This window comes from Cervus elaphus, chromosome 22 (assembly GCF_910594005.1).
Source record: "Cervus elaphus chromosome 22, mCerEla1.1, whole genome shotgun sequence".
Taxonomy (NCBI): Eukaryota; Metazoa; Chordata; class Mammalia; order Artiodactyla; family Cervidae; genus Cervus; species Cervus elaphus.
In genome coordinates, this window is record NC_057836.1 from 79,119,365 (window position 1) to 79,186,418 (window position 67,054).

The following is a 67,054-nucleotide window of genomic DNA, read 5'->3' on the forward strand; positions in this document are numbered from 1 at the left end:
GCTGCCTGACAGACTCTGGCTCCCCCGGGCTCTCTGCCGGTGTAGGGGACAGGAACAGACCTGTGCATGTGGTTCTGCCTTGGCCAGGGACTGTGGACCCCCTGCCTGGCCCCCAGGCTCAGGGGCAAGGGCCGGGAGAGAGCACCACCCCGAAGCGCTTTTCTCCCGGGCTGGGAGCATTGTGCGAAGCTGGCGGGAACAGCCGGCGAGAGTGCTTGCAAAGCGGCCTTTGGAGGCAGCCGGGGAGGTCTTCCAGCGGGAGAGGGCCGGTTGTGCTCAGAGGCCCCACAGGCCAGGGGCAGAACCCAGCATGGCCCCTTCCCCTGGCCAGCCTTGCCCAGACCTTCCTGGTCTCCGGGGGTACTGCCCCACCAAGGGGCAGGCTGCGGGGACTGGGTCCAGACATTCCCCTGCGCCTTCCCAGGCTCATCCCCGCTGGTGCCTTTCCCCTGGGCCTAGGCCTCGGTTGAGGCCTCCTTGGAGAGGAGGTTGCTGGCAGGGGCTCTCTCCACACTGCAAGGTGCTGGAGCTCAGAGGGCTTCGTCAGAGGGAAGGGACCAGCAAGGGGCTGGATGCCCAAGACCTCTTTGGCCCAGCAGCCTCAGGGCAGCAGGGAGAGCAAGAGGCCCACTGTGCCTCTAGGTCGGCTCTGCCCCTTCCCACACGGGCAGCCAGCCCAGCAGCTGCCTGACAGACTCTGGCTCCCCCGAGCTCTCTGCCGGTGTAGGGGGCAGGAACAGACGTGTGCATGTGGTTCTGCCTTGGCCTGGGAGTGTGGACCCCTGCCTGGCCCTCAGGCTCAGGGGGAAGGGCCGGGAGAGAGCACCACCCCGAAGCGCTTTTCTCCCGGACTTGGGAGCATTTTGCGCGGCTGGCGGGAACAGCCGGCGAGAGTGCTTGCAAAGCGGCCTTTGGAGGCAGCCGGGGAGGTCTTCCAGCGGGAGATAGGCGGTTGTGCTCAGAGGCCACACAGGCCAGGGGCAGGACCCAACAGGGCCCCTGTCCCTGGCTAGCCTTGCCCAGACCTTCCTGTCCTCCGGGGGTACTGCCCCAGCAAGGGGCAGGCTGCGGGGACTGGGTCCAGACATGCCCGGGCGCCTCCCCAGGCTCATCCCCGCTGGTGCCTTTCCCCTGGGCCTAGGCCTCGGTTGAGGCCTCCTTGGAGAGGAGGTTGCTGGCAGGGCCTGTCTCCACACTGCAAGGTGCTGGAGCTCAGAGGGACTCGTCAGAGGGAAGGGACCAGCAAGGGGCTGGATGCCCAAGACCTCTTTGGCCCAGCAGCCTCAGGGCAGCAGGGAGAGCAAGAGGCCCAGTGTGCCCCTAGGTCGGCTCTGCCCCTTCCCACACAGGCGGCCAGCCCAGCAGCTGCCTGAGAGTCTCTGGCTCCCCCGAGCTCTCTGCTGGTGCAGGGGACAGGAACAGACCTGTGCATGTGGTTCTGCCTGGGCCAGGGACTGTGGACCCCCTGCCTGGCCCCCAGGCTCAGGGGCAAGGGCCGGGAGAGAGCACCACCCCGAAGCGCTTTTCTCCCGGGCTTGGGAGCATTGTGCGCAGCTGGCGGGAACAGCCGGCGAGAGTGCTTGCAAAGCGGCCTTTGGAGGCAGCCGGGGAGGTCTTCCAGCGGGAGAGGGCCGGTTGTGCTCAGAGGCCCCACAGGCCAGGGGCAGGACCCAGCAAGTCCCCTTCCCCTGGCCAGCCTTGCCCAGACCTTCCTGGCCTCTGGGGCTACTGCCCCACCAAGGGGCAGGCTGCGGGGACTGGGTCCAGACATGCCCGGGCGCCTCCCCAGGCTCATCCCCGCTGGTGCCTTTCCCCTGGGCCTAGGCCTCGGTTGAGGCCTCCTTGGAGAGGAGGTTGCTGGCAGGGGCTCTCTCCACACTGCAAGGTGCTGGAGCTCAGAGGGCTTCGTCAGAGGGAAGGGACCAGCAAGGGGCTGGATGCCCAAGACCTCTTTGGCCCAGCAGCCTCAGGGCAGCAGGGAGAGCAAGAGGCCCACTGTGCCTCTAGGTCGGCTCTGCCCCTTCCCACACGGGCGGCCAGCCCAGCAGCTGCCTGACAGACTCTGGCTCCCCCGAGCTCTCTGCCGGTGTAGGGGGCAGGAACAGACGTGTGCATGTGGTTCTGCCTTGGCCTGGGAGTGTGGACCCCTGCCTGGCCCTCAGGCTCAGGGGCAAGGGCCGGGAGAGAGCACCACCCCGAAGCGCTTTTCTCCCGGACTTGGGAGCATTTTGCGCGGCTGGCGTGAACAGCCGGCGAGAGTGCTTGCAAAGCGGCCTTTGGAGGCAGCCGGGGAGGTCTTCCAGCGGGAGAGGGTCGGTTGTGCTCAGAGGCCCCACAGGCCAGGGACAGCACCCAGCAGGTCCCCTTCCCCTGGCCAGCCTTGCCCAGACCTTCCTGGCCTCCGGGGGTACTGCCCCACCAAGGGGCAGGCTACGGGGACTGGGTCCAGACATTCCCCTGCGCCTCCCCAGGCTCATCCCCGCTGGTGCCTTTCCCCTGGGCCTAGGCCTCGGTTGAGGCCTCCTTGGAGAGGAGGTTGCTGGCAGGTGCTGTCTCCACACTGCAAGGTGCTGGAGCTCAGAGGGACTCGTCAGAGGGAAGGGACCAGCAAGGGGCTGGATGCCCAAGACCTCTTTGGCCCAGCAGCCTCAGGGCAGCAGGGAGAGCAAGAGGCCCTGTGTGCCCCTAGGTCGGCTCTGCCCCTTGCCACACAGGCGGCCAGCCCAGCAGCTGCCTGACAGTCTCTGGCTCCCCCGAGCTCTCTGCTGGTGCAGGGGGCAGGAACAGACCTGTGCATGTGGTTCTGCCTTGGCCAGGGACTGTGGACCCCCTGCCTCGCCCCCAGGCTCAGGGGCAAGGGCCGGGAGAGAGCACCACCCCGAAGCGCTTTTCTCCCGGGCTTGGGAGCATTGTGCGCAGCTGGTGGGAACAGCCGGCGAGAGTGCTTGCAAAGCGGCCTTTGGAGGCAGCCGGGGAGGTCTTCCTGCGGGAGAGGGCCGGTTGTGCTCAGAGGCCCCACAGGCCAGGGGCAGGACCCAGCAGGGCCCCTTCCCCTGGCCAGCCTTGCCCAGACCTTCCTGGTCTCCGGAGGTACTGCCCCACCAAGGGGCAGGCTGCGGGGACTGGGTCCAGACATTCCCCTGCGCCTTCCCAGGCTCATCCCCGCTGGTGCCTTTCCCCTGGGCCTAGGCCTCGGTTGAGGCCTCCTTGGAGAGGAGGTTGCTGGCAGGGGCTCTCTCCACACTTCAAGGTGCTGGAGCTCAGAGGGCTTCGTCAGAGGGAAGGGACCAGCAAGGGGCTGGATGCCCAAGACCTCTTTGGCCCAGCAGCCTCAGGGCAGCAGGGAGAGCAAGAGGCCCACTGTGCCTCTAGGTCGGCTCTGCCCCTTCCCACACGGGCAGCCAGCCCAGCAGCTGCCTGACAGACTCTGGCTCCCCCGAGCTCTCTGCCGGTGTAGGGGGCAGGAACAGACGTGTGCATGTGGTTCTGCCTTGGCCTGGGAGTGTGGACCCCCTGCCTGGCCCTCAGGCTCAGGGGGAAGGGCCGGGAGAGAGCACCACCCCGAAGCGCTTTTCTCCCGGACTTGGGAGCATTTTGCGCGGCTGGCGGGAACAGCCGGCGAGAGTGCTTGCAAAGCGGCCTTTGGAGGCAGCCGGGGAGGTCTTCCAGCGGGAGAGGTCCGGTTGTGCTCAGAGGCCCCACAGGCCAGGGGCAGGACCCAGCAGGGCCCCTGTCCCTGGCCAGCCTTGCCCAGACGTTCCTGGCCTCCGGGGGTACTGCCCCACCAAGGGGCAGGCTGCGGGGACTGGGCCCAGACATGCCTGGGCGCCTCCCCAGGCTCATCCCCGCTGGTGCCTTTCCCCTGGGCCTAGGCCTCGGTTGAGGCCTCCTTGGAGAGGAGGTTGCTGGCAGGGCCTGTCTCCACACTGCAAGGTGCTGGAGCTCAGAGGGACTCGTCAGAGGGAAGGGACCAGCAAGGGGCTGGATGCCCAAGACCTCTTTGGCCCAGCAGCCTCAGGGCAGCAGGGAGAGCAAGAGGCCCAGTGAGCCCCTAGGTCGGCTCTGCCCCTTCCCAAACAGGCGGCCAGCCCAGCAGCTGCCTGAGAGTCTCTGGCTCCCCCGAGCTCTCTGCTGGTGCAGGGGACAGGAACAGACCTGTGCATGTGGTTCTGCCTTGGCCAGGGACTGTGGACCCCCTGCCTGGCCCCCAGGCTCAGGGGCAAGGGCAGGGAGAGAGCACCACCCCGAAGCGCTTTTCTCCCGGGCTTGGGAGCATTGTGCGCAGCTGGCGGGAACAGCCGGCGAGAGTGCTTGCAAAGCGGCCTTTGGAGGCAGCCGGGGAGGTCTTCCAGCGGGAGAGGGCCGGTTGTGCTCAGAGGCCCCACAGGCCAGGGGCAGGACCCTGCAAGTCCCCTTCCCCTGGCCAGCCTTGCCCAGACCTTCCTGGCCTCCGGGGCTACTGCCCCACCAAGGGGCAGGCTGCGGGGACTGGGTCCAGACATGCCCGGGCGCCTCCCCTGGCTCATCCCCGCTGGTGCCTTTCCCCTGGGCCTAGGCCTCGCTTGAGGCCTCCTTGGAGAGGAGGTTGCTGGCAGGGGCTCTCTCCACACTGCAAGGTGCTGGAGCTCAGAGGGCTTCGTCAGAGGGAAGGGACCAGCAAGGGGCTGGATGCCCAAGACCTCTTTGGCCCAGCAGCCTCAGGGCAGCAGGGAGAGCAAGAGGCCCACTGTGCCTCTAGGTCGGCTCTGCCCCATCCCACACGGGCGGCCAGCCCAGCAGCTGCCTGACAGACTCTGGCTCCCCCGAGCTCTCTGCCGGTGTAGGGGGCAGGAACAGACGTGTGCATGTGGTTCTGCCTTGGCCTGGGAGTGTGGACCCCTGCCTGGCCCTCAGGCTCAGGGGCAAGGGCCGGGAGAGAGCACCACCCCGAAGCGCTTTTCTCCCGGACTTGGGAGCATTTTGCGCGGCTGGCGGGAACAGCCGGCGAGAGTGCTTGCAAAGCGGCCTTTGGAGGCAGCCGGGGAGGTCTTCCAGCGGGAGAGGGTCGGTTGTGCTCAGAGGCCCCACAGGCCATGGACAGCACCCAGCAGGACCCCTTCCCCTGGCCAGCCTTGCCCAGACCTTCCTGGCCTCCGGGGGTACAGCCCCACCAAGGGGCAGGCTGCGGGGACGGGGCCCAGACATGCCTGGGCGCCTCCCCAGGCTCATCCCCGCTGGTGCCTTTCCCCTGGGCCTAGGCCTCGGTTGAGGCCTCCTTGGAGAGGAGGTTGCTGGCAGGTGCTGTCTCCACACTGCAAGGTGCTGGAGCTCAGAGGGACTCGTCAGAGGGAAGGGACCAGCAAGGGGCTGGATGCCCAAGACCTCTTTGGCCCAGCAGCCTCAGGGCAGCAGGGAGAGCAAGAGGCCCAGTGTGCCCCTAGGTCGGCTCTGCCCCTTCCCACACAGGCGGCCAGCCCAGCAGCTGCCTGACAGTCTCTGGCTCCCCCGATCTCTCTGCTGGTGCAGGGGGCAGGAACAGACCTGTGCATGTGGTTCTGCCTTGGCCTCGGACTGTGGACCCCCTGCCTGGCCCCCAGGCTCAGGGGCAAGGGCCGGGAGAGAGCACCACCCCGAAGCACTTTTCTCCCGGGCTTGGGAGCATTGTGCGCAGCTGCTGGGAACAGCCCGCGAGAGTGCTTGCAAAGCGGCCTTTGGAGGCAGCCGGGGAGGTCTTCCAGCGGGAGAGGGCCGGTTGTGCTCAGAGGCCCCACAGGCCAGGGGCAGGACCCAGCAGGGCCCCTTCCCCTGGCCAGCCTTGCCCAGACCTTCCTGGTCTCCGGGGGTACTGCCCCACCAAGGGGCAGGCTGCGGGGACTGGGTCCAGACATTCCCCTGCGCCTTCCCAGGCTCATCCCCGCTGGTGCCTTTCCCCTGGGCCTAGGCCTCGGTTGAGGCCTCCTTGGAGAGGAGGTTGCTGGCAGGGGCTCTCTCCACACTGCAAGGTGCTGGAGCTCAGAGGGACTCGTCAGAGGGAAGGGACCAGCAAGGGGCTGGATGCCCAAGACCTCTTTGGCCCAGCAGCCTCAGGGCAGCAGGGAGAGCAAGAGGCCCAGTGTGCCCCTAGGTCGGCTCTGCCCCTTCCCAAACAGGCGGCCAGCCCAGCAGCTGCCTGACAGTCTCTGGCTCCCCCGAGCTCTCTGCTGGTGCAGGGGACAGGAACAGACCTGTGCATGTGGTTCTGCCTTGGCCAGGGACTGTGGACCCCCTGCCTGGCCCCCAGGCTCAGGGGCAAGGGCCGGGAGAGAGCACCACCCCGAAGCGCTTTTCTCCCGGGCTTGGGAGCATTGTGCGCAGCTGGCGGGAACAGCCGGCGAGAGTGCTTGCAAAGCGGCCTTTGGAGGCAGCCGGGGAGGTCTTCCAGCGGGAGAGGGCCGGTTGTGCTCAGAGGCCCCACAGGCCAGGGGCAGGTCCCAGCAGGGCCCCTGTCCCTGGCTAGCCTTGCCCAGACCTTCCTGTCCTCCGGGGGTACTGCCCCACCAAGGGGCAGGCTGCGGGGACTGGGCCCAGACATGCCTGGGCGCCTCCCCAGGCTCATCCCCGCTGGTGCCTTTCCCCTGGGCCTAGGCCTCGGTTGAGGCCTCCTTGGAGAGGAGGTTGCTGGCAGGGCCTGTCTCCACACTGCAAGGTGCTGGAGCTCAGAGGGACTCGTCAGAGGGAAGGGACCAGCAAGGGGCTGGATGCCCAAGACCTCTTTGGCCCAGCAGCCTCAGGGCAGCAGGGAGAGCAAGAGGCCCAGTGTGCCCCTAGGTCGGCTCTGCCCCTTCCCACACAGGCGGCCAGCCCAGCAGCTGCCTGAGAGTCTCTGGCTCCCCCGAGCTCTCTGCTGGTGCAAGGGACAGGAACAGACCTGTGCATGTGGTTCTGCCTGGGCCAGGGACTGTGGACCCCCTGCCTGGCCCCCAGGCTCAGGGGCAAGGGCCGGGAGAGAGCACCACCCCGAAGCGCTTTTCTCCCGGGCTTGGGAGCATTGTGCGCAGCTGGCGGGAACAGCCGGCGAGAGTGCTTGCAAAGCGGCCTTTGGAGGCAGCCGGGGAGGTCTTCCAGCGGGAGAGGGTCGGTTGTGCTCAGAGGCCCCACAGGCCAGGGGCAGGACCCAGCAAGTCCCCTTCCCCTGGCCAGCCTTGCCCAGACCTTCCTGGCCTCCGGGGCTACTGCCCCACCAAGGGGCAGGCTGCGGGGACTGGGTCCAGACATGCCCGGGCGCTTCCCCAGGCTCATCCCCGCTGGTGCCTTTCCCCTGGGCCTAGGCCTCGCTTGAGGCCTCCTTGGAGAGGAGGTTGCTGGCAGGGGCTCTCTCCACACTGCAAGGTGCTGGAGCTCAGAGGGCTTCGTCAGAGGGAAGGGACCAGCAAGGGGCTGGATGCCCAAGACCTCTTTGGCCCAGCAGCCTCAGGGCAGCAGGGAGAGCAAGAGGCCCACTGTGCCTCTAGGTCGGCTCTGCCCCTTCCCACACGGGCAGCCAGCCCAGCAGCTGCCTGACAGACTCTGGCTCCCCCGAGCTCTCTGCCGGTGTAGGGGGCAGGAACAGACGTGTGCATGTGGTTCTGCCTTGGCCTGGGAGTGTGGACCCCTGCCTGGCCCTCAGGCTCAGGGGCAAGGGCCGGGAGAGAGCACCACCCCGAAGCGCTTTTCTCCCGGACTTGGGAGCATTTTGCGCGGCTGGCGGGAACAGCCGGCGAGAGTGCTTGCAAAGCGGCCTTTGGAGGCAGCCGGGGAGGTCTTCCAGCGGGAGAGGGTCGGTTGTGCTCAGAGGCCCCACAGGCCAGGGACAGCACCCAGCAGGTCCCCTTCCCCTGGCCAGCCTTGCCCAGACCTTCCTGGCCTCCGGGGGTACTGCCCCACCAAGGGGCAGGCTACGGGGACTGGGTCCAGACATTCCCCTGCGCCTCCCCAGGCTCATCCCCGCTGGTGCCTTTCCCCTGGGCCTAGGCCTCGGTTGAGGCCTCCTTGGAGAGGAGGTTGCTGGCAGGTGCTGTCTCCACACTGCAAGGTGCTGGAGCTCAGAGGGACTCGTCAGAGGGAAGGGACCAGCAAGGGGCTGGATGCCCAAGACCTCTTTGGCCCAGCAGCCTCAGGGCAGCAGGGAGAGCAAGAGGCCCAGTGTGCCCCTAGGTCGGCTCTGCCCCTTGCCACACAGGCGGCCAGCCCAGCAGCTGCCTGACAGTCTCTGGCTCCCCTGAGCTCTCTGCTGGTGCAGGGGGCAGGAACAGACCTGTGCATGTGGTTCTGCCTTGGCCAGGGACTGTGGACCCCCTGCCTCGCCCCCAGGCTCAGGGGCAAGGGCCGGGAGAGAGCACCACCCCGAAGCGCTTTTCTCCCGGGCTTGGGAGCATTGTGCGCAGCTGGCGGGAACAGCCGGCGAGAGTGCTTGCAAAGCGGCCTTTGGAGGCAGCCGGGGAGGTCTTCCAGCGGGAGAGGGCCGGTTGTGCTCAGAGGCCCCACAGGCCAGGGGCAGGACCCAGCAGGGCCCCTTCCCCTGGCCAGCCTTGCCCAGACCTTCCTGGTCTCCGGAGGTACTGCCCCACCAAGGGGCAGGCTGCGGGGACTGGGTCCAGACATTCCCCTGCGCCTTCCCAGGCTCATCCCCGCTGGTGCCTTTCCCCTGGGCCTAGGCCTCGGTTGAGGCCTCCTTGGAGAGGAGGTTGCTGGCAGGGGCTCTCTCCACACTTCAAGGTGCTGGAGCTCAGAGGGCTTCGTCAGAGGGAAGGGACCAGCAAGGGGCTGGATGCCCAAGACCTCTTTGGCCCAGCAGCCTCAGGGCAGCAGGGAGAGCAAGAGGCCCACTGTGCCTCTAGGTCGGCTCTGACCCTTCCCACACGGGCAGCCAGCCCAGCAGCTGCCTGACAGACTCTGGCTCCCCCGAGCTCTCTGCCGGTGTAGGGGGCAGGAACAGACGTGTGCATGTGGTTCTGCCTTGGCCTGGGAGTGTGGACCCCCTGCCTGGCCCTCAGGCTCAGGGGGAAGGGCCGGGAGAGAGCACCACCCCGAAGCGCTTTTCTCCCGGACTTGGGAGCATTTTGCGCGGCTGGCGGGAACAGCCGGCGAGAGTGCTTGCAAAGCGGCCTTTGGAGGCAGCCGGGGAGGTCTTCCAGCGGGAGAGGGCCGGTTGTGCTCAGAGGCCCCACAGGCCAGGGGCAGGACCCAGCAGGGCCCCTGTCCCTGGCCAGCCTTGCCCAGACCTTCCTGGCCTCCGGGGGTACTGCCCCACCAAGGGGCAGGCTGCGGGGACTGGGCCCAGACATGCCTGGGCGCCTCCCCAGGCTCATCCCCGCTGGTGCCTTTCCCCTGGGCCTAGGCCTCGGTTGAGGCCTCCTTGGAGAGGAGGTTGCTGGCAGGGCCTGTCTCCACACTGCAAGGTGCTGGAGCTCAGAGGGACTCGTCAGAGGGAAGGGACCAGCAAGGGGCTGGATGCCCAAGACCTCTTTGGCCCAGCAGCCTCAGGGCAGCAGGGAGAGCAAGAGGCCCAGTGAGCCCCTAGGTCGGCTCTGCCCCTTCCCAAACAGGCGGCCAGCCCAGCAGCTGCCTGAGAGTCTCTGGCTCCCCCGAGCTCTCTGCTGGTGCAGGGGACAGGAACAGACCTGTGCATGTGGTTCTGCCTTGGCCAGGGACTGTGGACCCCCTGCCTGGCCCCCAGGCTCAGGGGCAAGGGCAGGGAGAGAGCACCACCCCGAAGCGCTTTTCTCCCGGGCTTGGGAGCATTGTGCGCAGCTGGCGGGAACAGCCGGCGAGAGTGCTTGCAAAGCGGCCTTTGGAGGCAGCCGGGGAGGTCTTCCAGCGGGAGAGGGCCGGTTGTGCTCAGAGGCCCCACAGGCCAGGGGCAGGACCCAGCAAGTCCCCTTCCCCTGGCCAGCCTTGCCCAGACCTTCCTGGCCTCCGGGGCTACTGCCCCACCAAGGGGCAGGCTGCGGGGACTGGGTCCAGACATGCCCGGGCGCCTCCCCAGGCTCATCCCCGCTGGTGCCTTTCCCCTGGGCCTAGGCCTCGCTTGAGGCCTCCTTGGAGAGGAGGTTGCTGGCAGGGGCTCTCTCCACACTGCAAGGTGCCGGAGCTCAGAGGGCTTCGTCAGAGGGAAGGGACCAGCAAGGGGCTGGATGCCCAAGACCTCTTTGGCCCAGCAGCCTCAGGGCAGCAGGGAGAGCAAGAGGCCCACTGTGCCTCTAGGTCGGCTCTGCCCCTTCCCACACGGGCGGCCAGCCCAGCAGCTGCCTGACAGACTCTGGCTCCCCCGAGCTCTCTGCCGGTGTAGGGGGCAGGAACAGACGTGTGCATGTGGTTCTGCCTTGGCCTGGGAGTGTGGACCCCTGCCTGGCCCTCAGGCTCAGGGGCAAGGGCCGGGAGAGAGCACCACCCCGAAGCGCTTTTCTCCCGGACTTGGGAGCATTTTGCGCGGCTGGCGGGAACAGCCGGCGAGAGTGCTTGCAAAGCGGCCTTTGGAGGCAGCCGGGGAGGTCTTCCAGCGGGAGAGGGTCGGTTGTGCTCAGAGGCCCCACAGGGCATGGACAGCACCTAGCAGGGCCCCTGACCCTGGCCAGCCTTGCCCAGACCTTCCTGGCCTCCGGGGGTACTGCCCCACCAAGGGGCAGGCTGCGGGGACTGGGCCCAGACATGCCTGGGCGCCTCCCAAGGCTCATCCCCGCTGGTGCCTTTCCCCTGGGCCTAGGCCTCGGTTGAGGCCTCCTTGGAGAGGAGGTTGCTGGCAGGTGCTGTCTCCACACTGCAAGGTGCTGGAGCTCAGAGGGACTCGTCAGAGGGAAGGGACCAGCAAGGGGCTGGATGCCCAAGACCTCTTTGGCCCAGCAGCCTCAGGGCAGCAGGGAGAGCAAGAGGCCCAGTGTGCCCCTAGGTCGGCTCTGCCCCTTCCCACACAGGCGGCCAGCCCAGCAGCTGCCTGACAGTCTCTGGCTCCCCCGAGCTCTCTGCTGGTGCAGGGGGCAGGAACAGACCTGTGCATGTGGTTCTGCCTTGGTCTCGGACTGTGGACCCCCTGCCTGGCCCCCAGGCTCAGGGGCAAGGGCCGGGAGAGAGCACCACCCCGAAGCACTTTTCTCCCGGGCTTGGGAGCATTGTGCGCAGCTGGCGGGAACAGCCGGCGAGAGTGCTTGCAAAGCGGCCTTTGGAGGCAGCCGGGGAGGTCTTCCAGCGGGAGAGGGTCGGTTGTGCTCAGAGGCCCCACAGGCCAGGGGCAGAACCCAGCAGGGCCCCTTCCCCTGGCCAGCCTTGCCCAGACCTTCCTGGTCTCCGGGGGTACTGCCCCACCAAGGGGCAGGCTGCGGGGACTGGGTCCAGACATTCCCCTGCGCCTTCCCAGGCTCATCCCCGCTGGTGCCTTTCCCCTGGGCCTAGGCCTCGGTTGAGGCCTCCTTGGAGAGGAGGTTGCTGGCAGGGGCTCTCTCCACACTGCAAGGTGCTGGAGCTCAGAGGGCTTCGTCAGAGGGAAGGGACCAGCAAGGGGCTGGATGCCCAAGACCTCTTTGGCCCAGCAGCCTCAGGGCAGCAGGGAGAGCAAGAGGCCCACTGTGCCTCTAGGTCGGCTCTGCCCCTTCCCACACGGGTAGCCAGCTCAGCAGCTGCCTGACAGACTCTGGCTCCCCCGAGCTCTCTGCCGGTGTAGGGGGCAGGAACAGACGTGTGCATGTGGTTCTGCCTTGGCCTGGGAGTGTGGACCCCCTGCCTGGCCCTCAGGCTCAGGGGCAAGGGCCGGGAGAGAGCACCACCCTGAAGCGCTTTTCTCCCGGACTTGGGAGCATTATGCGCGGCTGGCGGGAACAGCCGGCGAGAGTGCTTGCAAAGCGGCCTTTGGAGGCAGCCGGGGAGGTCTTCCAGCGGGAGATAGCCGGTTGTGCTCAGAGGCCCCACAGGCCAGGGGCAGGACCCAGCAGGGCCCCTGTCCCTGGCCAGCCTTGCCCAGACGTTCCTGGCCTCCGGGGGTACTGCCCCACCAAGGGGCAGGCTGCGGGGACTGGGCCCAGACATGCCTGGGCGCCTCCCCAGGCTCATCCCCGCTGGTGCCTTTCCCCTGGGCCTAGGCCTCGGTTGAGGCCTCCTTGGAGAGGAGGTTGCTGGCAGGGCCTGTCTCCACACTGCAAGGTGCTGGAGCTCAGAGGGACTCGTCAGAGGGAAGGGACCAGCAAGGGGCTGGATGCCCAAGACCTCTTTGGCCCAGCAGCCTCAGGGCAGCAGGGAGAGCAAGAGGCCCAGTGTGCCCCTAGGTCGGCTCTGCCCCTTCCCAAACAGGCGGCCAGCCCAGCAGCTGCCTGACAGTCTCTGGCTCCCCCGAGCTCTCTGCTGGTGCAGGGGACAGGAACAGACCTGTGCATGTGGTTCTGCCTTGGCCAGGGACTGTGGACCCCCTGCCTGGCCCCCAGGCTCAGGGGCAAGGGCCGGGAGAGAGCACCACCCCGAAGCGCTTTTCTCCCGGGCTTGGGAACATTGTGCGCAGCTGGCGGGAACAGCCGGCGAGAGTGCTTGCAAAGCGGCCTTTGGAGGCAGCCGGGGAGGTCTTCCAGCGGGAGAGGGCCGGTTGTGCTCAGAGGCCCCACAGGCCAGGGGCAGGACCCAGCAAGTCCCCTTCCCCTGGCCAGCCTTGCCCAGACCTTCCTGGCCTCCGGGGCTACTGCCCCACCAAGGGGCAGGCTGCGGGGACTGGGTCCAGACATGCCCGGGCGCCTCCCCAGGCTCATCCCCGCTGGTGCCTTTCCCCTGGGCCTAGGCCTCGGTTGAGGCCTCCTTGGAGAGGAGGTTGCTGGCAGGGGCTCTCTCCACACTGCAAGGTGCTGGAGCTCAGAGGGCTTCGTCAGAGGGAAGGGACCAGCAAGGGGCTGGATGCCCAAGACCTCTTTGGCCCAGCAGCCTCAGGGCAGCAGGGAGAGCAAGAGGCCCACTGTGCCTCTAGGTCGGCTCTGCCCCTTCCCACACGGGCGGACAGCCCAGCAGCTGCCTGACAGACTCTGGCTCCCCCGAGCTCTCTGCCGGTGTAGGGGGCAGGAACAGACGTGTGCATGTGGTTCTGCCTTGGCCTGGGAGTGTGGACCCCTGCCTGGCCCTCAGGCTCAGGGGGAAGGGCCGGGAGAGAGCACCACCCCGAAGCGCTTTTCTCCCGGGCTTGGGAGCATTGTGCGCAGCTGGCGGGAACAGCCGGCGAGAGTGCTTGCAAAGCGGCCTTTGGAGGCAGCCGGGGAGTTCTTCCAGCGGGAGAGGGCCGGTTGTGCTCAGAGGCCCCACATGCCAGGGGCAGGACCCAGCAAGTCCCCTTCCCCTGGCCAGCCTTGCCCAGACCTTCCTGGCCTCCGGGGCTACTGCCCCACCAAGGGGCAGGCTGCGGGGACTGGGTCCAGACATGCCCGGGCGCCTCCCCAGGCTCATCCCCGCTGGTGCCTTTCCCCTGGGCCTAGGCCTCGGTTGAGGCCTCCTTGGAGAGGAGGTTGCTGGCAGGGACTCTCTCCACACTGCAAGGTGCTGGAGCTCAGAGGGCTTCGTCAGAGGGAAGGGACCAGCAAGGGGCTGGATGCCCAAGACCTCTTTGGCCCAGCAGCCTCAAGGCAGCAGGGAGAGCAAGAGGCCCACTGTGCCTCTAGGTCGGCTCTGCCCCTTCCCACACGGGCGGCCAGCCCAGCAGCTGCCTGACAGACTCTGGCTCCCCCGAGCTCTCTGCCGGTGTAGGGGGCAGGAACAGACGTGTGCATGTGGTTCTGCCTTGGCCTGGGAGTGTGGACCCCTGCCTGGCCCTCAGGCTCAGGGGCAAGGGCCGGGAGAGAGCACCACCCCGAAGCGCTTTTCTCCCGGACTTGGGAGCATTTTGCGCGGCTGGCGGGAACAGCCGGCGAGAGTGCTTGCAAAGCGGCCTTTGGAGGCAGCCGGGGAGGTCTTCCAGCGGGAGAGGGCCGGTTGTGCTCAGAGGCCCCACAGGCCAGGGGCAGGACCCAGCAGGGCCCCTGTACCTGGCCAGCCTTGCCCAGACCTTCCTGGCCTCCGGGGGTACTGCCCCACCAAGGGGCAGGCTGCGGGGACTGGGCCCAGACATGCCTGGGCGCCTCCCCAGGCTCATCCCCGCTGGTGCCTTTCCCCTGGGCCTAGGCCTCGGTTGAGGCCTCCTTGGAGAGGAGGTTGCTGGCAGGGCCTGTCTCCACACTGCAAGGTGCTGGAGCTCAGAGGGACTCGTCAGAGGGAAGGGACCAGCAAGGGGCTGGATGCCCAAGACCTCTTTGGCCCAGCAGCCTCAGGGCAGCAGGGAGAGCAAGAGGCCCAGTGAGCCCCTAGGTCGGCTCTGCCCCTTCCCAAACAGGCGGCCAGCCCAGCAGCTGCCTGAGAGTCTCTGGCTCCCCCGAGCTCTCTGCTGGTGCAGGGGACAGGAACAGACCTGTGCATGTGGTTCTGCCTTGGCCAGGGACTGTGGACCCCCTGCCTGGCCCCCAGGCTCAGGGGCAAGGGCCGGGAGAGAGCACCACCCCGAAGCGCTTTTCTCCCGGGCTTGGGAGCATTGTGCGCAGCTGGCGGGAACAGCCGGCGAGAGTGCTTGCAAAGCGGCCTTTGGAGGCAGCCGGGGAGGTCTTCCAGCGGGAGAGGGCCGGTTGTGCTCAGAGGCCCCACAGGCCAGGGGCAGGACCCAGCAAGTCCCCTTCCCCTGGCCAGCCTTGCCCAGACCTTCCTGGCCTCCGGGGCTACTGCCCCACCAAGGGGCAGGCTGCGGGGACTGGGTCCAGACATGCCCGGGCGCCTCCCCAGGCTCATCCCCGCTGGTGCCTTTCCCCTGGGCCTAGGCCTCGCTTGAGGCCTCCTTGGAGAGGAGGTTGCTGGCAGGGGCTCTCTCCACACTGCAAGGTGCTGGAGCTCAGAGGGCTTCGTCAGAGGGAAGGGACCAGCAAGGGGCTGGATGCCCAAGACCTCTTTGGCCCAGCAGCCTCAGGGCAGCAGGGAGAGCAAGAGGCCCACTGTGCCTCTAGGTCGGCTCTGCCCCTTCCCACACGGGCGGCCAGCCCAGCAGCTGCCTGACAGACTCTGGCTCCCCCGAGCTCTCTGCCGGTGTAGGGGGCAGGAACAGACGTGTGCATGTGGTTCTGCCTTGGCCTGGGAGTGTGGACCCCTGCCTGGCCCTCAGCCTCAGGGGCAAGGGCCGGGAGAGAGCACCACCCCGAAGCGCTTTTCTCCCGGACTTGGGAGCATTTTGCGCGGCTGGCGGGAACAGCCGGCGAGAGTGCTTGCAAAGCGGCCTTTGGAGGCAGCCGGGGAGGTCTTCCAGCGGGAGAGGGTCGGTTGTGCTCAGAGGCCCCACAGGGCATGGACAGCACCTAGCAGGGCCCCTTCCCCTGGCCAGCCTTGCCCAGACCTTCCTGGCCTCCGGGGGTACTGCCCCACCAAGGGGCAGGCTGCGGGGACTGGGCCCAGACATGCCTGGGCGCCTCCCCAGGCTCATCCCCGCTGGTGCCTTTCCCCTGGGCCTAGGCCTCGGTTGAGGCCTCCTTGGAGAGGAGGTTGCTGGCAGGTGCTGTCTCCACACTGCAAGGTGCTGGAGCTCAGAGGGACTCGTCAGAGGGAAGGGACCAGCAAGGGGCTGGATGCCCAAGACCTCTTTGGCCCAGCAGCCTCAGGGCAGCAGGGAGAGCAAGAGGCCCAGTGTGCCCCAAGGTCGGCTCTGCCCCTTCCCACACAGGCGGCCAGCCCAGCAGCTGCCTGACAGTCTCTGGCTCCCCCGAGCTCTCTGCTGGTGCAGGGGGCAGGAACAGACCTGTGCATGTGGTTCTGCCTTGGCCTCGGACTGTGGACCCCCTGCCTGGCCCCCAGGCTCAGGGGCAAGGGCCGGGAGAGAGCACCACCCCGAAGCACTTTTCTCCCGGGCTTGGGAGCATTGTGCGCAGCTGGCGGGAACAGCCGGCGAGAGTGCTTGCAAAGCGGCCTTTGGAGGCAGCCGGGGAGGTCTTCCAGCGGGAGAGGGCCGGTTGTGCTCAGAGGCCCCACAGGCCAGGGGCAGAACCCAGCAGGGCCCCTTCCCCTGGCCAGCCTTGCCCAGACCTTCCTGGTCTCCGGGGGTACTGCCCCACCAAGGGGCAGGCTGCGGGGACTGGGTCCAGACATTCCCCTGCGCCTTCCCAGGCTCATCCCCGCTGGTGCCTTTCCCCTGGGCCTAGGCCTCGGTTGAGGCCTCCTTGGAGAGGAGGTTGCTGGCAGGGGCTCTCTCCACATTGCAAGGTGCTGGAGCTCAGAGGGCTTCGTCAGAGGGAAGGGACCAGCAAGGGGCTGGATGCCCAAGACCTCTTTGGCCCAGCAGCCTCAGGGCAGCAGGGAGAGCAAGAGGCCCACTGTGCCTCTAGGTCGGCTCTGCCCCTTCCCACACGGGAAGCCAGCTGAGCAGCTGCCTGACAGACTCTGGCTCCCCCGAGCTCTCTGCCGGTGTAGGGGGCAGGAACAGACGTGTGCATGTGGTTCTGCCTTGGCCTGGGAGTGTGGACCCCCTGCCTGGCCCTCAGGCTCAGGGGCAAGGGCCGGGAGAGAGCACCACCCCGAAGCGCCTTTCTCCCGGACTTGGGAGCATTATGCGCGGCTGGCGGGAACAGCCGGCGAGAGTGCTTGCAAAGCGGCCTTTGGAGGCAGCCGGGGAGGTCTTCCAGCGGGAGATAGCCGGTTGTGGCTCAGAGGCCCCACAGGCCAGGGGCAGGACCCAGCAGGGCCCCTGTCCCTGGCCAGCCTTGCCCAGACGTTCCTGGCCTCCGGGGGTACTGCCCCACCAAGGGGCAGGCTGCGGGGACTGGGCCCAGACATGCCTGGGCGCCTCCCCTGGCTCATCCCCGCTGGTGCCTTTCCCCTGGGCCTAGGCCTCGGTTGAGGCCTCCTTGGAGAGGAGGTTGCTGGCAGGGCCTGTCTCCACACTGCAAGGTGCTGGAGCTCAGAGGGACTCGTCAGAGGGAAGGGACCAGCAAGGGGCTGGATGCCCAAGACCTCTTTGGCCCAGCAGCCTCAGGGCAGCAGGGAGAGCAAGAGGCCCAGTGAGCCCCTAGGTCGGCTCTGCCCCTTCCCAAACAGGCGGCCAGCCCAGCAGCTGCCTGAGAGTCTCTGGCTCCCCCGAGCTCTCTGCTGGTTCAGGGGACAGGAACAGACCTGTGCATGTGGTTCTGCCTTGGCCAGGGACTGTGGACCCCCTGCCTGGCCCCCAGGCTCAGGGGCAAGGGCCGGGAGAGAGCACCACCCCGAAGCGCTTTTCTCCCGGGCTTGGGAGCATTGTGCGCAGCTGGCGGGAACAGCCGGCGAGAGTGCTTGCAAAGCGGCCTTTGGAGGCAGCCGGGGAGGTCTTCCAGCGGGAGAGGGCCGGTTGTGCTCAGAGGCCCCACAGGCCAGGGGCAGGACCCAGCAAGTCCCCTTCCCCTGGCCAGCCTTGCCCAGACCTTCCTGGCCTCCGGGGCTACTGCCCCACCAAGGGGCAGGCTGCGGGGACTGGGTCCAGACATGCCCGGGCGCCTCCCCAGGCTCATCCCCGCTGGTGCCTTTCCCCTGGGCCTAGGCCTCGCTTGAGGCCTCCTTGGAGAGGAGGTTGCTGGCAGGGGCTCTCTCCACACTGCAAGGTGCTGGAGCTCAGAGGGCTTCGTCAGAGGGAAGGGACCAGCAAGGGGCTGGATGCCCAAGACCTCTTTGGCCCAGCAGCCTCAGGGCAGCAGGGAGAGCAAGAGGCCCACTGTGCCTCTAGGTCGGCTCTGCCCCTTCCCACACGGGCGGCCAGCCCAGCAGCTGCCTGACAGACTCTGGCTCCCCCGAGCTCTCTGCCGGTGTAGGGGGCAGGAACAGACGTGTGCATGTGGTTCTGCCTTGGCCTGGGAGTGTGGACCCCTGCCTGGCCCTCAGGCTCAGGGGCAAGGGCCGGGAGAGAGCACCACCCTGAAGCGCTTTTCTCCCGGACTTGGGAGCATTTTGCGCGGCTGGCGGGAACAGCCGGCGAGAGTGCTTGCAAAGCGGCCTTTGGAGGCAGCCGGGGAGGTCTTCCAGCGGGAGAGGGTCGGTTGTGCTCAGAGGCCCCACAGGGCATGGACAGCACCTAGCAGGGCCCCTTCCCCTGGCCAGCCTTGCGCAGACCTTCCTGGCCTCCGGGGGTACTGCCCCACCAAGGGGCAGGCTGCGGGGACTGGGCCCAGACATGCCTGGGCGCCTCCCCAGGCTCATCCCCGCTGGTGCCTTTCCCCTGGGCCTAGGCCTCGGTTGAGGCCTCCTTGGAGAGGAGGTTGCTGGCAGGTGCTGTCTCCACACTGCAAGGTGCTGGAGCTCAGAGGGACTCGTCAGAGGGAAGGGACCAGCAAGGGGCTGGATGCCCAAGACCTCTTTGGCCCAGCAGCCTCAGGGCAGCAGGGAGAGCAAGAGGCCCAGTGTGCCCCTAGGTCGGCTCTGCCCCTTCCCACACAGGCGGCCAGCCCAGCAGCTGCCTGACAGTCTCTGGCTCCCCCGAGCTCTCTGCTGGTGCAGGGGGCAGGAACAGACCTGTGCATGTGGTTCTGCCTTGGCCTCGGACTGTGGACCCCCTGCCTGGCCCCCAGGCTCAGGGGCAAGGGCCGGGAGAGAGCACCACCCCGAAGCACTTTTCTCCCGGGCTTGGGAGCATTGTGCGCAGCTGGCGGGAACAGCCGGCGAGAGTGCTTGCAAAGCGGCCTTTGGAGGCAGCCGGGGAGGTCTTCCAGCGGGAGAGGGCCGGTTGTGCTCAGAGGCCCCACAGGCCAGGGGCAGAACCCAGCAGGGCCCCTTCCCCTGGCCAGCCTTGCCCAGACCTTCCTGGTCTCCGGGGGTACTGCCCCACCAAGGGGCAGGCTGCGGGGACTGGGTCCAGACATTCCCCTGCGCCTTCCCAGGCTCATCCCCGCTGGTGCCTTTCCCCTGGGCCTAGGCCTCGGTTGAGGCCTCCTTGGAGAGGAGGTTGCTGGCAGGGGCTCTCTCCACACTGCAAGGTGCTGGAGCTCAGAGGGCTTCGTCAGAGGGAAGGGACCAGCAAGGGGCTGGATGCCCAAGACCTCTTTGGCCCAGCAGCCTCAGGGCAGCAGGGAGAGCAAGAGGCCCACTGTGCCTCTAGGTCGGCTCTGCCCCTTCCCACACGGGAAGCCAGCTCAGCAGCTGCCTGACAGACTCTGGCTCCCCCGAGCTCTCTGCCGGTGTAGGGGGCAGGAACAGACGTGTGCATGTGGTTCTGCCTTGGCCTGGGAGTGTGGACCCCCTGCCTGGCCCTCAGGCTCAGGGGGAAGGGCCGGGAGAGAGCACCACCCCGAAGCGCCTTTCTCCCGGACTTGGGAGCATTATGCGCGGCTGGCGGGAACAGCCGGCGAGAGTGCTTGCAAAGCGGCCTTTGGAGGCAGCCGGGGAGGTCTTCCAGCGGGAGATAGCCGGTTGTGCTCAGAGGCCCCACAGGCCAGGGGCAGGACCCAGCAGGGCCCCTGTCCCTGGCCAGTCTTGCCCAGACGTTCCTGGCCTCCGGGGGTACTGCCCCACCAAGGGGCAGGCTGCGGGGACTGGGCCCAGACATGCCTGGGCGCCTCCCCAGGCTCATCCCCGCTGGTGCCTTTCCCCTGGGCCTAGGCCTCGGTTGAGGCCTCCTTGGAGAGGAGGTTGCTGGCAGGGCCTGTCTCCACACTGCAAGGTTTTGGAGCTCAGAGGGACTCGTCAGAGGGAAGGGACCAGCAAGGGGCTGGATGCCCAAGACCTCTTTGGCCCAGCAGCCTCAGGGCAGCAGGGAGAGCAAGAGGCCCAGTGTGCCCCTAGGTCGGCTCTGCCCCTTCCCAAACAGGCGGCCAGCCCAGCAGCTGCCTGACAGTCTCTGGCTCCCCCGAGCTCTCTGCTGGTGCAGGGGACAGGAACAGACCTGTGCATGTGGTTCTGCCTTGGCCAGGGACTGTGGACCCCCTGCCTGGCCCCCAGGCTCAGGGGCAAGGGCCGGGAGAGAGCACCACCCCGAAGCGCTTTTCTCCCGGGCTTGGGAGCATTGTGCGCAGCTGGCGGGAACAGCCGGCGAGAGTGCTTGCAAAGCGGCCTTTGGAGGCAGCCGGGGAGGTCTTCCAGCGGGAGTGGGCCGGTTGTGCTCAGAGGCCCCACAGGCCAGGGGCAGGACCCAGCAAGTCCCCTTCCCCTGGCCAGCCTTGCCCAGACCTTCCTGTCCTCCGGGGCTACTGCCCCACCAAGGGGCAGGCTGCGGGGACTGGGTCCAGACATGCCCGGGCGCCTCCCCAGGCTCATCCCCGCTGGTGCCTTTCCCCTGGGCCTAGGCCTCGCTTGAGGCCTCCTTGGAGAGGAGGTTGCTGGCAGGGGCTCTCTCCACACTGCAAGGTGCTGGAGCTCAGAGGGCTTCGTCAGAGGGAAGGGACCAGCAAGGGGCTGGATGCCCAAGACCTCTTTGGCCCAGCAGCCTCAGGGCAGCAGGGAGAGCAAGAGGCCCACTGTGCCTCTAGGTCGGCTCTGCCCCTTCCCACACGGGCGGCCAGCCCAGCAGCTGCCTGACAGACTCTGGCTCCCCCGAGCTCTCTGCCGGTGTAGGGGGCAGGAACAGACGTGTGCATGTGGTTCTGCCTTGGCCTGGGAGTGTGGACCCCTGCCTGGCCCTCAGGCTCAGGGGCAAGGGCCGGGAGAGAGCACCACCCCGAAGCGCTTTTCTCCCGGACTTGGGAGCATTTTGCGCAGCTGGCGGGAACAGCCGGCGAGAGTGCTTGCAAAGCGGCCTTTGGAGGCAGCCGGGGAGGTCTTCCAGCGGGAGAGGGTCGGTTTTGCTCAGAAGCCCCACAGGCCAGGGGCAGGACCCAGCAGGGCCCCTGACCCTGGCCAGCCTTGCCCAGACCTTCCTGGCCTCCGGGGGTACTGCCTCACCAAGGGGCAGGCTGCGGGGACTGGGCCCAGACATGCCTGGGCGCCTCCCCAGGCTCATCCCCGCTGGTGCCTTTCCCCTGGGCCTAGGCCTCGGTTGAGGCCTCCTTGGAGAGGAGGTTGCTGGCAGGGCCTGTCTCCACACTGCAAGGTGCTGGAGCTCAGAGGGACTCGTCAGAGGGAAGGGACCAGCAAGGGGCTGGATGCCCAAGACCTCTTTGGCCCAGCAGCCTCAGGGCAGCAGGGAGAGCAAGAGGCCCAGTGTGCCCCTAGGTCGGCTCTGCCCATTCCCAAACAGGCCGCCAGCCCAGCAGCTGCCTGAGAGTCTCTGGCTCCCCCGAGCTCTCTGCTGGTGCAGGGGACAGGAACAGACCTGTGCATGTGGTTCTGCCTTGGCCAGGGACTGTGGACCCCCTGCCTGGGCCCCAGGCCCAGGGGCAAGGGCCGGGAGAGAGCACCACCCCGAAGCGCTTTTCTCCCGGGCTTGGGAGCATTGTGCGCAGCTGGCGGGAACAGCCGGCGAGAGTGCTTGCAAAGCGGCCTTTGGAGGCAGCCGGGGAGGTCTTCCAGCGGGAGAGGGCCGGTTGTGCTCAGAGGCCCCACAGGCCAGGGGCAGGACCCAGCAAGTCCCCTTCCCCTGGCCAGCCTTGCCCAGACCTTCCTGGCCTCCGGGGCTACTGCCCCACCAAGGGGCAGGCTGCGGGGACTGGGTCCAGACATGCCCGGGCGCCTCCCCAGGCTCATCCCCGCTGGTGCCTTTCCCCTGGGCCTAGGCCTCGGTTGAGGCCTCCTTGGAGAGGAGGTTGCTGGCAGGGGCTCTCTCCACACTGCAAGGTGCTGGAGCTCAGAGGGCTTCGTCAGAGGGAAGGGACCAGCAAGGGGCTGGATGCCCAAGACCTCTTTGGCCCAGCAGCCTCAGGGCAGCAGGGAGAGCAAGAGGCCCAGTGTGCCCCTAGGTCGGCTCTGCCCCTTCCCAAACAGGCGGCCAGCCCAGCAGCTGCCTGAGAGTCTCTGGCTCCCCCGAGCTCTCTGCTGGTGCAGGGGACAGGAACAGACCTGTGCATGTGGTTCTGCCTTGGCCAGGGACTGTGGACCCCCTGCCTGGCCCCCAGGCTCAGGGGCAAGGGCCGGGAGAGAGCACCACCCTGAAGCGCTGTTCTCCCGGGCTTGGGAGCATTGTGCGCAGCTGGCGGGAACAGCCGGCGAGAGTGCTTGCAAAGCGGCCTTTGGAGGCAGCCGGGGAGGTCTTCCAGCGGGAGATAGCCGGTTGTGCTCAGAGGCCCCACAGGCCAGGGGCAGGACCCAGCAGGGCCCCTGTCCCTGGCCAGCCTTGCCCAGACGTTCCTGGCCTCCGGGGGTACTGCCCCACCAAGGGGCAGGCTGCGGGGACTGGGCCCAGACATGCCTGGGCGCCTCCCCAGGCTCATCCCCGCTGGTGCCTTTCCCCTGGGCCTAGGCCTCGGTTGAGGCCTCCTTGGAGAGGAGGTTGCTGGCAGGGCCTGTCTCCACACTGCAAGGTGCTGGAGCTCAGAGGGACTCGTCAGAGGGAAGGGACCAGCAAGGGGCTGGATGCCCAAGACCTCTTTGGCCCAGCAGCCTCAGGGCAGCAGGGAGAGCAAGAGGCCCACTGTGCCCCTAGGTCGGCTCTGCCCCTTCCCAAACAGGCGGCCAGCCCAGCAGCTGCCTGACAGTCTCTGGCTCCCCCGAGCTCTCTGCTGGTGCAGGGGACAGGAACAGACCTGTGCATGTGGTTCTGCCTTGGCCAGGGACTGTGGACCCCCTGCCTGGCCCCCAGGCTCAGGGGCAAGGGCCGGGAGAGAGCACCACCCCGAAGCGCTTTTCTCCCGGGCTTGGGAGCATTGTGCGCAGCTGGCGGGAACAGCCGGCGAGAGTGCTTGCAAAGCGGCCTTTGGAGGCAGCCGGGGAGGTCTTCCAGCGGGAGAGGGCCGGTTGTGCTCAGAGGCCCCACAGGCCAGGGGCAGGACCCAGCAAGTCCCCTTCCCCTGGCCAGCCTTGCCCAGACCTTCCTGGCCTCCGGGGCTACTGCCCCACCAAGGGGCAGGCTGCGGGGACTGGGTCCAGACATGCCCGGGCGCCTCCCCAGGCTCATCCCCGCTGGTGCCTTTCCCCTGGGCCTAGGCCTCGGTTGAGGCCTCCTTGGAGAGGAGGTTGCTGGCAGGGGCTCTCTCCACACTGCAAGGTGCTGGAGCTCAGAGGGCTTCGTCAGAGGGAAGGGACCAGCAAGGGGCTGGATGCCCAAGACCTCTTTGGCCCAGCAGCCTCAGGGCAGCAGGGAGAGCAAGAGGCCCACTGTGCCTCTATGTCGGCTCTGCCCCTTCCCACACGGGCGGCCAGCCCAGCAGCTGCCTGACAGACTCTGGCTCCCCCGAGCTCTCTGCCGGTGTAGGGGGCAGGAACAGACGTGTGCATGTGGTTCTGCCTTGGCCTGGGAGTGTGGACCCCTGCCTGGCCCTCAGGCTCAGGGGCAAGGGCCGGGAGAGAGCACCACCCCGAAGCGCTTTTCTCCCGGACTTGGGAGCATTTTGCGCGGCTGGCGGGAACAGCCGGCGAGAGTGCTTGCAAAGCGGCCTTTGGAGGCAGCCGGGGAGGTCTTCCAGCGGGAGATAGCCGGTTGTGCTCAGAGGCCCCACAGGCCAGGGGCAGGACCCAGCAGGGCCCCTGTCCCTGGCCAGCCTTGCCCAGACGTTCCTGGCCTCCGGGGGTACTGCCCCACCAAGGGGCAGGCTGCGGGGACTGGGCCCAGACTTGCCTGGGCGCCTCCCCAGGCTCATCCCCGCTGGTGCCTTTCCCCTGGGCCTAGGCCTCGGTTGAGGCCTCCTTGGAGAGGAGGTTGCTGGCAGGGCCTGTCTCCACACTGCAAGGTGCTGGAGCTCAGAGGGACTCGTCAGAGGGAAGGGACCAGCAAGGGGCTGGATGCCCAAGACCTCTTTGGCCCAGCAGCCTCAGGGCAGCAGGGAGAGCAAGAGGCCCAGTGTGCCCCTAGGTCGGCTCTGCCCCTTCCCAAACAGGCCGCCAGCCCAGCAGCTGCCTGAGAGTCTCTGGCTCCCCCGAGCTCTCTGCTGGTGCAGGGGACAGGAACAGACCTGTGCATGTGGTTCTGCCTTGGCCAGGGACTGTGGACCCCCTGCCTGGCCCCCAGGCCCAGGGGCAAGGGCCGGGAGAGAGCACCACCCCGAAGCGCTTTTCTCCCGGGCTTGGGAGCATTGTGCGCAGCTGGCGGGAACAGCCGGCGAGAGTGCTTGCAAAGCGGCCTTGGAGGCAGCCGGGGAGGACTTCCAGCGTGAGAGGGCCGGTTGTGCTCAGAGGCCCCACAGGCCAGGGGCAGGACCCAGCAGGGCCCCTGACCCTGGCCAGCCTTGCCCAGACCTTCCTGGCCTCCGGGGGTACTGCCTCACCAAGGGGCAGGCTGCGGGGACTGGGCCCAGACATGCCTGGGCGCCTCCCCAGGCTCATCCCCGCTGGTGCCTTTCCCCTGGGCCTAGGCCTCGGTTGAGGCCTCCTTGGAGAGGAGGTTGCTGGCAGGGCCTGTCTCCACACTGCAAGGTGCTGGAGCTCAGAGGGACTCGTCAGAGGGAAGGGACCAGCAAGGGGCTGGATGCCCAAGACCTCTTTGGCCCAGCAGCCTCAGGGCAGCAGGGAGAGCAAGAGGCCCAGTGTGCCCCTAGGTCGGCTCTGCCCCTTCCCAAACAGGCCGCCAGCCCAGCAGCTGCCTGAGAGTCTCTGGCTCCCCCGAGCTCTCTGCTGGTGCAGGGGACAGGAACAGACCTGTGCATGTGGTTCTGCCTTGGCCAGGGACTGTGGACCCCCTGCCTGGCCCCCAGGCCCAGGGGCAAGGGCCGGGAGAGAGCACCACCCCGAAGCGCTTTTCTCCCGGGCTTGGGAGCATTGTGCGCAGCTGGCGGGAACAGCCGGCGAGAGTGCTTGCAAAGCGGCCTTTGGAGGCAGCCGGGGAGGTCTTCCAGCGGGAGAGGGCCGGTTGTGCTCAGAGGCCCCACAGGCCAGGGGCAGGACCCAGCAAGTCCCCTTCCCCTGGCCAGCCTTGCCCAGACCTTCCTGGCCTCCGGGGCTACTGCCCCACCAAGGGGCAGGCTGCGGGGACTGGGTCCAGACATGCCCGGGAGCCTCCCCAGGCTCATCCCCGCTGGTGCCTTTCCCCTGGGCCTAGGCCTCGGTTGAGGCCTCCTTGGAGAGGAGGTTGCTGGCAGGGGCTCTCTCCACACTGCAAGGTGCTGGAGCTCAGAGGGCTTCGTCAGAGGGAAGGGACCAGCAAGGGGCTGGATGCCCAAGACCTCTTTGGCCCAGCAGCCTCAGGGCAGCAGGGAGAGCAAGAGGCCCACTGTGCCTCTAGGTCGGCTCTGCCCCTTCCCACACGGGCGGCCAGCCCAGCAGCTGCCTGACAGACTCTGGCTCCCCCGAGCTCTCTGCCGGTGCAGGGGGCAGGAACAGACGTGTGCATGTGGTTCTGCCTTGGCCTGGGAGTGTGGACCCCTGCCTGGCCCTCAGGCTCAGGGGCAAGGGCCGGGAGAGAGCACCACCCCGAAGCGCTTTTCTCCCGGACTTGGGAGCATTTTGCGCGGCTGGCGGGAACAGCCGGCGAGAGTGCTTGCAAAGCGGCCTTTGGAGGCAGCCGGGGAGGACTTCCAGCGGGAGAGGGTCGGTTGTGCTCAGAGGCCCCACAGGCCAGGGACAGCACCCAGCAGGTCCCCTTCCCCTGGCCAGCCTTGCCCAGACCTTCCTGGCCTCCGGGGGTACAGCCCCACCAAGGGGAAAGCTGCGGGGACTGGGCCCAGACATGTCTGGACGCCTCCCCAGGCTCATCCCCGCTGGTGCCTTTCCCCTGGGCCTAGGCCTCGGTTGAGGCCTCCTTGGAGAGGAGGTTGCTGGCAGGTGCTGTCTCCACACTGCAAGGTGCTGGAGCTCAGAGGGACTCGTCAGAGGGAAGGGACCAGCAAGGGGCTGGATGCCCAAGACCTCTTTGGCCCAGCAGCCTCAGGGCAGCAGGGAGAGCAAGAGGCCCAGTGTGCCCCTAGGTCGGCTCTGCCCCTTGCCACACAGGCGGCCAGCCCAGCAGCTGCCTGATAGTCTCTGGCTCCCCCGAGCTTTCTGCTGCTGCAGGGGGCAGGAACAGACCTGTGCATGTGGTTCTGCCTTGGCCAGGGACTGTGGACCCCCTGCCTCGCCCCCAGGCTCAGGGGCAAGGGCCGGGAGAGAGCACCACCCCGAAGCGCTTTTCTCCCTGGCTTGGGAGCATTGTGCGCAGCTGGCGGGAACAGCCGGCGAGAGTGCTTGCAAAGCGGCCTTTGGAGGCAGCCGGGGAGGTCTTCCAGCGGGCGAGGGCCGGTTGTGCTCAGAGGCCCCACAGGCCAGGGGCAGGACCCAGCAGGGCCCCTTCCCCTGGCCAGCCTTGCCCAGACCTTCCTGGTCTCCGGAGGTACTGCCCCACCAAGGGGCAGGCTGCGGGGACTGGGTCCAGACATTCCCCTGCGCCTTCCCAGGCTCATCCCCGCTGGTGCCTTTCCCCTGGGCCTAGGCCTCGGTTGAGGCCTCCTTGGAGAGGAGGTTGCTGGCAGGGGCTCTCTCCACACTTCAAGGTGCTGGAGCTCAGAGGGCTTCGTCAGAGGGAAGGGACCAGCAAGGGGCTGGATGCCCAAGACCTCTTTGGCCCAGCAGCCTCAGGGCAGCAGGGAGAGCAAGAGGACCACTGTGCCTCTAGGTCGGCTCTGCCCCTTCCCACACGGGCAGCCAGCCCAGCAGCTGCCTGACAGACTCTGGCTCCCCCGAGCTCTCTGCCGGTGTAGGGGGCAGGAACAGACGTGTGCATGTGGTTCTGCCTTGGCCTGGGAGTGTGGACCCCCTGCCTGGCCCTCAGGCTCAGGGGGAAGGGCCGGGAGAGAGCACCACCCCGAAGCGCTTTTCTCCCGGACTTGGGAGCATTATGCGCGGCTGGCGGGAACAGCCGGCGAGAGTGCTTGCAAAGCGGCCTTTGGAGGCAGCCGGGGAGGTCTTCCAGCGGGAGAGGGCCGGTTGTGCTCAGAGGCCCCACAGGCCAGGGGCAGGACCCAGCACGTCCCCTTCCCCTGGCCAGCCTTGCCCAGACCTTCCTGGCCTCCGGGGCTACTGCCCCACCAAGGGGCAGGCTGCGGGGACTGAGCCCAGACTTGCCTGGGCGCCTCCCCAGGCTCATCCCCGCTGGTGCCTTTCCCCTGGGCCTAGGCCTCGGTTGAGGCCTCCTTGGAGAGGAGGTTGCTGGCAGGGCCTGTCTCCACACTGCAAGGTGCTGGAGCTCAGAGGGACTCGTCAGAGGGAAGGGACCAGCAAGGGGCTGGATGCCCAAGACCTCTTTGGCCCAGCAGCCTCAGGGCAGCAGGGAGACCAAGAGGCCCAGTGTGCCCCTAGGTCGGCTCTGCCCCTTCCCAAACAGGCGGCCAGCCCAGCAGCTGCCTGAGAGTCTCTGGCTCCCCCGAGCTCTCTGCTGGTGCAGGGGACAGGAACAGACCTGTGCATGTGGTTCTGCCTTGGCCAGGGACTGTGGACCCCCTGCCTGGCCCCCAGGCTCAGGGGCAAGGGCCGGGAGAGAGCACCACCCCGAAGCGCTTTTCTCCCGTGCTTGGGAGCATTGTGCGCCGCTGGCGGGAACAGCCGGCGAGAGTGCTTGCAAAGCGGCCTTTGGAGGCAGCCGGGGAGGTCTTACAGCGGGAGAGGGCCGGTTGTGCTCAGAGGCCCCACAGGCCAGGGGCAGGACCCAGCAAGTCCCCTTCCCCTGGCCAGCCTTGCCCAGATCTTCCTGGCCTCCGGGGCTACTGCCCCACCAAGGGGCAGGCTGCGGGGACTGGGTCCAGACATGCCCGGGCGCCTCCCCAGGCTCATCCCCGCTGGTGCCTTTCCCCTGGGCCTAGGCCTCGGTTGAGGCCTCCTTGGAGAGGAGGTTGCTGGCAGGGGCTCTCTCCACACTGCAAGGTGCTGGAGCTCAGAGGGCTTCGTCAGAGGGAAGGGACCAGCAAGGGGCTGGATGCCCAAGACCTCTTTGGCCCAGCAGCCTCAGGGCAGCAGGGAGAGCAAGAGGCCCACTGTGCCTCTAGGTCGGCTCTGCCCCTTCCCACACGGGCGGCCAGCCCAGCAGCTGCCTGACAGACTCTGGCTCCCCCGAGCTCTCTGCCGGTGTAGGGGGCAGGAACAGACGTGTGCATGTGGTTCTGCCTTGGCCTGGGAGTGTGGACCCCTGCCTGGCCCTCAGGCTCAGGGGCAAGGGCCGGGAGAGAGCACCACCCCGAAGCGCTTTTCTCCCGGACTTGGGAGCATTTTGCGCGGCTGGCGGGAACAGCCGGCGAGAGTGCTTGCAAAGCGGCCTTTGGAGGCAGCCGGGGAGGACTTCCAGCGGGAGAGGGTCGGTTGTGCTCAGAGGCCCCACAGGCCAGGGACAGCACCCAGCAGGTCCCCTTCCCCTGGCCAGCCTTGCCCAGACGTTCCTGGCCTCCGGGGGTACAGCCCCACCAAGGGGAAGGCTGCGGGGACTGGGCCCAGACATGTCTGGACGCCTCCCCAGGCTCATCCCCGCTGGTGCCTTTCCCCTGGGCCTAGGCCTCGGTTGAGGCCTCCTTGGAGAGGAGGTTGCTGGCAGGTGCTGTCTCCACACTGCAAGGTGCTGGAGCTCAGAGGGACTCGTCAGAGGGAAGGGACCAGCAAGGGGCTGGATGCCCAAGACCTCTTTGGCCCAGCAGCCTCAGGGCAGCAGGGAGAGCAAGAGGCCCAGTGTGCCCCTAGGTCGGCTCTGCCCCTTCCCACACAGTCGGCCAGCCAAGCAGCTGCCTGAGAGTCTCTGGCTCCCCCGAGCTCTCTGCTGGTGCAGGGGGCAGGAACAGACCTGTGCATGTGGTTCTGCCTAGGCCAGGGACTGTGGACCCCCTGCCTGGCCCCCAGGCTCAGGGGCAAGGGCCGGGAGAGAGCACCACCCCGAAGCGCTTTTCTCCCGGGCTTGGGAGCATTGTGCGCAGCTGGCGGGAACAGCCGGCGAGAGTGCTTGCAAAGCGGCCTTTGGAGGCAGCCGGGGAGGTCTTCCAGCGGGAGAGGGCCGGTTGTGCTCAGAGGCCCCACAGGCCAGGGGCAGGACCCAGCAAGTCCCCTTCCCCTGGCCAGCCTTGCCCAGACCTTCCTGGCCTCCGGGGCTACTGCCCCACCAAGGGGCAGGCTGCGGGGACTGGGTCCAGACATGCCCGGGCGCCTCCCCAGGCTCATCCCCGCTGGTGCCTTTCCGCTGGGCCTAGGCCTCGCTTGAGGCCTCCTTGGAGAGGAGGTTGCTGGCAGGGGCTCTCTCCACACTGCAAGGTGCTGGAGCTCAGAGGGCTTCGTCAGAGGGAAGGGACCAGCAAGGGGCTGGATGCCCAAGACCTCTTTGGCCCAGCAGCCTCAGGGCAGCAGGGAGAGCAGGAGGCCCACTGTGCCTCTAGGTCGGCTCTGCCCCTTCCCACACGGGCGGCCAGCCCAGCAGCTGCCTGACAGACTCTGGCTCCCCCGAGCTCTCTGCCGGTGTAGGGGGCAGGAACAGACGTGTGCATGTGGTTCTGCCTTGGCCTGGGAGTGTGGACCCCTGCCTGGCCCTCAGGCTCAGGGGCAAGGGCCGGGAGAGAGCACCACCCCGAAGCACTTTTCTCCCGGACTTGGGAGCATTTTGCGCGGCTGGCTGGAACAGCCGGCGAGAGTGCTTGCAAAGCGGCCTTTGGAGGCAGCCGGGGAGTTCTTCCAGCGGGAGAGGGTCGGTTGTGCTCAGAGGCCCCACAGGCCAGGGACAGCACCCAGCAGGTCCCCTTCCCCTGGCCAGCCTTGCCCAGACCTTCCTGGCCTCCGGGGGTACAGCCCCACCAAGGGGCAGGCTGCGGAGACTGGGCCCAGACATGTCTGGGCGCCTCCCCAGGCTCATCCCCGCTGGTGCCTTTCCCCTGGGCCTAGGCCTCGGTTGAGGCCTCCTTGGAGAGGAGGTTGCTGGCAGGTGCTGTCTCCACACTGCAAGGTGCTGGAGCTCAGAGGGACTCGTCAGAGGGAAGGGATCAGCAAGGGGCTGGATGCCCAAGACCTCTTTGGCCCAGCAGCCTCAGGGCAGCAGGGAGAGCAAGAGGCCCAGTGTGCCCCTAGGTCGGCTCTGCCCCTTCCCACACAGTCGGCCAGCCAGGCAGCTGCCTGAGAGTCTCTGGCTCCCCCGAGCTCTCTGCTGGTGCAGGGGGCAGGAACAGACCTGTGCATGTGGTTCTGCCTTGGCCAGGGACTGTGGACCCCCTGCCTGGCCCCCAGGCTCAGGGGCAAGGGCCGGGAGAGAGCACCACCCCGAAGCGCTTTTCTCCCGGGCTTGGGAGCATTGTGCGCAGCTGGCGGGAACAGCCGGCGAGAGTGCTTGCAAAGTGGCCTTTGGAGGCAGCCGGGGAGGTCTTCCAGCGGGAGAGGGCCGGTTGTGCTCAGAGGCCCCACAGGCCAGGGGCAGGACCCAGCAGGGCCCCTTCCCCTGGCCAGCCTTGCCCAGACCTTCCTGGTCTCCGGGGGTACTGTCCCACCAAGGGGCAGGCTGCGGGGACTGGGCCCAGACATGTCTGGGCGCCTCCCCAGGCTCATCCCCGCTGGTGCCTTTCCCCTGGGCCTAGGCCTCGGTTGAGGCCTCCTTGGAGAGGAGGTTGCTGGCAGGTGCTCTCTCCACACTGCAAGGTGCTGGAGCTCACAGGGACTCGTCAGAGGGAAGGGACCAGCAAGGGGCTGGATGCCCAAGACCTCTTTAGCCCAGCAGCCTCAGGGCAGCAGGGAGAGCAAGAGGCCCAGTGTGCCCCTAGGTCGGCTCTGCCCCTTCCCACACAGGCGGCCAGCCCAGCAGCTGCCTGACAGTCTCTGGCTCCCCCCAGCTCTCTGCTGGTGCAGGGGGCAGGAACAGACCTGTGCATGTGGTTCTGCCTTGGCCAGGGACTGTGGACCCCCTGCCTGGCCCCCAGGCTCAGGGGCAAGGGCCGGGAGAGAGCACCACCCCGAAGCGCTTTTCTCCCGGGCTTGGGAGCATTGTGCGCAGCTGGCGGGAACAGCCGGCGAGAGTGCTTGCAAAGCGGCCTTTGGAGGCAGCCGGGGATGTCTTCCAGCGGGAGAGGGCCGGTTGTGCTCAGAGGCCCCACAGGCCAGGGGCAGGACCCAGCAGGGCCCCTTCCCCTGGCCAGCCTTGCCCAGACCTTCCTGGTCTCCGGGGGTACTGCCCCACCAAGGGGCAGGCTGCGGGGACTGGGTCCAGACATTCCCCTGCGCCTTCCCAGGCTCATCCCCGCTGGTGCCTTTCCCCTGGGCCTAGGCCTCGGTTGAGGCCTCCTTGGAGAGGAGGTTGCTGGCAGGGCCTGTCTCCACACTGCAAGGTGCTGGAGCTCAGAGGGACTCGTCAGAGGGAAGGGACCAGCAAGGGGCTGGATGCCCAAGACCTCTTTGGCCCAGCAGCCTCAGGGCAGCAGGGAGAGCAAGAGGCCCAGTGTGCCCCTAGGTCGGCTCTGCCCCTTCCCAAACAGGCGGCCAGCCCAGCAGCTGCCTGAGAGTCTCTGGCTCCCCCGAGCTCTCTGCTGGTGCAGGGGACAGGAACAGACCTGTGCATGTGGTTCTGCCTTGGCCAGGGACTGTGGACCCCCTGCCTGGCCCCCAGGCTCAGGGGCAAGGGCCGGGAGAGAGCACCACCCCGAAGCGTTTTTCTCCCGTACTTGGGAGCATTGTGCGCCGCTGGCGGGAACAGCCGGCGAGAGTGCTTGTAAAGTGGCCTTTGGAGGCAGCCGGGGAGGTCTTCCAGCGGGAGAGGGCCGGTTGTGCTCAGAGGCCCCACAGGCCAGGGGCAGGACCCAGCAAGTCCCCTTCCCCTGGCCAGCCTTGCCCAGACCTTCCTGGCCTCCGGGGGTACTGCCCCACCAAGGGGCAGGCTGCGGGGACTGGGCCCAGACATGCCCGGGCGCCTCCCCAGGCTCATCCCTGCTGGTGCCTTTCCCCTGGGCCTAGGCCTCGGTTGAGGCCTCCTTGGGGAGGAGGTTGCTGGCAGGGGCTCTCTCCACACTGCAAGGTGCTGGAGCTCAGAGGTCTTCGTCAGAGGAAATGGACCAGCAAGGGGCTGGATGCCCAAGACCTCTTTGGCCCAGCAGCCTCAGGGCAGCAGGGAGAGCAAGAGGCCCACTGTGCCTCTAGGTCGGCTCTGCCCCTTCCCACACGGGCGGCCAGCCCAGCAGCTGCCTGACAGACTCTGGCTCCCCCGAGCTCTCTGCCGGTGTAGGGGGCAGGAACAGACGTGTGCATGTGGTTCTGCCTTGGCCGGGAGTGTGGACCCCTGCCTGGCCCTCAGGCTCAGGGGCAAGGGCCGGGAGAGAGCACCACCCCGAAGCGCTTTTCTCCCGGACTTGGGAGCATTTTGCGCGGCTGGCGGGAACAGCCGGCGAGAGTGCTTGCAAAGCGGCCTTTGGAGGCAGCCGGGGAGGTCTTCCAGCGGGAGAGGGTCGGTTGTGCTCAGAGGCCCCACAGGCCAGGAACAGCACCCAGCAGGGCCCGTTCCCCTGGCCAGCCTTGCCCAGACCTTCCTGGCCTCCGGGGGTACTGCCCCACCAAGGGGCAGGCTACGGTGACTGGGTCCAGACATTCCCCTGCGCCTTCCCAGGCTCATCCCCGCTGGTGCCTTTCCCCTGGGCCTAGGCCTCGGTTGAGGCCTCCTTGGAGAGGAGGTTGCTGGCAGGGGCTCTCTCCACACTGCAAGGTGCTGGAGCTCAGAGGGCTTCGTCAGAGGAAAGGGACCAGCAAGGGGCTGGATGCCCAAGACCTCTTTGGCCCAGGACCCTCAGGGCAGCAGGGAGAGCAAGAGGCCCACTGTGCCTCTAGGTCGGCTCTGCCCCTTCCCACACGGGCAGCCAGCCCAGCAGCTGCCTGACAGACTCTGGCTCCCCCGAGCTCTCTGCCGGTGTAGGGGGCAGGAACAGACGTGTGCATGTGGTTCTGCCTTGGCCTGGGAGTGTGGACCCCCTGCCTGGCCCTCAGGCTCAGGGGGAAGGGCCGGGAGAGAGCACCACCCCGAAGCGCTTTTCTCCCGGACTTGGGAGCATTTTGCGCGGCTGGCGGGAACAGCCGGCGAGAGTGCTTGCAAAGCGGCCTTTGGAGGCAGCCGGGGAGGTCTTCCAGCGGGAGATAGCCGGTTGTGCTCAGAGGCCCCACAGGCCAGGGGCAGGACCCAGCAGGGCCCCTGTCCCTGGCCAGCCTTGCCCAGACGTTCCTGGCCTCCGGGGGTACTGCCCCACCAAGGGGCAGGCTGCGGGGACTGGGCCCAGACATGCCTGGGCGCCTCCCCAGGCTCATCCCCGCTGGTGCCTTTCCCCTGGGCCTAGGCCTCGGTTGAGGCCTCCTTGGAGAGGAGGTTGCTGGCAGGGCCTGTCTCCACACTGCAAGGTGCTGGAGCTCAAAGGGACTCGTCAGAGGGAAGGGACCAGCAAGGGGCTGGATGCCCAAGACCTCTTTTGCCCAGCAGCCTCAGGGCAGCAGGGAGAGCAAGAGGCCCAGTGTGCCCCTAGGTCGGCTCTGCCCCTTCCAAAACAGGCGGCCAGCCCAGCAGCTGCCTGAGAGTCTCTGGCTCCCCCGAGCTCTCTGCTGGTGCAAGGGACAGGAACAGACCTGTGCATGTGGTTCTGCCTTGGCCAGGGACTGTGGACCCCCTGCCTGGCCCCCAGGCTCAGGGGCAAGGGCCGGGAGAGAGCACCACCCCGAAGCGCTTTTCTCCCGGACTTGGGAGCATTGTGTGCAGCTGGCGGGAACAGCCGGCGAGAGTGCTTGCAAAGCGGCCTTTGGAGGCAGCCGGGGAGGTCTTCCAGCGGGAGAGGGTCGGTTGTGCTCAGAGGCCCCACAGGCCAGGGACAGCACCCAGCAGGTCCCCTTCCCCTGGCCAGCCTTGCCCAGACGTTCCTGGCCTCCGGGGGTACAGCCCCACCAAGGGGAAGGCTGCGGGGACTGGGCCCAGACATGTCTGGACGCCTCCCCAGGCTCATCCCCGCTGGTGCCTTTCCCCTGGGCCTAGGCCTCGGTTGAGGCCTCCTTGGAGAGGAGGTTGCTGGCAGGTGCTGTCTCCACACTGCAAGGTGCTGGAGCTCAGAGGGACTCGTCAGAGGGAAGGGACCAGCAAGGGGCTGGATGCCCAAGACCTCTTTGGCCCAGCAGCCTCAGGGCAGCAGGGAGAGCAAGAGGCCCAGTGTGCCCCTAGGTCGGCTCTGCCCCTTCCCACACAGTCGGCCAGCCAAGCAGCTGCCTGAGAGTCTCTGGCTCCCCCGAGCTCTCTGCTGGTGCAGGGGGCAGGAACAGACCTGTGCATGTGGTTCTGCCTAGGCCAGGGACTGTGGACCCCCTGCCTGGCCCCAAGGCTCAGGGGCAAGGGCCGGGAGAGAGCACCACCCCGAAGCGCTTTTCTCCCGGGCTTGGGAGCATTGTGCGCAGCTGGCGGGAACAGCCGGCGAGAGTGCTTGCAAAGCGGCCTTTGGAGGCAGCCGGGGAGGTCTTCCAGCGGGAGAGGGCCGGTTGTGCTCAGAGGCCCCACAGGCCAGGGGCAGGACCCAGCAAGTCCCCTTCCCCTGGCCAGCCTTGCCCAGACCTTCCTGGCCTCCGGGGCTACTGCCCCACCAAGGGGCAGGCTGCGGGGACTGGGTCCAGACATGCCCGGGCGCCTCCCCAGGCTCATCCCCGCTGGTGCCTTTCCGCTGGGCCTAGGCCTCGCTTGAGGCCTCCTTGGAGAGGAGGTTGCTGGCAGGGGCTCTCTCCACACTGCAAGGTGCTGGAGCTCAGAGGGCTTCGTCAGAGGGAAGGGACCAGCAAGGGGCTGGATGCCCAAGACCTCTTTGGCCCAGCAGCCTCAGGGCAGCAGGGAGAGCAAGAGGCCCACTGTGCCTCTAGGTCGGCTCTGCCCCTTCCCACACGGGCGGCCAGCCCAGCAGCTGCCTGACAGACTCTGGCTCCCCCGAGCTCTCTGCCGGTGTAGGGGGCAGGAACAGACGTGTGCATGTGGTTCTGCCTTGGCCTGGGAGTGTGGACCCCTGCCTGGCCCTCAGGCTCAGGGGCAAGGGCCGGGAGAGAGCACCACCCCGAAGCACTTTTCTCCCGGACTTGGGAGCATTTTGCGCGGCTGGCTGGAACAGCCGGCGAGAGTGCTTGCAAAGCGGCCTTTGGAGGCAGCCGGGGAGTTCTTCCAGCGGGAGAGGGTCGGTTGTGCTCAGAGGCCCCACAGGCCAGGGACAGCACCCAGCAGGTCCCCTTCCCCTGGCCAGCCTTGCCCAGACCTTCCTGGCCTCCGGGGGTACAGCCCCACCAAGGGGCAGGCTGCGGAGACTGGGCCCAGACATGTCTGGGCGCCTCCCCAGGCTCATCCCCGCTGGTGCCTTTCCCCTGGGCCTAGGCCTCGGTTGAGGCCTCCTTGGAGAGGAGGTTGCTGGCAGGTGCTGTCTCCACACTGCAAGGTGCTGGAGCTCAGAGGGACTCGTCAGAGGGAAGGGATCAGCAAGGGGCTGGATGCCCAAGACCTCTTTGGCCCAGCAGCCTCAGGGCAGCAGGGAGAGCAAGAGGCCCAGTGTGCCCCTAGGTCGGCTCTGCCCCTTCCCACACAGTCGGCCAGCCAGGCAGCTGCCTGAGAGTCTCTGGCTCCCCCGAGCTCTCTGCTGGTGCAGGGGGCAGGAACAGACCTGTGCATGTGGTTCTGCCTTGGCCAGGGACTGTGGACCCCCTGCCTGGCCCCCAGGCTCAGGGGCAAGGGCCGGGAGAGAGCACCACCCCGAAGCGCTTTTCTCCCGGGCTTGGGAGCATTGTGCGCAGCTGGCGGGAACAGCCGGCGAGAGTGCTTGCAAAGTGGCCTTTGGAGGCAGCCGGGGAGGTCTTCCAGCGGGAGAGGGCCGGTTGTGCTCAGAGGCCCCACAGGCCAGGGGCAGGACCCAGCAGGGCCCCTTCCCCTGGCCAGCCTTGCCCAGACCTTCCTGGTCTCCGGGGGTACTGTCCCACCAAGGGGCAGGCTGCGGGGACTGGGCCCAGACATGTCTGGGCGCCTCCCCAGGCTCATCCCCGCTGGTGCCTTTCCCCTGGGCCTAGGCCTCGGTTGAGGCCTCCTTGGAGAGGAGGTTGCTGGCAGGTGCTCTCTCCACACTGCAAGGTGCTGGAGCTCACAGGGACTCGTCAGAGGGAAGGGACCAGCAAGGGGCTGGATGCCCAAGACCTCTTTAGCCCAGCAGCCTCAGGGCAGCAGGGAGAGCAAGAGGCCCAGTGTGCCCCTAGGTCGGCTCTGCCCCTTCCCACACAGGCGGCCAGCCCAGCAGCTGCCTGACAGTCTCTGGCTCCCCCCAGCTCTCTGCTGGTGCAGGGGGCAGGAACAGACCTGTGCATGTGGTTCTGCCTTGGCCAGGGACTGTGGACCCCCTGCCTGGCCCCCAGGCTCAGGGGCAAGGGCCGGGAGAGAGCACCACCCCGAAGCGCTTTTCTCCCGGGCTTGGGAGCATTGTGCGCAGCTGGCGGGAACAGCCGGCGAGAGTGCTTGCAAAGCGGCCTTTGGAGGCAGCCGGGGATGTCTTCCAGCGGGAGAGGGCCGGTTGTGCTCAGAGGCCCCACAGGCCAGGGGCAGGACCCAGCAGGGCCCCTTCCCCTGGCCAGCCTTGCCCATACCTTCCTGGTCTCCGGGGGTACTGCCCCACCAAGGGGCAGGCTGCGGGGACTGGGTCCAGACATTCCCCTGCGCCTTCCCAGGCTCATCCCCGCTGGTGCCTTTCCCCTGGGCCTAGGCCTCGGTTGAGGCCTCCTTGGAGAGGAGGTTGCTGGCAGGGCCTGTCTCCACACTGCAAGGTGCTGGAGCTCAGAGGGACTCGTCAGAGGGAAGGGACCAGCAAGGGGCTGGATGCCCAAGACCTCTTTGGCCCAGCAGCCTCAGGGCAGCAGGGAGAGCAAGAGGCCCAGTGTGCCCCTAGGTCGGCTCTGCCCCTTCCCAAACAGGCGGCCAGCCCAGCAGCTGCCTGAGAGTCTCTGGCTCCCCCGAGCTCTCTGCTGGTGCAGGGGACAGGAACAGACCTGTGCATGTGGTTCTGCCTTGGCCAGGGACTGTGGACCCCCTGCCTGGCCCCCAGGCTCAGGGGCAAGGGCCGGGAGAGAGCACCACCCCGAAGCGTTTTTCTCCCGTACTTGGGAGCATTGTGCGCCGCTGGCGGGAACAGCCGGCGAGAGTGCTTGTAAAGTGGCCTTTGGAGGCAGCCGGGGAGGTCTTCCAGCGGGAGAGGGCCGGTTGTGCTCAGAGGCCCCACAGGCCAGGGGCAGGACCCAGCAAGTCCCCTTCCCCTGGCCAGCCTTGCCCAGACCTTCCTGGCCTCCGGGGCTACTGCCCCACCAAGGGGCAGGCTGCGGGGACTGGGCCCAGACATGCCCGGGCGCCTCCCCAGGCTCATCCCTGCTGGTGCCTTTCCCCTGGGCCTAGGCCTCGGTTGAGGCCTCCTTGGGGAGGAGGTTGCTGGCAGGGGCTCTCTCCACACTGCAAGGTGCTGGAGCTCAGAGGTCTTCGTCAGAGGAAATGGACCAGCAAGGGGCTGGATGCCCAAGACCTCTTTGGCCCAGCAGCCTCAGGGCAGCAGGGAGAGCAAGAGGCCCACTGTGCCTCTAGGTCGGCTCTGCCCCTTCCCACACGGGCGGCCAGCCCAGCAGCTGCCTGACAGACTCTGGCTCCCCCGAGCTCTCTGCCGGTGTAGGGGGCAGGAACAGACGTGTGCATGTGGTTCTGCCTTGGCCGGGAGTGTGGACCCCTGCCTGGCCCTCAGGCTCAGGGGCAAGGGCCGGGAGAGAGCACCACCCCGAAGCGCTTTTCTCCCGGACTTGGGAGCATTTTGCGCGGCTGGCGGGAACAGCCGGCGAGAGTGCTTGCAAAGCGGCCTTTGGAGGCAGCCGGGGAGGTCTTCCAGCGGGAGAGGGTCGGTTGTGCTCAGAGGCCCCACAGGCCAGGAACAGCACCCAGCAGGGCCCGTTCCCCTGGCCAGCCTTGCCCAGACCTTCCTGGCCTCCGGGGGTACTGCCCCACCAAGGGGCAGGCTACGGTGACTGGGTCCAGACATTCCCCTGCGCCTTCCCAGGCTCATCCCCGCTGGTGCCTTTCCCCTGGGCCTAGGCCTCGGTTGAGGCCTCCTTGGAGAGGAGGTTGCTGGCAGGGGCTCTCTCCACACTGCAAGGTGCTGGAGCTCAGAGGGCTTCGTCAGAGGAAAGGGACCAGCAAGGGGCTGGATGCCCAAGACCTCTTTGGCCCAGGACCCTCAGGGCAGCAGGGAGAGCAAGAGGCCCACTGTGCCTCTAGGTCGGCTCTGCCCCTTCCCACACGGGCAGCCAGCCCAGCAGCTGCCTGACAGACTCTGGCTCCCCCGAGCTCTCTGCCGGTGTAGGGGGCAGGAACAGACGTGTGCATGTGGTTCTGCCTTGGCCTGGGAGTGTGGACCCCCTGCCTGGCCCTCAGGCTCAGGGGGAAGGGCCGGGAGAGAGCACCACCCCGAAGCGCTTTTCTCCCGGACTTGGGAGCATTTTGCGCGGCTGGCGGGAACAGCCGGCGAGAGTGCTTGCAAAGCGGCCTTTGGAGGCAGCCGGGGAGGTCTTCCAGCGGGAGATAGCCGGTTGTGCTCAGAGGCCCCACAGGCCAGGGGCAGGACCCAGCAGGGCCCCTGTCCCTGGCCAGCCTAGCCCAGACGTTCCTGGCCTCCGGGGGTACTGCCCCACCAAGGGGCAGGCTGCGGGGACTGGGCCCAGACATGCCTGGGCGCCTCCCCAGGCTCATCCCCGCTGGTGCCTTTCCCCTGGGCCTAGGCCTCGGTTGAGGCCTCCTTGGAGAGGAGGTTGCTGGCAGGGCCTGTCTCCACACTGCAAGGTGCTGGAGCTCAAAGGGACTCGTCAGAGGGAAGGGACCAGCAAGGGGCTGGATGCCCAAGACCTCTTTTGCCCAGCAGCCTCAGGGCAGCAGGGAGAGCAAGAGGCCCAGTGTGCCCCTAGGTCGGCTCTGCCCCTTCCAAAACAGGCGGCCAGCCCAGCAGCTGCCTGAGAGTCTCTGGCTCCCCCGAGCTCTCTGCTGGTGCAAGGGACAGGAACAGACCTGTGCATGTGGTTCTGCCTTGGCCAGGGACTGTGGACCCCCTGCCTGGCCCCCAGGCTCAGGGGCAAGGGCCGGGAGAGAGCACCACCCCGAAGCGCTTTTCTCCCGGGCTTGGGAGCATTGTGTGCAGCTGGCGGGAACAGCCGGCGAGAGTGCTTGCAAAGCGGCCTTTGGAGGCAGCCGGGGAGGTCTTCCAGCGGGAGAGGGCCGGTTGTGCTCAGAGGCCCCACAGCCAGGGGCAGGACCCAGCAGGGCCCCTGCCCCTGGCCACCCTTGCCCAGACCTGCCTGGCCTCCGGGGGTACAGCCCCACCAAGGGGCAGGCTGCGGGGACTGGGCCCAGACATGTCTGGGCGCCTCCCCAGGCTCATCCCCGCTGGTGCCTTTCCCCTGGGCCTAGGCCTCGGTTGAGGCCTCCTTGGAGAGGAGGTTGCTGGCAGGTGCTGTCTCCACACTGCAAGGTGCTGGAGCTCAGAGGGACTCGTCAGAGGGAAGGGACCAGCAAGGGGCTGGATGCCCAAGACCTCTTGGGCCCAGCAGCCTCAGGGCAGCAGGGAGAGCAAGAGGCCCAGTGTGCCCCTAGGTCGGCTCTGCCCCTTCCCACACAGGCGGCCAGCCCAGCAGCTGCCTGACAGTCTCTGGCTCCCCCGAGCTCTCTGCTGGTGCAGGGGGCAGGAACAGACCTGTGCATGTGGTTCTGCCTTGGCCACGGACTGTGGACCCCCTGCCTGGCCCCCAGGCTCAGGGGCAAGGGCCGGGAGAGAGCACCACCCCGAAGCGCTTTTCTCCCGGGCTTGGGAGCATTGTGCGCAGCTGGCGGGAACAGCCGGCGAGAGTGCTTGCAAAGCGGCCTTTGGAGGCAGCCGGGGAGGTCTTCCAGCGGGAGAGGGCCGGTTGTGCTCAGAGGCCCCACAGGCCAGGGGCAGGACCCAGCAAGTCCCCTTCCCCTGGCCAGCCTTGCCCAGACCTTCCTGGCCTCCGGGGCTACTGCCCCACCAAGGGGCAGGCTGCGGGGACTGGGTCCAGACATGCCCGGGCGCCTCCCCAGGCTCATCCCCGCTGGTGCCTTTCCCCTGGGCCTAGGCCTCGGTTGAGGCCTCCTTGGAGAGGAGGTTGCTGGCAGGGGCTCTCTCCACACTGCAAGGTGCTGGAGCTCAGAGGGCTTCGTCAGAGGGAAGGGACCAGCAAGGGGCTGGATGCCCAAGACCTCTTTGGCCCAGCAGCCTCAGGGCAGCAGGGAGAGCAAGAGGCCCAGTGTGCCCCTAGGTCGGCTCTGCCCCTTCCCAAACAGGCGGCCAGCCCAGCAGCTGCCTGAGAGTCTCTGGCTCCCCCGAGCTTTCTGCTGGTGCAGGGGACAGGAACAGACCTGTGCATGTGGTTCTGCCTTGGCCAGGGACTGTGGACCCCCTGCCTGGCCCCCAGGCTCAGGGGCAAGGGCCGGGAGAGAGCACCACCCCGAAGCGCTTTTCTCCCGGGCTTGGGAGCATTGTGCGCAGCTGGCGGGAACAGCCGGCGAGAGTGCTTGCAAAGCGGCCTTTGGAGGCAGCCGGGGAGGTCTTCCAGCGGGAGAGGGCCGGTTGTGCTCAGAGGCCCCACAGGCCAGGGGCAGGACCCAGCAAGTCCCCTTCCCCTGGCCAGCCTTGCCCAGACCTTCCTGGCCTCCGGGGCTACTGCCCCACCAAGGGGCAGGCTGCGGGGAATGGGTCCAGACATGCCCGGGCGCCTCCCCAGGCTCATCCCCGCTGGTGCCTTTCCCCTGGGCCTAGGCCTCGGTTGAGGCCTCCTTGGAGAGGAGGTTGCTGGCAGGGGCTCTCTCCACACTGCAAGGTGCTGGAGCTCAGAGGGCTTCGTCAGAGGGAAGGGACCAGCAAGGGGCTGGATGCCCAAGACCTCTTTGGCCCAGCAGCCTCAGGGCAGCAGGGAGAGCAAGAGGCCCACTGTGCCTCTAGGTCGGCTCTGCCCCTTCCCACACGGGGGGCCAGCCCAGCAGCTGCCTGACAGACTCTGGCTCCCCCGAGCTCTCTGCTGGTGCAGGGGGCAGGAACAGACGTGTGCATGTGGTTCTGCCTTGGCCACGGACTGTGGACCCCCTGCCTGGCCCCCAGGCTCAGGGGCAAGGGCCGGGAGAGAGCACCACCCCGAAGCGCTTTTCTCCCGGACTTGGGAGCATTTTGCGCGGCTGGCGGGAACAGCCGGCCAGAGTGCTTGCAAAGCGGCCTTTGGAGGCAGCCGGGGAGGTCTTCCAGCGGGAGATAGCCGGTTGTGCTCAGAGGCCCCACAGGCCAGGGGCAGGACCCAGCAGGGCCCCTTCCCCTGGCCAGCCTTGCCCAGACGTTCCTGGCCTCCGGAGGTACTGCCCCACCAAGGGGCAGGCTGCGGGGACTGGGCCCAGACATGCCTGGGCGCCTCCCCAGGCTCATCCCCGCTGGTGCCTTTCCCCTGGGCCTAGGCCTCGGTTGAGGCCTCCTTGGAGAGGAGGTTGCTGGCAGGGCCTGTCTCCACACTGCAAGGTGCTGGAGCTCAGAGGGACTCGTCAGAGGGAAGGGACCAGCAAGGGGCTGGATGCCCAAGACCTCTTTGGCCCAGCAGCCTCAGGGCAGCAGGGAGAGCAAGAGGCCCAGTGTGCCCCTAGGTCGGCTCTGCCCCTTCCCAAACAGGCGGCCAGCCCAGCAGCTGCCTGAGAGTCTCTGGCTCCCCCGAGCTCTCTGCTGGTGCAGGGGACAGGAACAGACCTGTGCATGTGGTTCTGCCTTGGCCAGGGACTGTGGACCCCCTGCCTGGCCCCCAGGCTCAGGGGTAAGGGCCGGGAGAGAGCACCACCCCAAAGCGCTTTTCTCCCGGGCTTGGGAGCATTGTGCGCAGCTGGCGGGAACAGCCGGCGAGAGTGCTTGCAAAGCGGCCTTTGGAGGCAGCCGGGGAGGTCTTCCAGCGGGAGAGGGCCGGTTGTGCTCAGAGGCCCCACAGGCCAGGGGCAGGACCCAGCAAATCCCCTTCCCCTGGCCAGCCTTGCCCAGACCTTCCTGGCCTCCGGGGCTACTGCCCCACCAAGGGGCAGGCTGCAGGGACTGGGTCCAGACATGCCCGGGCGCCTCCCCAGGCTCATCCCCGCTGGTGCCTTTCCCCTGGGCCTAGGCCTCGGTTGAGGCCTCCTTGGAGAGGAGGTTGCTGGCAGGGGCTCTCTCCACACTGCAAGGTGCTGGAGCTCAGAGGGCTTCGTCAGAGGGAAGGGACCAGCAAGGGGCTGGATGCCCAAGACCTCTTTGGCCCAGCAGCCTCAGGGCAGCAGGGAGAGCAAGAGGCCCACTGTGCCTCTAGGTCGGCTCTGCCCCTTCCCACACGGGCGGCCAGCCCAGCAGCTGCCTGACAGACTCTGGCTCCCCCGAGCTCTCTGCCGGTGTAGGGGGCAGGAACAGACGTGTGCATGTGGTTCTGCCTTGGCCTGGGAGTGTGGACCCCTGCCTGGCCCCCAGGCTCAGGGGCAAGGGCCGGGAGAGAGCACCACCCCGAAGCGCTTTTCTCCCGGACTTGGGAGCATTTTGCGCGGCTGGCGGGAACAGCCGGCGAGAGTGCTTGCAAAGCGGCCTTTGGAAGCAGCCGGGGAGGTCTTCCAGTGGGAGAGGTTCGGTTGTGCTCAGAGGCCCCACAGGCCAGGGACAGCACCCAGCAGGTCCCCTTCCCCTGGCCAGCCTTGCCCAGACCTTCCTGGCCTCCGGGGCTACTGCCCCACCAAGGGGCAGGCTGCGGGGACTGGGTCCAGACATGCCCGGGCGCCTCCCCAGGCTCATCCCCGCTGGTGCCTTTCCCCTGGGCCTAGGCCTCGGTTGAGGCCTCCTTGGAGAGGAGGTTGCTGGCAGGGCCTGTCTCCACACTGCAAGGTGCTGGAGCTCAGAGGGACTCGTCAGAGGGAAGGGACCAGCAAGGGGCTGGATGCCCAAGACCTCTTTGGCCCAGCAGCCTCAGGGCAGCAGGGAGAGCAAGAGGCCCAGTGTGCCCCTAGGTCGGCTCTGCCCCTTCCCAAACAGGCGGCCTGCCCAGCAGCTGCCTGTGAGTCTCCGGCTCCCCCGAGCTCTCTGCTGGTGCAGGGGACAGGAACAGACCTGTGCATGTGGTTCTGCCTTGGCCAGGGACTGTGGATCCCCTGCCTGGCCCCCAGGCTCAGGGGCAAGGGCCGGGAGAGAGCACCACCCCGAAGCGCTTTTCTCCCGGGCTTGGGAGCATTGTGCGCAGCTGGCGGGAACAGGCGGCGAGAGTGCTTGCAAAGCAGCCTTTGGAGGCAGCCGGGGAGGTCTTCCAGCGGGAGAGGGTCGGTTGTGCTCAGAGGCCCCACAGGCCAGGGACAGCACCCAGCAGGTCCCCTTCCCCTGGCCAGCCTTGCCCAGACCTTCCTGGCCTCCGGGGGTATTGCCCCACCAAGGGGCAGGCTGCGGGACTGGGTCCAGACATTCCCCTGCGCCTTCCCAGGCTCATCCCCGCTGGTGCCTTTCCCCTGGGCCTAGGCCTCGGTTGAGGCCTCCTTGGAGAGGAGGTTGCTGGCAGGGGCTCTCTCCACACTGCAAGGTGCTGGAGCTCAGAGGGCTTCGTCAGAGGGAAGGGACCAGCAAGGGGCTGGATGCCCAAGACCTCTTTGGCCCAGCAGCCTCAGGGCAGCAGGGAGAGCAAGAGGCCCACTGTGCCTCTAGGTCGGCTCTGCCCCTTCCCACACGGGCAGCCAGCCCAGCAGCTGCCTGACAGACTCTGGCTCCCCCGAGCTCTCTGCCGGTGTAGGGGGCAGGAACAGACGTGTGCATGTGGTTCTGCTTGGCCTGGGAGTGTGGACCCCCTGCCTGGCCCTCAGGCTCAGGGGGAAGGGCCGGGAGAGAGCACCACCCCGAAGCGCTTTTCTCCCGGACTTGGGAGCATTTTGCGCGGCTGGCGGGAACAGCCGGCGAGAGTGCTTGCAAAGCGGCCTTTGGAGGCAGCCGGGGAGGTCTTCCAGCGGGAGAGGGCCGGTTGTGCTCAGAGGCCCCACAGGCCAGGGGCAGGACCCAGCAAGTCCCCTTCCCCTGGCCAGCCTTGCCCAGACCTTCCTGGCCTCCGGGGCTACTGCCCCACCAAGGGGCAGGCTGCGGGGACTGGGTCCAGACATGCCCGGGCGCCTCCCCAGGCTCATCCCCGCTGGTGCCTTTCCCCTGGGCCTAGGCCTCGGTTGAGGCCTCCTTGGAGAGGAGGTTGCTGGCAGGGGCTCTCTCCACACTGCAAGGTGCTGGAGCTCAGAGGTCTTCGTCAGAGGGAATGGACCAGCAAGGGGCTGGATGCCCAAGACCTCTTTGGCCCAGCAGCCTCAGGGCAGCAGGGAGAGCAAGAGGCCCAGTGTGCCCCTAGGTCGGCTCTGCCCCTTCCCACACAGGCGGCCAGCCCAGCAGCTGCCTGACAGTCTCTGGCTCCCCCGAGCTCTCTGCCGGTGCAGGGGGTAGGAACAGACGTGTGCATGTGGTTCTGACTTGGCCAGGGACTGTGGACCCCCTGCCTGGCCCCCAGGCTCAGGGGCAAGGGCCGGGAGAGAGCACCACCCCGAAGCGCTTTTCTCCCGGGCTTGGGAGCATTGTGCGCAGCTGGCGGGAACAGCCGGCGAGAGTGCTTGCAAAGCGGCCTTTGGAGGCAGCCGGGGAGGACTTCCAGCGTGAGAGGGCCGGTTGTGCTCAGAGGCCCCACAGGCCAGGGGCAGGACCCAGCAGGGCCCCTGACCCTGGCCAGCCTTGCCCAGACCTTCCTGGCCTCCGGGGGTACTGCCCACCAAGGGGCAGGCTGCGGGGACTGGGCCCAGACATGCCTGGGCGCCTCCCCAGGCTCATCCCCGCTGGTGCCTTTCCCCTGGGCCTAGGCCTCGCTTGAGTCCTCCTTGGAGAGGAGGTTGCTGGCAGGGCCTGTCTCCACACTGCAAGGTGCTGGAGCTCAGAGGGACTCGTCAGAGGGAAGGGACCAGCAAAGGGCTGGATGCCCAAGACCTCTTTGGCCCAGCAGCCTCAGGGCAGCAGGGAGAGCAAGAGGCCCAGTGTGCCCCTAGGTCGGCTCTGCCCCTTCCCAAACAGGCGGCCAGCCCAGCAGCTGCCTGAGAGTCTCTGGCTCCCCCGAGCTCTCTGCTGGTGCAGGGGACAGGAACAGACCTGTGCATGTGGTTCTGCCTTGGCCAGGGACTGTGGACCCCCTGCCTGGCCCCCAGGCTCAGGGGCAAGGGCCGGGAGAGAGCACCACCCCGAAGCGCTTTTCTCCCGGGCTTGGGAGCATTGTGCGCAGCTGGCGGGAACAGGCGGCGAGAGTGCTTGCAAAGCGGCCTTTGGAGGCAGCCGGGGAGGTCTTCCAGCGGGAGAGGGTCGGTTGTGCTCAGAGGCCCCACAGGCCAGGGACAGCACCCAGCAGGTCCCCTTCCCCTGGCCAGCCTTGCCCAGACCTTCCTGGCCTCCGGGGGTACTGCCCCACCAAGGGACAGGCTGCGGGGACTGGGTCCAGACATTCCCCTGCGCCTTCCCAGGCTCATCCCCGCTGGTGCCTTTCCCCTGGGCCTAGGCCTCGGTTGAGGCCTCCTTGGAGAGGAGGTTGCTGGCAGGGGCTCTCTCCACACTGCAAGGTGCTGGAGCTCAGAGGGCTTCGTCAGAGGGAAGGGACCAGCAAGGGGCTGGATGCCCAAGACCTCTTTGGCCCAGCAGCCTCAGGGCAGCAGGGAGAGCAAGAGGCCCACCGTGCCTCTAGGTCGGCTCTGCCCCTTCCCACACGGTCAGCCAGCCCAGCAGCTGCCTGACAGACTCTGGCTCCCCCGAGCTCTCTGCCGGTGTAGGGGGCAGGAACAGACGTGTGCATGTGGTTCTGCCTTGGCCTGGGAGTGTGGACCCCCTGCCTGGCCCTCAGGCTCAGGGGGAAGGGCCGGGAGAGAGCACCACCCCGAAGCGCTTTTCTCCCGGAATGGGAGCATTTTGCGCGGCTGGCGGGAACAGCCGGCGAGAGTGCTTGCAAAGTGGCCTTTGGAGGCAGCCGGGGAGGTCTTCCAGCGGGAGAGGGCCGGTTGTGCTCAGAGGCCCCACAGGCCAGGGGCAGGACCCAGCAGGGCCCCTGCCCCTGGCCAGCCTTTCCCAGACCTTCCTGGCCTCCGGGGGTACAGCCCCACCAAGGGGCAGGCTGCGGGGACTGGGCCCAGACATGTCTGGGCGCCTCCCCAGGCTCATCCCCGCTGGTGCCTTTCCCCTGGGCCTAGGCCTCGGTTGAGGCCTCCTTGGAGAGGAGGTTGCTGGCAGGTGCTGTCTCCACACTGCAAGGTGCTGGAGCTCACAGGGACTCGTCAGAGGGAAGGGACCAGCAAGGGGCTGGATGCCCAAGACCTCTTTGGCCCAGCAGCCTCAGGGCAGCAGGGAGAGCAAGAGGCCCAGTGTGCCCCTAGGTCGGCTCTGCCCCTTCCCACACAGGCGGCCAGCCCAGCAGCTGCCTGACAGTCTCTGGCTCCCCCGAGCTCTCTGCCGGTGCAGGGGGCAGGAACAGACCTGTGCATGTGGTTCTGCCTTGGCCAGGGACTGTGGACCCCCTGCCTGGCCCCCAGGCTCAGGGGCAAGGGCCGGGAGAGAGCACCACCCCGAAGCGCTTTTCTCCCGGGCTTGGGAGCATTGTGCGCAGCTGGCGGGAACAGCCGGCGAGAGTGCTTGCAAAGCGGCCTTTGGAGGCAGCCGGGGAGGTCTTCCAGCGGGAGAGGGCCGGTTGTGCTCAGAGGCCCCACAGGCCAGGGGCAGGACCCAGCAGGGCCCCTTCCCCTGGCCAGCCTTGCCCATACCTTCCTGGTCTCCGGGGGTACTGCCCCACCAAGGGGCAGGCTGCGGGGACTGGGCCCAGACATGCCCGGGCGCCTCCCCAGGCTCATCCCTGCTGGTGCCTTTCCCCTGGGCCTAGGCCTCGGTTGAGGCCTCCTTGGGGAGGAGGTTGCTGGCAGGGGCTCTCTCCACACTGCAAGGTGCTGGAGCTCAGAGGTCTTCGTCAGAGGAAATGGACCAGCAAGGGGCTGGATGCCCAAGACCTCTTTGGCCCAGCAGCCTCAGGGCAGCAGGGAGAGCAAGAGGCCCAGTGTGCCCCTAGGTCGGCTCTGCCCCTTCCCACACAGGCGGCCAGCCCAGCAGCTGCCTGACAGTCTCTGGCTCCCCCGAGCTCTCTGCCTGTGCAGGGGGCAGGAACAGACCTGTGCATGTGGTTCTGCCTTGTCCAGGGACTGTGGACCCCCTGCCTGGCCCCCAGGCTCAGGGGCAAGGGCCGGGAGAGAGCACCACCCCGAAGCGCTTTTCTCCCGGGCTTGGGAGCATTGTGCGCAGCTGGCGGGAACAGCCGGCGAGAGTGCTTGCAAAGCGGCCTTTGGAGGCAGCCGGGGAGGTCTTCCAGCGGGAGAGGGCCGGTTGTTCTCAGAGGCCCCACAGGCCAGGGGCAGGACCCAGCAAGTCCCCTTCCCCTGGCCAGCCTTGCCCAGACCTTCCTGGCCTCCGGGGCTACTGCCCCACAAAGGGGCAGGCTGCGGGGACTGGGTCCAGACATGCCCGGGCGCCTCCCCAGGCTCATCCCCGCTGGTGCCTTTCCCCTGGGCCTAGGCCTCGGTTGAGGCCTCCTTGGAGAGGAGGTTGCTGGCAGGGGCTCTCTCCACACTGCAAGGTGCTGGAGCTGAGAGGGACTCGTCAGAGGGAAGGGACCAGCAAGGGGCTGGATGCCCAAGACCTCTTTGGCCCAGCAGCCTCAGGGCAGCAGGGAGAGCAAGAGGCCCACTGTGCCTCTAGGTCGGCTCTGCCCCTTCCCACACGGGCGGCCAGCCCAGCAGCTGCCTGACAGACTCTGGCTCCCCCGAGCTCTCTGCCGGTGTAGGGGGCAGGAACAGACGTGTGCATGTGGTTCTGCCTTGGCCTGGGAGTGTGGACCCCTGCCTGGCCCTCAGGCTCAGGGGAAGGGCCGGGAGAGAGCACCACCCCGAAGCGCTTTTCTCCCGGACTTGGGAGCATTTTGCGCGGCTGGCGGGAACAGCCGGCGAGAGTGCTTGCAAAGCGGCCTTTGGAGGCAGCCGGGGAGGTCTTCCAGCGGGAGAGGGCCGGTTGTGCTCAGAGGCCCCACAGGCCAGGAACAGCACCCAGCAGGGCCCGTTCCCCTGGCCAGCCTTGCCCAGACCTTCCTGGCCTCCGGGGGTACTGCCCCACCAAGGGGCAGGCTACGGTGACTGGGTCCAGACATTCCCCTGCGCCTTCCCAGGCTCATCCCCGCTGGTGCCTTTCCCCTGGGCCTAGGCCTCGGTTGAGGCCTCCTTGGAGAGGAGGTTGCTGGCAGGGGCTCTCTCCACACTGCAAGGTGCTGGAGCTCAGAGGGCTTCGTCAGAGGAAAGGGACCAGCAAGGGGCTGGATGCCCAAGACCTCTTTGGCCCAGGAGCCTCAGGGCAGCAGGGAGAGCAAGAGGCCCACTGTGCCCTAGGTCGGCTCTGCCCCTTCCCACACGGGCAGCCAGCCCAGCAGCTGCCTGACAGACTCTGGCTCCCCCGAGCTCTCTCCCGGTGTAGGGGGCAGGAACAGACGTGTGCATGTGGTTCTGCCTTGGCCTGGGAGTGTGGACCCCCTGCCTGGCCCTCAGGCTCAGGGGGAAGGGCCGGGAGAGAGCACCACCCCGAAGCGCTTTTCTCCCGGACTTGGGAACATTTTGCGCGGCTGGCGGGAACAGCCGGCGAGAGTGCTTGCAAAGCGGCCTTTGGAGGCAGCCGGGGAGGTCTTCCAGCGGGAGAGGGCCGGTTGTGCTCAGAGGCCCCACAGGCCAGGGGCAGGACCCAGCAGGGCCCCTGTCCCTGGCCAGCCTTGCCCAGACCTTCCTGGCCTCCGGGGGTACTGCCCCACCAAGGGGCAGGCTGCGGGGACTGGGCCCAGACATGCCTGGGCGCCTCCCCAGGCTCATCCCCGCTGGTGCCTTTCCCCTGGGCCTAGGCCTCGGTTGAGGCCTCCTTGGAGAGGAGGTTGCTGGCAGGGCCTGTCTCCACACTGCAAGGTGCTGGAGCTCAGAGGGACTCGTCAGAGGGAAGGGACCAGCAAGGGGCTGGATGCCCAAGACCTCTTTGGCCCAGCAGCCTCAGGGCAGCAGGGAGAGCAAGAGGCCCAGTGTGCCCCTAGGTCGGCTCTGCCCCTTCCAAAACAGGCGGCCAGCCCAGCAGCTGCCTGTGAGTCTCTGGCTCCCCCGAGCTCTCTGCTGGTGCAAGGGACAGGAACAGACCTGTGCATGTGGTTCTGCCTCGGCCAGGGACTGTGGACCCCCTGCCTGGCCCCCAGGCTCAGGGGCAAGGGCCGGGAGAGAGCACCACCCCGAAGCGCTTTTCTCCCGGGCTTGGGAGCATTGTGCGCAGCTGGCGGGAACAGCCGGCGAGAGTGCTTGCAAAGCGGCCTTTGGAGGCAGCCGGGGAGGTCTTCCAGCGGGAGAGGGCCGGTTGTGCTCAGAGGCCCCACAGGCCAGGGGCAGGACCCAGCAGGGCCCCTGCCCCTGGCCACCCTTGCCCAGACCTTCCTGGCCTCCGGGGGTACAGCCCCACCAAGGGGCAGGCTGCGGGGACTGGGCCCAGACATGTCTGGGCGCCTCCCCAGGCTCATCCCCGCTGGTGCCTTTCCCCTGGGCCTAGGCCTCGGTTGAGGCCTCCTTGGAGAGGAGGTTGCTGGCAGGTGCTGTCTCCACACTGCAAGGTGCTGGAGCTCAGAGGGACTCGTCAGAGGGAAGGGACCAGCAAGGGGCTGGATGCCCAAGACCTCTTTGGCCCAGCAGCCTCAGGGCAGCAGGGAGAGCAAGAGGCCCACCGTGCCTCTAGGTCGGCTCTGCCCCTTCCCACACGGGCAGCCAGCCCAGCAGCTGCCTGACAGACTCTGGCTCCCCCGAGCTCTCTGCCGGTGTAGGGGGCAGGAACAGACGTGTGCATGTGGTTCTGCCTTGGCCTGGGAGTGTGGACCCCCTGCCTGGCCCTCAGGCTCAGGGGGAAGGGCCGGGAGAGAGCACCACCCCGAAGCGCTTTTCTCCCGGACTTGGGAGCATTTTGCGCGGCTGGCGGGAACAGCCGGCGAGAGTGCTTGCAAAGTGGCCTTTGGAGGCAGCCGGGGAGGTCTTCCAGCGGGAGAGGGCCGGTTGTGCTCAGAGGCCCCACAGGCCAGGGGCAGGACCCAGCAGGGCCCCTGCCCCTGGCCAGCCTTTCCCAGACCTTCCTGGCCTCCGGGGGTACAGCCCCACCAAGGGGCAGGCTGCGGGGACTGGGCCCAGACATGTCTGGGCGCCTCCCCAGGCTCATCCCCGCTGGTGCCTTTCCCCTGGGCCTAGGCCTCGGTTGAGGCCTCCTTGGAGAGGAGGTTGCTGGCAGGTGCTGTCTCCACACTGCAAGGTGCTGGAGCTCACAGGGACTCGTCAGAGGGAAGGGACCAGCAAGGGGCTGGATGCCCAAGACCTCTTTGGCCCAGCAGCCTCAGGGCAGCAGGGAGAGCAAGAGGCCCAGTGTGCCCCTAGGTCGGCTCTGCCCCTTCCCACACAGGCGGCCAGCCCAGCAGCTGCCTGACAGTCTCTGGCTCCCCCGAGCTCTCTGCCGGTGCAGGGGGCAGGAACAGACCTGTGCATGTGGTTCTGCCTTGGCCAGGGACTGTGGACCCCCTGCCTGGCCCCCAGGCTCAGGGGCAAGGGCCGGGAGAGAGCACCACCCCGAAGCGCTTTTCTTCCGGGCTTGGGAGCATTGTGCGCAGCTGGCGGGAACAGCCGGCGAGAGTGCTTGCAAAGCGGCCTTTGGAGGCAGCCGGGGAGGTCTTCCAGCGGGAGAGGGCCGGTTGTGCTCAGAGGCCCCACAGGCCAGGGGCAGGACCCAGCAGGGCCCCTTCCCCTGGCCAGCCTTGCCCAGACCTTCCTGGTCTCCGGGGGTACTGCCCCACCAAGGGGCAGGCTACGGTGACTGGGTCCAGACATTCCCCTGCGCCTTCCCAGGCTCATCCCCGCTGGTGCCTTTCCCCTGGGCCTAGGCCTCGGTTGAGGCCTCCTTGGAGAGGAGGTTGCTGGCAGGGGCTCTCTCCACACTGCAAGGTGCTGGAGCTCAGAGGGCTTCGTCAGAGGAAAGGGACCAGCAAGGGGCTGGATGCCCAAGACCGCTTTGGCCCAGGAGCCTCAGGGCAGCAGGGAGAGCAAGAGGCCCACTGTGCCTCTAGGTCGGCTCTGCCCCTTCCCACACGGGCAGCCAGCCCAGCAGCTGCCTGACAGACTCTGGCTCCCCCGAGCTCTCTCCCGGTGTAGGGGGCAGGAACAGACGTGTGCATGTGGTTCTGCCTTGGCCTGGGAGTGTGGACCCCCTGCCTGGCCCTCAGGCTCAGGGGGAAGGGCCGGGAGAGAGCACCACCCCGAAGCGCTTTTCTCCCGGACTTGGGAACATTTTGCGCGGCTGGCGGGAACAGCCGGCGAGAGTGCTTGCAAAGCGGCCTTTGGAGGCAGCCGGGGAGGTCTTCCAGCGGGAGATAGCCGGTTGTGCTCAGAGGCCCCACAGGCCAGGGGCAGGACCCAGCAGGGCCCCTGTCCCTGGCCAGCCTTGCCCAGACCTTCCTGGCCTCCGGGGGTACTGCCCCACCAAGGGGCAGGCTGCGGGGACTGGGCCCAGACATGCCTGGGCGCCTCCCCAGGCTCATCCCCGCTGGTGCCTTTCCCCTGGGCCTAGGCCTCGGTTGAGGCCTCCTTGGAGAGGAGGTTGCTGGCAGGGCCTGTCTCCACACTGCAAGGTGCTGGAGCTCAGAGGGACTCGTCAGAGGGAAGGGACCAGCAAGGGGCTGGATGCCCAAGACCTCTTTGGCCCAGCAGCCTCAGGGCAGCAGGGAGAGCAAGAGGCCCAGTGTGCCCCTAGGTCGGCTCTGCCCCTTCTAAAACAGGCGGCCAGCCCAGCAGCTGCCTGTGAGTCTCTGGCTCCCCCGAGCTCTCTGCTGGTGCAAGGGACAGGAACAGACCTGTGCATGTGGTTCTGCCTTGGCCAGGGACTGTGGACCCCCTGCCTGGCCCCCAGGCTCAGGGGCAAGGGCCGGGAGAGAGCACCACCCCGAAGCGCTTTTCTCCCGGGCTTGGGAGCATTGTGCGCAGCTGGCGGGAACAGCCGGCGAGAGTGCTTGCAAAGCGGCCTTTGGAGGCAGCCGGGGAGGTCTTCCAGCGGGAGAGGGCCGGTTGTGCTCAGAGGCCCCACAGGCCAGGGGCAGGACCCAGTAGGGCCCCTGCCCCTGGCCACCCTTGCCCAGACCTTCCTGGCCTCCGGGGGTACAGCCCCACCAAGGGGCAGGCTGCGGGGACTGGGCCCAGACATGTCTGGGCGCCTCCCCAGGCTCATCCCCGCTGGTGCCTTTCCCCTGGGCCTAGGCCTCGGTTGAGGCCTCCTTGGAGAGGAGGTTGCTGGCAGGTGCTGTCTCCACACTGCAAGGTGCTGGAGCTCAGAGGGACTCGTCAGAGGGAAGGGACCAGCAAGGGGCTGGATGCCCAAGACCTCTTTGGCCCAGCAGCCTCAGGGCAGCAGGGAGAGCAAGAGGCCCAGTGTGCCCCTAGGTCGGCTCTGCCCCTTCCCACACAGGCGGCCAGCCCAGCAGCTGCCTGACAGTCTCTGGCTCCCCCGAGCTCTCTGCTGGTTCAGGGGGCAGGAACAGACCTGTGCATGTGGTTCTGCCTTGGCCACGGACTGTGGACCCCCTGCCTGGCCCCCAGGCTCAGGGGCAAGGGCCGGGAGAGAGCACCACCCCGAAGCGCTTTTCTCCCGGGCTTGGGAGCATTGTGCGCAGCTGGGGGGAACAGCCGGCGAGAGTGCTTGCAAAGCGGCCTTTGGAGGCAGCCGGGGAGGTCTTCCAGCGGGAGAGGGCCGGTTGTGCTCAGAGGCCCCACAGGCCAGGGGCAGGACCCAGCAAGTCCCCTTCCCCTGGCCAGCCTTGCCCAGACCTTCCTGGCCTCCGGGGCTACTGCCCCACCAAGGGGCAGGCTGCGGGGACTGGGTCCAGACATGCCCGGGCGCCTCCCCAGGCTCATCCCCGCTGGTGCCTTTCCCCTGGGCCTAGGCCTCGCTTGAGGCCTCCTTGGAGAGGAGGTTGCTGGCAGGGGCTCTCTCCACACTGCAAGGTGCTGGCGCTCAGAGGGCTTCGTCAGAGGGAAGGGACCAGCAAGGGGCTGGATGCCCAAGACCTCTTTGGCCCAGCAGCCTCAGGGCAGCAGGGAGAGCAAGAGGCCCACTGTGCCTCTAGGTCGGCTCTGCCCCTTCCCACACGGGCGGCCAGCCCAGCAGCTGCCTGACAGACTCTGGCTCCCCCGAGCTCTCTGCCGGTGTAGGGGGCAGGAACAGACGTGTGCATGTGGTTCTGCCTTGGCCTGGGAGTGTGGACCCCTGCCTGGCCCTCAGGCTCAGGGGCAAGTGCCGGAGAGAGCACCACCCCGAAGCGCTTTTCTCCCGGACTTGGGAGCATTTTGCGCGGCTGGCGGGAACAGCCGGCGAGAGTGCTTGCAAAGCGGCCTTTGGAGGCAGCCGGGGAGGTCTTCCAGCGGGAGAGGGCCGGTTGTGCTCAGAGGCCCCACAGGCGAGGGGCAGGACCCAGCAGGGCCCCTTCCCCTGGCCAGCCTTGCCCAGACCTTCCTGGTCTCAGGGGGTACTGCCCCATCAAGGGGCAGGCTGCGGGGACTGGGTCCAGACATTCCCCTGCGCCTTCCCAGGCTCATCCCCGCTGGTGCCTTTCCCCTGGGCCTAGGCCTCGGTTGAGGCCTCCTTGGAGAGGAGGTTACTGGCAGGGGCTCTCTCCACACTGCAAGGTGCTGGCGCTCAGAGGGCTTCGTCAGAGGGAAGGGACCAGCAAGGGGCTGGATGCCCAAGACCTCTTTGGCCCAGCAGCCTCAGGGCAGCAGGGAGAGCAAGAGGCCCACTGTGCCTCTAGGTCGGCTCTGCCCCTTCCCACACGGGCAGCCAGCCCAGCAGCTGCCTGACAGACTCTGGCTCCCCCGAGCTCTCTGCCGGTGTAGGGGGCAGGAACATACGTGTGCATGTGGTTCTGCCTTGGCCTGGGAGTGTGGACCCCCTGCCTGGCCCTCAGGCTCAGGGGCAAGGGCCGGGAGAGAGCACCACCCCGAAGCGCTTTTCTCCCGGGCTTGGGAGCATTGTGCGCAGCTGGCGGGAACAGCCGGCGAGAGTGCTTGCAAAGCGGCCTTTGGAGGCAGCCGGGGAGGACTTCCAGCGTGAGAGGGCCGGTTGTGCTCAGAGGCCCCACAGGCCAGGGGCAGGACCCAGCAGGGCCCCTGACCCTGGCCAGCCTTGCCCAGACCTTCCTGGCCTCCGGGGGTACTGCCCCACCAAGGGGCAGGCTGCGGGGACTGGGCCCAGACATGCCTGGGCGCCTCCCCAGGCTCATCCCCGCTGGTGCCTTTCCCCTGGGCCTAGGCCTCGGTTGAGGCCTCCTTGGAGAGGAGGTTGCTGGCAGGGCCTGTCTCCACACTGCAAGGTGCTGGAGCTCAGAGGGACTCGTCAGAGGGAAGGGACCAGCAAGGGGCTGGATGCCCAAGACCTCTTTGGCCCAGCAGCCTCAGGGCAGCAGGGAGAGCAAGAGGCCCAGTGTGCCCCTAGGTCGGCTCTGCCCCTTCCCAAACAGGCGGCCAGCCCAGCAGCTGCCTGAGAGTCTCTGGCTCCCCCGAGCTCTCTGCTGGTGCAGGGGACAGGAATAGACCTGTGCATGTGGTTCTGCCTTGGCCAGGGACTGTGGACCCCCTGCCTGGCCCCCAGGCTCAGGGGCAAGGGCCGGGAGAGAGCACCACCCCGAAGCGCTTTTCTCCCGGGCTTGGGAGCATTGTGCGCAGCTGGCGGGAACAGGCGGCGAGAGTGCTTGCAAAGCGGCCTTTGGAGGCAGCCGGGGAGGTCTTCCAGCGGGAGAGGGTCGGTTGTGCTCAGAGGCCCCACAGGCCAGGGACAGGACCCAGCAGGTCCCCTTCCCCTGGCCAGCCTTGCCCAGACCTTCCTGGCCTCCGGGGGTACTGCCCCACCAAGGGACAGGCTGCGGGGACTGGGTCCAGACATTCCCCTGCGCCTTCCCAGGCTCATCCCCGCTGGTGCCTTTCCCCTGGGCCTAGGCCTCGGTTGAGGCCTCCTTGGAGAGGAGGTTGCTGGCAGGGGCTCTCTCCACCCTGCAAGGTGCTGGAGCTCAGAGGGCTTCGTCAGAGGGAAGGGACCAGCAAGGGGCTGGATGCCCAAGACCTCTTTGGCCCAGCAGCCTCAGGGCAGCAGGGAGAGCAAGAGGCCCACTGTGCCTCTAGGTCGGCTCTGCCCCTTCCCACACGGGCAGCCAGCCCAGCAGCTGCCTGACAGACTCTGGCTCCCCCGAGCTCTCTGCCGGTGTAGGGGGCAGGAACAGACGTGTGCATGTGGTTCTGCCTTGGCCTGGGAGTGTGGACCCCCTGCCTGGCCCTCAGGTTCAGGGGGAAGGGCCGGGAGAGAGCACCACCCCGAAGCGCTTTTCTCCCGGACTTGGGAGCATTTTGCGCGGCTGGCGGGAACAGCCGGCGAGAGTGCTTGCAAAGTGGCCTTTGGAGGCAGCCGGGGAGGTCTTCCAGCGGGAGAGGGCCGGTTGTGCTCAGAGGCCCCACAGGCCAGGGGCAGGACCCAGCAGGGCCCCTGCCCCTGGCCAGCCTTTCCCAGACCTTCCTGGCCTCCGGGGGTACAGCCCCACCAAGGGGCAGGCTGCGGGGACTGGGCCCAGACATGTCTGGGCGCCTCCCCAGGCTCATCCCCGCTGGCGCCTTTCCCCTGGGCCTAGGCCTCGGTTGAGGCCTCCTTGGAGAGGAGGTTGCTGGCAGGTGCTGTCTCCACACTGCAAGGTGCTGGAGCTCAGAGGGAGACGTCAGAGGGAAGGGACCAGCAAGGGGCTGGATGCCCAAGACCTCTTTGGCCCAGCAGCCTCAGGGCAGCAGGGAGAGCAAGAGGCCCAGTGTGCCCCTAGGTCGGCTCTGCCCCTTCCCACACAGGCGGCCAGCCCAGCAGCTGCCTGACAGTCTCTGGCTCCCCCGAGCTTTCTGCTGCTGCAGGGGGCAGGAACAGACCTGTGCATGTGGTTCTGCCTTGGCCAGGGACTGTGGACCCCCTGCCTGGCCCCCAGGCTCAGGGGCAAGGGCCGGGAGAGAGCACCACCCCGAAGCACTTTTCTCCCGGGCTTGGGAGCATTGTGCGCAGCTGGCGGGAACAGCCGGCGAGAGTGCTTGCAAAGCGGCCTTTGGAGGCAGCCGGGGAGGTCTTCCAGCGGGAGAGGGTCGGTTGTGCTCAGAGGCCTCACAGGCCAGGGACAGCAACCAGCAGGTCCCCTTCCCCTGGCCAGCCTTGCCCAGACCTTCCTGGCCTCCGGGGGCATTGCCCCACCAAGGGGCAGGCTGCGGGGACTGGGTCCAGACATTCCCCTGCGCCTTCCCAGGCTCATCCCCGCTGGTGCCTTTCCCCTGGGCCTAGGCCTCGGTTGAGGCCTCCTTGGAGAGGAGGTTGCTGGCAGGGGCTCTCTCCACACTGCAAGGTGCTGGAGCTCAGAGGGCTTCGTCAGAGGGAAGGGACCAGCAAGGGGCTGGATGCCCAAGACCTCTTTGGCCCAGCAGCCTCAGGGCAGCAGGGAGAGCAAGAGGCCCACTGTGCCTCTAGGTCGGCTCTGCCCCTTCCCACACGGGCAGCCAGCCCAGCAGCTGCCTGACAGACTCTGGCTCCCCCGAGCTCTCTGCCGGTGTAGGGGGCAGGAACAGACGTGTGCATGTGGTTCTGCCTTGGCCTGGGAGTGTGGACCCCCTGCCTGGCCCTCAGGCTCAGGGGGAAGGGCCGGGAGAGAGCACCACCCCGAAGCGCTTTTCTCCCGGACTTGGGAGCATTTTGCGCGGCTGGCGGGAACAGCCGGCGAGAGTGCTTGCAAAGCGGCCTTTGGAGGCAGCCGGGGAGGTCTTCCAGCGGGAGAGGGCCGGTTGTGCTCAGAGGCCCCACAGGCCAGGGGCAGGACCCAGCAAGTCCCCTTCCCCTGGCCAGCCTTGCCCAGACGTTCCTGGCCTCCGGGGGTACTGCCCCACCAAGGGGCAGGCTGCGGGGACTGGGTCCAGACATGCCCGGGCGCCTCCCCAGGCTCATCCCCGCTGGTGCCTTTCCCCTGGGCCTAGGCCTCGGTTGAGGCCTCCTTGGAGAGGAGGTTGCTGGCAGGGGCTCTCTCCACACTGCAAGGTGCTGGAGCTCAGAGGTCTTCGTCAGAGGGAAGGGACCAGCAAGGGGCTGGATGCCCAAGACCTCTTTGGCCCAGCAGCCTCAGGGCAGCAGGGAGAGCAAGAGGCCCAGTGTGCCCCTAGGTCGGCTCTGCCCCTTCCCACACAGGCGGCCAGCCCAGCAGCTGCCTGACAGTCTCTGGCTCCCCCGAGCTCTCTGCCGGTGCAGGGGGTAGGAACAGACGTGTGCATGTGGTTCTGCCTTGGCCAGGGACTGTGGACCCCCTGCCTGGCCCCCAGGTTCAGGGGCAAGGGCCGGGAGAGAGCACCACCCCGAAGCGCTTTTCTCCCGGGCTTGGGAGCATTGTGCGCAGCTGGCGGGAACAGCCGGCGAGAGTGCTTGCAAAGCGGCCTTTGGAGGCAGCCGGGGAGGACTTCCAGCGTGAGACGGCCGGTTGTGCTCAGCGGCCCCACAGGCCAGGGGCAGGACCCAGCAGGGCCCCTGACCCTGGCCAGCCTTGCCCAGACCTTCCTGGCCTCCGGGGGTACTGCCCCACCAAGGGGCAGGCTGCGGGGACTGGGCCCAGACATGCCTGGGCGCCTCCCCAGGCTCATCCCCGCTGGTGCCTTTCCCCTGGGCCTAGGCCTCGGTTGAGGCCTCCTTGGAGAGGAGGTTGCTGGCAGGGCCTGTCTCCACACTGCAAGGTGCTGGAGCTCAGAGGGACTCGTCAGAGGGAAGGGACCAGCAAGGGGCTGGATGCCCAAGACCTCTTTGGCCCAGCAGCCTCAGGGCAGCAGGGAGAGCAAGAGGCCCAGTGTGCCCCTAGGTCGGCTCTGCCCCTTCCCAAACAGGCGGCCAGCCCAGCAGCTGCCTGAGAGTCTCTGGCTCCCCCGAGCTCTCTGCTGGTGCAGGGGACAGGAACAGACCTGTGCATGTGGTTCTGCCTTGGCCAGGGACTGTGGACCCCCTGCCTGGCCCCCAGGCTCAGGGGCAAGGGCCGGGAGAGAGCACCACCCCGAAGCGCTTTTCTCCCGGGCTTGGGAGCATTGTGCGCAGCTGGCGGGAACAGCCGGCGAGAGTGCTTGCAAAGCGGCCTTTGGAGGCAGCCGGGGAGGTCTTCCAGCGGGAGAGGGTCGGTTGTGCTCAGAGGCCCCACAGGCCAGGGACAGCACCCAGCAGGTCCCCTTCCCCTGGCCAGCCTTGCCCAGACCTTCCTGGCCTCCGGGGGTATTGCCCCACCAAGGGGCAGGCTGCGGGACTGGGTCCAGACATTCCCCTGCGCCTTCCCAGGCTCATCCCCGCTGGTGCCTTTCCCCTGGGCCTAGGCCTCGGTTGAGGCCTCCTTGGAGAGGAGGTTGCTGGCAGGGGCTCTCTCCACACTGCAAGGTGCTGGAGCTCAGAGGGCTTCGTCAGAGGGAAGGGACCAGCAAGGGGCTGGATGCCCAAGACCTCTTTGGCCCAGCAGCCTCAGGGCAGCAGGGAGAGCAAGAGGCCCACTGTGCCTCTAGGTCGGCTCTGCCCCTTCCCACACGGGCAGCCAGCCCAGCAGCTGCCTGACAGACTCTGGCTCCCCCGAGCTCTCTGCCGGTGTAGGGGGCAGGAACAGACGTGTGCATGTGGTTCTGCTTGGCCTGGGAGTGTGGACCCCCTGCCTGGCCCTCAGGCTCAGGGGGAAGGGCCGGGAGAGAGCACCACCCCGAAGCGCTTTTCTCCCGGACTTGGGAGCATTTTGCGCGGCTGGCGGGAACAGCCGGCGAGAGTGCTTGCAAAGCGGCCTTTGGAGGCAGCCGGGGAGGTCTTCCAGCGGGAGAGGGCCGGTTGTGCTCAGAGGCCCCACAGGCCAGGGGCAGGACCCAGCAAGTCCCCTTCCCCTGGCCAGCCTTGCCCAGACCTTCCTGGCCTCCGGGGCTACTGCCCCACCAAGGGGCAGGCTGCGGGGACTGGGTCCAGACATGCCCGGGCGCCTCCCCAGGCTCATCCCCGCTGGTGCCTTTCCCCTGGGCCTAGGCCTCGGTTGAGGCCTCCTTGGAGAGGAGGTTGCTGGCAGGGGCTCTCTCCACACTGCAAGGTGCTGGAGCTCAGAGGTCTTCGTCAGAGGGAATGGACCAGCAAGGGGCTGGATGCCCAAGACCTCTTTGGCCCAGCAGCCTCAGGGCAGCAGGGAGAGCAAGAGGCCCAGTGTGCCCCTAGGTCGGCTCTGCCCCTTCCCACACAGGCGGCCAGCCCAGCAGCTGCCTGACAGTCTCTGGCTCCCCCGAGCTCTCTGCCGGTGCAGGGGGCAGGAACAGACGTGTGCATGTGGTTCTGCCTTGGCCTGGGACTGTGGACCCCCTGCCTGGCCCCCAGGCTCAGGGGCAAGGGCCGGGAGAGAGCACCACCCCGAAGCGCTTTTCTCCCGGGCTTGGGAGCATTGTGCGCAGCTGGCGGGAACAGCCGGCGAGAGTGCTTGCAAAGCGGCCTTTGGAGGCAGCCGGGGAGGACTTCCAGCGTGAGAGGGCCGGTTGTGCTCAGAGGCCCCACAGGCCAGGGGCAGGACCCAGCAGGGCCCCTGACCCTGGCCAGCCTTGCCCAGACCTTCCTGGCCTCCGGGGGTACTGCCCCACCAAGGGGCAGGCTGCGGGGACTGGGCCCAGACATGCCTGGGCGCCTCCCCAGGCTCATCCCCGCTGGTGCCTTTCCCCTGGGCCTAGGCCTCGGTTGAGGCCTCCTTGGAGAGGAGGTTGCTGGCAAGGCCTGTCTCCACACTGCAAGGTGCTGGAGCTCAGAGGGACTCGTCAGAGGGAAGGGACCAGCAAGGGGCTGGATGCCCAAGACCTCTTTGGCCCAGCAGCCTCAGGGCAGCAGGGAGAGCAAGAGGCCCAGTGTGCCCCTAGGTCGGCTCTGCCCCTTCCCAAACAGGCGGCCAGCCCAGCAGCTGCCTGAGAGTCTCTGGCTCCCCCGAGCTCTCTGCTGGTGCAGGGGACAGGAACAGACCTGTGCATGTGGTTCTGCCTTGGCCAGGGACTGTGGACCCCCTGCCTGGCCCCCAGGCTCAGGGGCAAGGGCCGGGAGAGAGCACCACCCCGAAGCGCTTTTCTCCCGGGCTTGGGAGCATTGTGCGCAGCTGGCGGGAACAGGCGGCGAGAGTGCTTGCAAAGCGGCCTTTGGAGGCAGCCGGGGAGGTCTTCCAGCGGGAGAGGGTCGGTTGTGCTCAGAGGCCCCACAGGCCAGGGACAGCACCCAGGAGGTCCCCTTCCCCTGGCCAGCCTTGCCCAGACCTTCCTGGCCTCCGGGGGTACTGCCCCACCAAGGGACAGGCTGCGGGGACTGGGTCCAGACATTCCCCTGCGCCTTCCCAGGCTCATCCCCGCTGGTGCCTTTCCCCTGGGCCTAGGCCTCGGTTGAGGCCTCCTTGGAGAGGAGGTTGCTGGCAGGGGCTCTCTCCACACTGCAAGGTGCTGGAGCTCAGAGGGCTTCGTCAGAGGGAAGGGACCAGCAAGGGGCTGGATGCCCAAGACCTCTTTGGCCCAGCAGCCTCAGGGCAGCAGGGAGAGCAAGAGGCCCACTGTGCCTCTAGGTCGGCTCTGCCCCTTCCCACACGGGCAGCCAGCCCAGCAGCTGCCTGACAGACTCTGGCTCCCCCGAGCTCTCTGCCGGTGTAGGGGGCAGGAACAGACGTGTGCATGTGGTTCTGCCTTGGCCTGGGAGTGTGGACCCCCTGCCTGGCCCTCAGGCTCAGGGGGAAGGGCCGGGAGAGAGCACCACCCCGAAGCGCTTTTCTCCCGGACTTGGGAGCATTTTGCGCGGCTGGCGGGAACAGCCGGCGAGAGTGCTTGCAAAGTGGCCTTTGGAGGCAGCCGGGGAGGTCTTCCAGCGGGAGAGGGCCGGTTGTGCTCAGAGGCCCCACAGGCCAGGGGCAGGACCCAGCAGGGCCCCTGCCCCTGGCCAGCCTTTCCCAGACCTTCCTGGCCTCCGGGGGTACAGCCCCACCAAGGGGCAGTCTGCGGGGACTGGGCCCAGACATGTCTGTGCGCCTCCCCAGGCTCATCCCCGCTGGTGCCTTTCCCCTGGGCCTAGGCCTCGGTTGAGGCCTCCTTGGAGAGGAGGTTGCTGGCAGGTGCTGTCTCCACACTGCAAGGTGCTGGAGCTCAGAGGGACTCGTCAGAGGGAAGGGACCAGCAAGGGGCTGGATGCCCAAGACCTCTTTGGCCCAGCAGCCTCAGGGCAGCAGGGAGAGCAAGAGGCCCAGTGTGCCCCTAGGTCGGCTCTGCCCCTTCCCACACAGGCGGCCAGCCCAGCAGCTGCCTGACAGTCTCTGGCTCCCCCGAGATTTCTGCTGGTGCAGGGGGCAGGAACAGACCTGTGCATGTGGTTCTGCCTTGGCCAGGGACTGTGGACCCCCTGCCTGGCCCCCAGGCTCAGGGGCAAGGGCCAGGAGAGAGCACCACCCCAAAGCGCTTTTCTCCCGGACTTGGGAGCATTTTGCGCGGCTGGCGGGAACAGCCGGCGAGAGTGCTTGCAAAGCGGCCTTTGGAGGCAGCCGGGGAGGTCTTCCAGCGGGAGAGGGCCGGTTGTGCTCAGAGGCCCCACAGGCCAGGGGCAGGACCCAGCAAGTCCCCTTCCCCTGGCCAGCCTTGCCCAGACCTTCCTGGCCTCCGGGGGTACTGCCCCACCAAGGGGCAGGCTGCGGGGACTGGGTCCAGACATGCCCGGGCGCCTCCCCAGGCTCATCCCCGCTGGTGCCTTTCCCCTGGGCCTAGGCCTCGGTTGAGGCCTCCTTGGAGAGGAGGTTGCTGGCAGGGGCTCTCTCCACACTGCAAGGTGCTGGAGCTCAGAGGTCTTCGTCAGAGGGAAGGGACCAGCAAGGGGCTGGATGCCCAAGACCTCTTTGGCCCAGCAGCCTCAGGGCAGCAGGGAGAGCAAGAGGCCCAGTGTGCCCCTAGGTCGGCTCTGCCCCTTCCCACACAGGCGGCCAGCCCAGCAGCTGCCTGACAGTCTCTGGCTCCCCCGAGCTCTCTGCCGGTGCAGGGGGTAGGAACAAACGTGTGCATGTGGTTCTGCCTTGGCCAGGGACTGTGGACCCCCTGCCTGGCCCCCAGGTTCAGGGGCAAGGGCCGGGAGAGAGCACCACCCCGAAGCGCTTTTCTCCCGGGCTTGGGAGCATTGTGCGCAGCTGGCGGGAACAGCCGGCGAGAGTGCTTGCAAAGCGGCCTTTGGAGGCAGCCGGGGAGGACTTCCAGCGTGAGACGGCCGGTTGTGCTCAGAGGCCCCACAGGCCAGGGGCAGGACCCAGCACGGCCCCTGACCCTGGCCAGCCTTGCCCAGACCTTCCTGGCCTCCGGGGGTACTGCCCCACCAAGGGGCAGGCTGCGGGGACTGGGCCCAGACATGCCTGGGCGCCTCCCCAGGCTCATCCCCGCTGGTGCCTTTCCCCTGGGCCTAGGCCTCGGTTGAGGCCTCCTTGGAGAGGAGGTTGCTGGCAGGGCCTGTCTCCACACTGCAAGGTGCTGGAGCTCAGAGGGACTCGTCAGAGGGAAGGGACCAGCAAGGGGCTCGATGCCCAAGACCTCTTTGGCCCAGCAGCCTCAGGGCAGCAGGGAGAGCAAGAGGCCCAGTGTGCCCCTAGGTCGGCTCTGCCCCTTCCCAAACAGGCGGCCAGCCCAGCAGCTGCCTGAGAGTCTCTGGCTCCCCCGAGCTCTCTGCTGGTGCAGGGGACAGGAACAGACCTGTGCATGTGGTTCTGCCTTGGCCAGGGACTGTGGACCCCCTGCCTGGCCCCCAGGCTCAGGGGCAAGGGCCGGGAGAGAGCACCACCCCGAAGCGCTTTTCTCCCGGGCTTGGGAGCATTGTGCGCAGCTGGCGGGAACAGGCGGCGAGAGTGCTTGCAAAGCGGCCTTTGGAGGCAGCCGGGGAGGTCTTCCAGCGGGAGAGGGTCGGTTGTGCTCAGAGGCCCCACAGGCCAGGGACAGCACCCAGCAGGTCCCCTTCCCCTGGCCAGCCTTGCCCAGACCTTCCTGGCCTCCGGGGGTATTGCCCCACCAAGGGGCAGGCTGCGGGACTGGGTCCAGACATTCCCCTGCGCCTTCCCAGGCTCATCCCCGCTGGTGCCTTTCCCCTGGGCCTAGGCCTCGGTTGAGGCCTCCTTGGAGAGGAGGTTGCTGGCAGGGGCTCTCTCCACACTGCAAGGTGCTGGAGCTCAGAGGGCTTCGTCAGAGGGAAGGGACCAGCAAGGGGCTGGATGCCCAAGACCTCTTTGGCCCAGCAGCCTCAGGGCAGCAGGGAGAGCAAGAGGCCCACTGTGCCTCTAGGTCGGCTCTGCCCCTTCCCACACAGGCAGCCAGCCCAGCAGCTGCCTGACAGACTCTGGCTCCCCCGAGCTCTCTGCCGGTGTAGGGGGCAGGAACAGACGTGTGCATGTGGTTCTGCTTGGCCTGGGAGTGTGGACCCCCTGCCTGGCCCTCAGGCTCAGGGGGAAGGGCCGGGAGAGAGCACCACCCCGAAGCGCTTTTCTCCCGGACTTGGGAGCATTTTGCGCGGCTGGCGGGAACAGCCGGCGAGAGTGCTTGCAAAGCGGCCTTTGGAGGCAGCCGGGGAGGTCTTCCAGCGGGAGAGGGCCGGTTGTGCTCAGAGGCCCCACAGGCCAGGGGCAGGACCCAGCAAGTCCCCTTCCCCTGGCCAGCCTTGCCCAGACCTTCCTGGCCTCCGGGGCTACTGCCCCACCAAGGGGCAGGCTGCGGGGACTGGGTCCAGACATGCCCGGGCGCCTCCCCAGGCTCATCCCCGCTGGTGCCTTTCCCCTGGGCCTAGGCCTCGGTTGAGGCCTCCTTGGAGAGGAGGTTGCTGGCAGGGGCTCTCTCCACACTGCAAGGTGCTGGAGCTCAGAGGTCTTCGTCAGAGGGAATGGACCAGCAAGGGGCTGGATGCCCAAGACCTCTTTGGCCCAGCAGCCTCAGGGCAGCAGGGAGAGCAAGAGGCCCAGTGTGCCCCTAGGTCGGCTCTGCCCCTTCCCACACAGGCGGCCAGCCCAGCAGCTGCCTGACAGTCTCTGGCTCCCCCGAGCTCTCTGCCGGTGCAGGGGGCAGGAACAGACGTGTGCATGTGGTTCTGCCTTGGCCTGGGACTGTGGACCCCCTGCCTGGCCCCCAGGCTCAGGGGCAAGGGCCGGGAGAGAGCACCACCCCGAAGCGCTTTTCTCCCGGGCTTGGGAGCATTGTGCGCAGCTGGCGGGAACAGCCGGCGAGAGTGCATGCAAAGCGGCCTTTGGAGGCAGCCGGGGAGGACTTCCAGCGTGAGAGGGCCGGTTGTGCTCAGAGGCCCCACAGGCCAGGGGCAGGACCCAGCAGGGCCCCTGACCCTGGCCAGCCTTGCCCAGACCTTCCTGGCCTCCGGGGGTACTGCCCCACCAAGGGGCAGGCTGCGGGGACTGGGCCCAGACATGTCTGGGCGCCTCCCCAGGCTCATCCCCGCTGGTGCCTTTCCCCTGGGCCTAGGCCTCGGTTGAGGCCTCCTTGGAGAGGAGGTTGCTGGCAGGGGCTCTCTCCACACTGCAAGGTGCTGGATCTCAGAGGGCTTCGTCAGAGGGAAGGGACCAGCAAGGGGCTGGATGCCCAAGACCTCTTTGGCCCAGCAGCCTCAGGGCAGCAGGGAGAGCAAGAGGCCCACTGTGCCTCTAGGTCGGCTCTGCCCCTTCCCACACGGGCGGCCAGCCCAGCAGCTGCCTGACAGACTCTGGCTCCCCCGAGCTCTCTGCCGGTGTAGGGGGCAGGAACAGACCTGTGCATGTGGTTCTGCCTTGGCCTGGGAGTGTGGACCCCCTGCCTGGCCCTCAGGCTCAGGGGGAAGGGCCGGGAGAGAGCACCACCCCGAAGCGCTTTTCTCCCGGACTTGGGAGCATTTTGCGCGGCTGGCGGGAACAGCCGGCGAGAGTGCTTGCAAAGTGGCCTTTGGAGGCAGCCGGGGAGGTCTTCCAGCGGGAGAGGGCCGGTTGTGCTCAGAGGCCCCACAGGCCAGGGGCAGGACCCAGCAGGGCCCCTGCCCCTGGCCAGCCTTTCCCAGACCTTCCTGGCCTCCGGGGGTACAGCCCCACCAAGGGGCAGTCTGCGGGGACTGGGCCCAGACATGTCTGTGCGCCTCCCCAGGCTCATCCCCGCTGGTGCCTTTCCCCTGGGCCTAGGCCTCGGTTGAGGCCTCCTTGGAGAGGAGGTTGCTGGCAGGTGCTGTCTCCACACTGCAAGGTGCTGGAGCTCAGAGGGACTCGTCAGAGGGAAGGGACCAGCAAGGGGCTGGATGCCCAAGACCTCTTTGGCCCAGCAGCCTCAGGGCAGCAGGGAGAGCAAGAGGCCCAGTGTGCCCCTAGGTCGGCTCTGCCCCTTCCCACACAGGCGGCCAGCCCAGCAGCTGCCTGACAGTCTCTGGCTCCCCCGAGATTTCTGCTGGTGCAGGGGGCAGGAACAGACCTGTGCATGTGGTTCTGCCTTGGCCAGGAACTGTGGACCCCCTGCCTGGCCCCCAGGCTCAGGGGCAAGGGCCAGGAGAGAGCACCACCCCAAAGCGCTTTTCTCCCGGACTTGGGAGCATTTTGCGCGGCTGGCGGGAACAGCCGGCGAGAGTGCTTGCAAAGCGGCCTTTGGAGGCAGCCGGGGAGGTCTTCCAGCGGGAGAGGGCCGGTTGTGCTCAGAGGCCCCACAGGCCAGGGGCAGGACCCAGCAAGTCCCCTTCCCCTGGCCAGCCTTGCCCAGACCTTCCTGGCCTCCGGGGGTACTGCCCCACCAAGGGGCAGGCTGCGGGGACTGGGTCCAGACATGCCCGGGCGCCTCCCCAGGCTCATCCCCGCTGGTGCCTTTCCCCTGGGCCTAGGCCTCGCTTGAGGCCTCCTTGGAGAGGAGGTTGCTGGCAGGGGCTCTCTCCACACTGCAAGGTGCTGGAGCTCAGAGGTCTTCGTCAGAGGGAAGGGACCAGCAAGGGGCTGGATGCCCAAGACCTCTTTGGCCCAGCAGCCTCAGGGCAGCAGGGAGAGCAAGAGGCCCAGTGTGCCCCTAGGTCGGCTCTGCCCCTTCCCACACAGGCGGCCAGCCCAGCAGCTGCCTGACAGTCTCTGGCTCCCCCGAGCTCTCTGCCGGTGCAGGGGGTAGGAACAAACGTGTGCATGTGGTTCTGCCTTGGCCAGGGACTGTGGACCCCCTGCCTGGCCCCCAGGTTCAGGGGCAAGGGCCGGGAGAGAGCACCACCCCGAAGCGCTTTTCTCCCGGGCTTGGGAGCATTGTGCGCAGCTGGCGGGAACAGCCGGCGAGAGTGCTTGCAAAGCGGCCTTTGGAGGCAGCCGGGGAGGACTTCCAGCGTGAGACGGCCGGTTGTGCTCAGAGGCCCCACAGGCCAGGGGCAGGACCCAGCACGGCCCCTGACCCTGGCCAGCCTTGCCCAGACCTTCCTGGCCTCCGGGGGTACTGCCCCACCAAGGGGCAGGCTGCGGGGACTGGGCCCAGACATGCCTGGGCGCCTCCCCAGGCTCATCCCCGCTGGTGCCTTTCCCCTGGGCCTAGGCCTCGGTTGAGGCCTCCTTGGAGAGGAGGTTGCTGGCAGGGCCTGTCTCCACACTGCAAGGTGCTGGAGCTCAGAGGGACTCGTCAGAGGGAAGGGACCAGCAAGGGGCTCGATGCCCAAGACCTCTTTGGCCCAGCAGCCTCAGGGCAGCAGGGAGAGCAAGAGGCCCAGTGTGCCCCTAGGTCGGCTCTGCCCCTTCCCAAACAGGCGGCCAGCCCAGCAGCTGCCTGAGAGTCTCTGGCTCCCCCGAGCTCTCTGCTGGTGCAGGGGACAGGAACAGACCTGTGCATGTGGTTCTGCCTTGGCCAGGAACTGTGGACCCCCTGCCTGGCCCCCAGGCTCAGGGGCAAGGGCCGGGAGAGAGCACCACCCCGAAG